This window comes from Ciona robusta, chromosome 8 (genome assembly GCF_009617815.1).
Source record: "Ciona robusta chromosome 8, ASM961781v2".
Lineage (NCBI taxonomy): Eukaryota > Metazoa > Chordata > Ascidiacea > Phlebobranchia > Cionidae > Ciona > Ciona robusta.
Window position 1 is genome coordinate 507,802 of NC_143242.1, and position 71,621 is coordinate 579,422.

The window sequence follows — 71,621 nt, forward strand, 5'->3', positions numbered from 1 at the left end:
CGGCGGTGATTTCCAATCGAATTCAGGTCGGGTGACATGCGAACGTGCGGCGGTGATTCAACATCGAATTCAGGTCGGGTGAATGCGAACGCGTGCGGCGGTGATTCGAACATCGAATTCAGGTGCGGCGGTGATTCAACATCGGTTTCAGGTCGGGTGAGATGCGAACGTGCGGCGGTGATTCGAACATCGAATTCAGGTCGGGTGAGATGCGAACGTGCGGCGGTGATTCGAACATCGAATTCAGGTCAGGTGAGGTGCGAACGTGCGGTGATTCGAACATCGAATTCAGGTCGGTGAGTGCGAACGTGCGGCGGTGATTCGAACATCGAATTCAGGTCGGGTGAGATGCGAACGTGCGGCGGTATTCGAACATCGAATTCAGGTCGGGTGAGATGCGAACGTGCAGCGTGATTCGAACATCGAATTCAGGTCAGGTGAGGTGCGAACGTGCGGCGGTGATTCGAACATCGAATTCAGGTCAGGTGAGATGCGAACGTACTGCGGTGATTCGAACATCGAATTCAGGTCGGGTGAGATGCGAACGCGTGTGGCGGTGATTCCAACATCGAATTCAGGCGGGTGAGATGCGAACATGCGGGTGATTCGAACATCTAATTCAGGTCGGGTGAGATGCGAACGCGTGTGGCGGTGATTCCAACATCGAATTCAGGTCGGGTGAGATGCGAACGTGCGGCGGTGATTCGAACATCTAATTCAGGTCAGGGTGAAGTGCGAACGCGTGCGGCGGTGATTCGAACATCGAATTCAGGTCGGGTAGATGCGAACGTACGGCGGTGATTCAAATCGGATTCGGGTCGGGTGAGATGTGAACGTGCGGCGGTGATTCAACATCGATTCGGTCGGGTGAGATGAACGTGCGGCGTGATTCGAACATCGAATTCAGGTCGGGTGAGATGCGAACGCGTGCGGCGGTGATTCGAACATCGAATTCAGGTCAGGTGAATGCGAACGCGTGCGGCGGTGATTCGAACATCGAATTCAGGTCGGGTGAGATGCGAACGCGTGTGGCGGTGATTCGAACATCGAATTCAGGTCGGGTGAGATGCGAACGCGTGTGGCGGTGATTCAACATCGAATTCAGGTCGGGTGAGATGCGAACGTGCGGCGGTGATTCGAACATCTAATTCAGGTCGGGTGAGATGCGAACGCGTGTGGCGGTGATTCCAACATCGAATTCAGGTCGGGTGAGATGCGAACGTGTGGCGGTGATTCGAACATCGAATTCAGGTCGGGTGAGATGCGAACGCGTGCGGCGGTGATTCCAATATCGAATTCAGGTCGGGTGAGATGCGAACGCGTGCGGCGGTGATTCGAACATCGAATTCAGGTCGGTGAGATGCGAACGCGTGCGGCGGTGATTCGAACATCGAATTCAGGTCGGGTGAGATGCGAACGTGCGGTGGTATTCGAACATCGAATTCAGGTCGGGTGAGATGCGAACGTGCGGTGATTCGAACATCGAATTCAGGTCGGGTGAGATGCGAACGTGCGGCGGTGATTCGAACATCGAATTCAGGTCGGTGAGATGCGAACGTACGGCGGTGATTCGAACATCGAATTCAGGTCGGGTGAGATGCGAACGCGTGCGGTGGTGATTCGAACATCGAATTCAGGTCGGGTGAGATGCGAACGTGCGGTGGTGATTCGAACATCGAATTCAGGTCGGTGAGATGCGAACGCGGCGGTGATTCCAATCGAATTCAGGTCGGGTGAATGTTTCAGGTCGGGTGAGATGCGAACGTGCGGCGGTGATTCGAACATCGAATTCAGGTCGGGTGAGATGCGAACGTGCGGCGGTGATTCGAACATCGAATTCAGGTCGGGTGAGATGCGAACGTGCGGCGGTGATTCGAACATCGAATTCAGGTCGGGTGAGATGCGAACGTGCGGCGGTGATTCGAACATCGAATTCAGGTCGGGTGAGATGCGAACGCGTGCGGCGGTGATTCGAACATCGAATTCAGGTCGGGTGAGATGCGAACGTGCGGCGGTGATTCGAACATCGAATTCAGGGTCGGGTGAGATGCGAACGCGTGCGGCGGTGATTCGAACATCGAATTCAGGTCGGGTGAGATGCGAACGCGTGCGGCGGTGATTCGAACATCGAATTCAGGTCGGGTGAGATGCGAACGTGCGCGGTGATTCGAACATCGAATTCAGGTCGGTGAGGTGCGAACGTGCGGCGGTGATTCGAACATCGAATTCAGGTCGGGTGAGATGCGAACGTGCGGCGGTGATTCGAACATCAATTCAGGTCGGGTGAGATGCGAACGTGTGGCGGTGATTCGAACATCGAATTCAGGTCGGGTGAGATGCGAACGTGCGGCGGTGATTCGAACATCGAATTCAGGTCGGTGAGATGCGAACGCGTGCGGCGGTGATTCGAACATCGAATTCAGGTCGGGTGAGATGCGAACGCGTGCGGCGGTGATTCGAATCGAATTCAGGTCGGGTGAGATGCGAACGTGCGGCGGTGATTCGAACATCGAATTCAGGTCGGGTGAGATGCGAACGCGTGCGGCGGTGATTCAACATCGAATTCAGGTCGGTGAGATGCGAACGTGCGGCGGTGATTCGAACATCGAATTCAGGTCGGGTGAGATGCGAACGTGCGGCGGTGATTCGAACATCGAATTCAGGTCGGTGAGATGCGAACGTGCGGCGGTGATTCGAACATCGAATTCAGGTCGGGTGAGATGCGAACGCGTGCGGCGGTGATTCCAACATCGAATTCAGGTCAGGTGAGGTGCGAACGCGGCGGTGATTCGAACATCGAATTCAGGTCGGGTGAGATGCGAACGCGTGCGGCGGTGATTCCAACATCAATTCAGGTCTGAATGCGAACACGTCGGCGGTGATTCGAACATCGAATTCAGGTCGGGTGAGATGCGAACGTGCGGCGGTGATTCGAACATCGAATTCAGGTCGGGTGAGATGCGAACGTGCGGCGGTGATTCGAACATCGAATTCAGGTCGGTGAGATGCGAACGCGTGCGGCGGTGATTCGAACATCGAATTCAGGTCGGGTGAGATGCGAACGTGCGGCGGTGATTCGAACATCGAATTCAGGTCGGGTGAGATGCGAACGTGCGGCGGTGATTCGAACATCGAATTCAGGTCGGGTGAGATGCGAACGTGCGGCGGTGATTCGAACATCGAATTCAGGTCGGTGAGATGCGAACGTGCGGCGGTGATTCGAACATCGAATTCAGGTCGGGTGAGATGCGAACGTGCGGCGGTGATTCGAAATCGAATTCAGGTCGGTGAGATGCGAACGTGCGGCGGTGATTCGAACATCGAATTCAGGTCGGTGAGATGCGAACGCGTGCGGCGGTGATTCGAACATCGAATTCAGGTCGGTGAGATGCGAACGTGCGGCGGTGATTCGAACATCGAATTCAGGTCGGGTGAGATGCGAACGTGCGGCGGTGATTCGAACATCGAATTCAGGTCGGTGAGATGCGAACGTCGGCGGTGATTCGAACATCGAATTCAGGTCGGTGAGATGCGAACGTGCGGCGGTGATTCGAACATCGAATTCAGGTCGGTGAGATGCGAACGTGCGGCGGTGATTCGAACATCGAATTCAGGTCGGGTGAGATGCGAACGCGTGTGGCGGTGATTCCAACATCGAATTCAGGTCGGGTGAGATGCGAACGTGCGGCGGTGATTCGAACATCGAATTCAGGTCGGTGAGATGCGAACGTGCGGCGGTGATTCGAACATCGAATTCAGGTCGGGTGAGATGCGAACGCGGCGGTGGTGATTCGAACATCGAATTCAGGTCGGTGAGATGCGAACGTACGGCGGTGATTCGAACATCGAATTCAGGTCGGTGAGATGCGAACGCGTGCGGCGGTGATTCGAACATCGAATTCAGGTCGGTGAGATGCGAACGTGCGGCGGTGATTCGAACATCGAATTCAGGTCGGGTGAGATGCGAACGTGCGGCGGTGATTCAACATCGAATTCAGGTCGGGTGAGATGCGAACGTGCGGCGGTGATTCGAACATCGAATTCAGGTCGGGTGAGATGCGAACGCGTGCGGCGGTGATTCGAACATCGAATTCAGGTCGGGTGAGATGCGAACGCGTGCGGCGGTGATTCGAACATCGAATTCAGGTCAGGTGAGATGCGAACGTGCGGCGGTGATTCGAACATCGAATTCAGGTCGGGTGAGATGCGAACGTGCGGTGGTGATTCGAACATCGAATTCAGGTCGGGTGAGATGCGAACGTGCGGCGGTGATTCGAACATCGAATTCAGGTCGGGTGAGATGCGAACGTGCGGCGGTGATTCGAACATCGAATTCAGGTCGGGTGAGATGCGAACGTGCGCGGTGATTCGAACATCGAATTCAGGTCGGGTGAGATGCGAACGCGTGCGGTGATTCCAACATCGAATTCAGGTCGGGTGAGATGCGAACGTGCGGGGTGATTCGAACATCGAATTCAGGTCGGGTGAGATGCGAACGTGCGGCGGTGATTCCAACGAATTCAGGTCATTCAGTCGGGTGAGATGCGAACGTGCGGCGGTGATTCGAACATCGAATTCAGGTCGGGTGAGATGCGAACGTGCGGCGGTGATTCGAACATCGAATTCAGGTCGGGTGAGATGCGAACGTGCGGCGGTGATTCGAACATCGAATTCAGGTCGGGAGATGCGAACGTGCGGCGGTGATTCGAACATCGAATTCAGGTCGGGTGAGATGCGAACGCGTGGCGGTGATTCCAACATCGAATTCAGGTCGGGTGAGATGCGAACGTGCGGCGGTGATTCGAACATCGAATTCAGGTCGGGTGAGATGCGAACGCGTGCGGCGGTGATTCCAACATCGAATTCAGGTCGGGTGAGATGCGAACGTGCGGCGGTGATTCGAACATCGAATTCAGGTCGGGTGAGATGCGAACGTGCGGCGGTGATTCGAACATCGAATTCAGGTCGGTGAGATGCGAACGTGCGGCGGTGATTCGAACATCGAATTCAGGTCGGGTGAGATGCGAACGTGCGGCGGTGATTCGAACATCGAATTCAGGTCGGGTGAGATGCGAACGTGCGGCGGTGATTCGAACATCGAATTCAGGTCGGGTGAGATGCGAACGTGCGGCGGTGATTCGAACATCGAATTCAGGTCGGGTGAGTGCGAACGTGCGGCGGTGATTCGAACATCGAATTCAGGTCGGGTGAGATGCGAACGCGTGTGGCGGTGATTCCAACATCGAATTCAGGTCGGGTGAGATGCGAACGTGCGGCGGTGATTCGAACATCGAATTCAGGTCGGGTGAGATGCGAACGCGTGCGGCGGTGATTCGAACATCGAATTCAGGTCGGGTGAGATGCGAACGTGCGGCGGTGATTCGAACATCGAATTCAGGTCGGGTGAGATGCGAACGTGCGGCGGTGATTCGAACATCGAATTCAGGTCGGTGAGTGCGAACGTGCGGCGGTGATTCGAACATCGAATTCAGGTCGGGTGAGATGCGAACGCGTGCGGCGGTGATTCGAAATCGAATTCAGGTCGGTGAGATGCGAACGTGCGGCGGTGATTCGAACATCGAATTCAGGTCGGGTGAGATGCGAACGTGCGGCGGTGATTCGAACATCGAATTCAGGTCGGGTGAGATGCGAACGTGCGGCGGTGATTCGAACATCGAATTCAGGTCGGGTGAGATGCGAACGTGCGGGGTGATTCGAACATCGAATTCAGGTCGGGTGAGATGCGAACGCGTGCGGCGGTGATTCCAACATCGAATTCAGGTCGGGTGAGATGCGAACGCGTGCGGCGGTGATTCGAACATCGAATTCAGGTCGGGTGAGATGCGAACGCGTGCGGCGGTGATTCCAACATCGAATTCAGGTCGGGTGATGCGAACGCGTGGCGGTGATTCGAACATCAATTCAGGTCGGGTGAGATGCGAACGTGCGGCGGTGATTCGAACATCTAATTCAGGTCGGGTGAGATGCGAACGTGCGGCGGTGATTCGAACATCGAATTCAGGTCGGGTGAGATGCGAACGCGTGCGGCGGTGATTTCCAAATCGAATTCAGGTCGGTTGAGATGCGAACGCGTGCGGCGATGATTCCAACATCGAATTCAGATCGGGTGAGATGCGAACGCGTGCGGCGGTGATTCCAACATCGAATTCACGTCGGCGGTGATTCAACATCGAATTCAGGTCGGGTGAGATGCGAACGTGCGGCGGTGATTCGAACATCGAATTCGGTCGGGTGAGATGCGAACGCGTGCGGCGGTGATTCCAAATCGAATTCAGGTCGGGTGAGATGTGATTCGAACATCGAATTCAGGTCGGGTGAGATGCGAACGTGCGGCGGTGATTCGAACATCTAATTCGGGTCGGGTGAGATGCGAACGCGTGCGGCGGTGATTTCCAAAATCGAATTCAGGTCGGGTGAGATGTGATTCGAACATCAAATTCGGGTCGGGTGAGATGCGAACGTGCGGCGGTGATTCGAACATCGAATTCAGGTCAGGTGAAGTGCGAACGCGTGCGGCGGTGATTCGAACATCGTATTCAGGTCGGGTGAGATGCGAACGCGTGTGGCGGTGATTTCCAATATCGAATTCAGGTCAGGTGAGGTGCGAACGTACGGCGGTGATTCGAACATCGAATTTAGGTCAGGTGAGATGCGAACGCGTGCGGCGGTGATTTCCAATATCGAATTCAGGTCAGGTGAGATGCGTACGTGCGGCGGTGATTCGAACATCGAATTCAGGTCGGGTGAGATGCGAACGTGCGGCGGTAATTCGAACATCGAATTCAGGTTAGGTGAGGTGCGAACGTACGGCGGTGATTCGAACATCGAATTTAGGTCAGGTGAGATGCGAACGCGTGCGGCGGTGATTTCCAATATCGAATTCAGGTCAGGTGAGGTGCGAACGTACGGCGGTGATTCGAACATCGAATTCAGGTCGGGTGAGATGCGAACGCGTGTGGCGGTGATTCCAACATCGAATTTAGGTCGGGTGAGATGCGAACGTGCGGCGGTGATTCGAACATCTAATTCGGGTCGGGTGAGATGCGAACGCGTGCGGCGGTGATTTCCAATATCGAATTCAGGTCGGGTGAGATGCGAACGCGTGCGGCGGTGATTCGAACATCGAATTCAGGTGAGGTGAGGTGCGAACGTGCAGCGGTGATTCGAACATCGAATTCAGGTCAGGTGAGGTGCGAAAGCGTGCGGCGGTGATTCGAACATCGAATTCAGGTCGGGTGAGATGCGAACGTGCGGCGGTGATTCGAACATCAAATTCGGGTCGGGTGAGATGCGAACGTGCGGCGGTGATTCGAACATCGAATTCAGGTCGGGTGAGATGCGAACGTGCGGCGGTGATTCGAACATCGAATTCAGGTCAGGTGAAGTGCGAACGCGTGCGGCGGTGATTCGAACATCGAATTCAGGTCGGGTGAGATGCGAACGCGTGTGGCGGTGATTTCCAATATCGAATTCAGGTCAGGTGAGGTGCGAACGTACGGCGGTGATTCGAACATCGAATTTAGGTCAGGTGAGATGCGAACGCGTGCGGCGGTGATTTCCAATATCGAATTCAGGTCAGGTGAGATGCGTACGTGCGGCGGTGATTCGAACATCGAATTCAGGTCGGGTGAGATGCGAACGTGCGGCGGTAATTCGAACATCGAATTCAGGTTAGGTGAGGTACGAACGTACGGCGGTGATTCGAACATCGAATTTAGGTCAGGTGAGATGCGAACGCGTGCGGCGGTGATTTCCAATATCGAATTCAGGTCAGGTGAGGTGCGAACGTACGGCGGTGATTCGAACATCGAATTCAGGTCGGGTGAGATGCGAACGCGTGTGGCGGTGATTCCAATATCAAATTCAGGTCGGGTGAGATGCGAACGTGCGGCGGTGATTCGAACATCTAATTCTGGTCGGGTGAGATGCGAACGTGCGGCGGTGATTCGAACATCGAATTTAGGTCAGGTGAGATGCGAACGCGTGCGGCGGTGATTTCCAAATCGAATTCAGGTCGGTTGAGATGCGAACGCGTGGGCGGTGATTCCAACATCGAATTCAGATCGGGTGAGATGCGAACGCGTGCGGCGGTGATTCCAACATCGAATTCACGTCGGCGGTGATTCAAACATCGGTTTCAGGTCGGGTGAGATGCGAACGTGCGGCGGTGATTCGAACATCGAATTCAGGTCGGGTGAGATGCGAACGTGCGGCGGTGATTCGAACATCGAATTCAGGTCAGGTGAAGTGCGAAAGCGTGCGGCGGTGATTCGAACATCGAATTCAGGTCGGTGAGATGCGAACGTGCGGCGGTGATTCGAACATCAAATTCGGGTCGGGTGAGATGCGAACGTGCGGCGGTGATTCGAACATCGAATTCAGGTCGGGTGAGATGCGAACGTGCGGCGGTGATTCGAACATCGAATTCAGGTCAGGTGAAGTGCGAACGCGTGCGGCGGTGATTCGAACATCGAATTCAGGTCGGGTGAGATGCGAACGCGTGTGGCGGTGATTTCCAATATCGAATTCAGGTCAGGTGAGGTGCGAACGTACGGCGGTGATTCGAACATCGAATTTAGGTCAGGTGAGATGCGAACGCGTGCGGCGGTGATTCAAACATCGGTTTCAGGTCGGGTGAGATGCGAACGTGCGGCGGTGATTCGAACATCGAATTCAGGTCGGGTGAGATGCGAACGTGCGGCGGTGATTCGAACATCGAATTCAGGTCAGGTGAAGTGCGAACGCATGCGGCGGTGATTCGAACATCGAATTCAGGTGCGGCGGTGATTCATCTAATTCAGGTCGGGTGAGATGCGAACGTGCGGCGGATTCGAACATCGAATTTAGGTCAGGTGAGATGCGAACGTGCGGCGGTGATTCGAACATCGAATTCAGGTCAGGTGAAGTGCGAACGCATGCGGCGGTGATTCGAACATCGAATTCAGGTCGGGTGAGATGCGAACGCGTGTGGCGGTGATTCGAACATCGAATTTAGGTCAAGTGAGATGCGAACGCGTGTGGCGGTGATTCCAACATCGAATTCAGGTCGGGTGAGATGCGAACGTGCGGCGGTGATTCGAACATCTAATTCAGGTCGGGTGAGATGCGAACGTGCGGCGGTGATTTCCAATATCGAATTCAGGTCGGGTGAGATGCGAACGCTTGTGGCGGTGATTCCAACATTGAATTCAGGTCGGGTGACATGCGAACGTGCGGCGGTGATTCAAACATCTAATTCAGGTCGGGTGATATGCGAACGTGCGGCGGTGATTTCCAATATCGAATTCAGGTCGGGTGAGATGCGAACGCGTGTGGCGGTGATTCCAACATTGAATTCAGGTCGGGTGAGATGCGAACGCGTGCGGCGGTGATTCGAACATCGAATTCAGGTGCGGCGGTGATTCATCTAATTCAGGTCGGGTGAGATGCGAACGTGCGGCGGTGATTCGAACATCGAATTTAGGTCAGGTGAGATGCGAACGCGTGCGGCGGTGATTTCCAATATCGAATTCAGGTCGGGTGACATGCGAACGTGCGGCGGTGATTCGAACATCGAATTCAGGTCGGGTGAGATGCGAACGTGCGGCGGTGATTCGAACATCGAATTCAGGTCAGGTGAGGTGCGAACGTGCAGCGGTGATTCGAACATCGAATTCAGGTCAGGTGAGGTGCGAACGTACTGCGGTGATTCGAACATCGAATTCAGGTCGGGTGAGATGCGAACGCGTGTGGCGGTGATTCCAACATCGAATTCAGGCCGGGTGAGATGCGAACATGCAGCGGTGATTCGAACATCGAATTCAGGTCGGGTGAGATGCGAACGCGTGTGGCGGTGATTCCAACATCGAATTCAGGTCGGGTGAGATGCGAACGTGCGGCGGTGATTCGAACATCTAACTCAGGTCAGGTGAAGTGCGAACGCGTGCGGCGGTGATTCGAACATCGAATTCAGGTCGGGTAAGATGCGAACGTACGGCGGTGATTCAAAAATCGGATTCGGGTCGGGTGAGATGTGAACGTGCGGCGGTGATTCAAACATCGGATTCGGGTCGGGTGAGATGTGAACGTGCGGCAGTGATTCGAACATCGAATTCAGGTCGGGTGAGATGCGAACGCGTGCGGCGGTGATTTCCAATATCGAATTCAGGTCGGGTTACATGGTATCAGGTCGGGTGAGATGCGAACGTGCGGTGGTGATTCGAACATCGAATTCAGGTCGGGTGAGATGCGAACGTGCGGCGGTGATTCAAAAATCGGATTCGGGTCGGGTGAGATGTGAACTTGCGGCGGTGATTCGAACATCGAATTCAGGTCGGGTGAGATGCGAACGCGTGCGGCGGTGATTCAAACTTCAAATTCGGGTCGGGTGAGATGCGAACGTGCGGCGGTGATTCAAACATCGGATTCGGGTGAGATGTGAACGGGCGGCGGTGATTCGAACATCGAATTCAGGTCGGGTGAGATGCGAACGCGTGCGGCGGTGATTCGAACATCGAATTCAGGTCGGGTGAGATGCGAACGTGCGGGGGTGATTCAAACATCGGATTCGGGTGGGGGGTGAGATGTGAACTTGCGGCGGTGATTCGAACATCAAATTCAGGTCAGGTGAGATGCGAACGCGTGCGGTGGTGATTCGAACATCGAATTCAGGCCCGGTGAGATGCGAACGCGTGCGGTGGTGATTCCAACATCGGCTTCAGGTCGGGTGAGATGCGTACGTGCGGCGGTGATTCAAACATCGGTTTCATGTCGGGTGAGATGCGTACGTGCGGCGGTGATTCGAAAATCTAATTCAGGTCGGGTGAGATGCGAACGTGCGGCGGTGATTCAAACATCGGTTTCATGTCGGGTGAGATGCGTACGTGCGGCGGTGATTCGAAAATCTAATTCAGGTCGGGTGAGATGCGAACGTGCGGCGGTGATTCGAACATCGAATTTAGGTGTGATTCGAACTTCAAATTCGGGTCGGGTGAGATGCGAACGTGCGGCGGTGATTCAAACATCGGATTCGGGTGAGATGTGAACGGGCGGCGGTGATTCGAACATCGAATTCAGGTCGGGTGAGATGCGAACGCGTGCGGCGGTGATTCGAACATCGAATTCAGGTCGGGTGAGATGCGAACGTGCGGGGGTGATTCAAACATCGGATTCGGGTCGGGTGAGATGTGAACTTGCGGCGGTGATTCGAACATCAAATTCAGGTCAGGTGAGATGCGAACGCGTGCGGCGGTGATTCCAACATGGAATTCCGGTCGGGTGAGATGCGAACGCGTGCGGTGGTGATTCGAACATCGAATTCAGGCCCGGTGAGATGCGAACGCGTGCGGCGGTGATTCGAACATCGAATTCAGGTCGGGTGAGATGCGAACGCGTGCGGCGGTGATTTCCAATATCGAATTCAGGTCGGGTTACATGGTATCAGGTCGGTCAAATTCAGGTCAGGTGAGATGCGAACGCGTGCGGTGGTGATTCAGGTCGGGTCTCACCCGAATCCGATGTTTGAATCACCGCCGCACGTTCGCATCTCACCCGACCCGAATTTGAAGTTCGAATCACCGCCGCACGCGTTCGCATCTCACCCGACCTGAATTCGATGTTCGAATCACCGCCACACGCGTTCGCATCTCACCCGACCTGAATTCGATGTTCGAATCACCGCCGCACGCGTTTGCACTTCACCTGACCTGAATTCGATGTTCGAATCACCGCCGCACGTTCGCATCTCACCCGACCTGAATTCTGAAACCATGTCACCCGACCTGAATGCGGTGGTGATTCGAACATCGAATTCAGGCCCGGTGAGATGCGAACGCGTGCGGTGGTGATTCCAACATCGAATTCAGGTCGGGTGAGATGCGTACGTGCGGCGGTGATTCAAACATCGGCTTCAGGTCGGGTGAGAAGCGAACGTGCGGCGGTGATTCAAACATCGGTTTCATGTCGGGTGAGATGCGTACGTGCGGCGGTGATTCGAACATCTAATTCAGGTCGGGTGAGATGCGAACGTGCGGCGGTGATTCGAACATCGAATTTAGGTCAGGTAAGATGCGAACGCGTGCGGCGGTGATTTCCAATATCGAATTCAGGTCGGGTGACATGGTTTCAGAATTCAGGTCGGGTGAGATGCGAACGTGCGGCGGTGATTCGAACATCGAATTCAGGTCAGGTGAAGTGCAAACGCGTGCGGCGGTGATTCGAACATCGAATTCAGGTCGGGTGAGATGCGAACGCGTGTGGCGGTGATTCGAACATCGAATTCAGGTCGGGTGAGATGCGAACGCGTGCGGCGGTGATTCGAACTTCAAATTCGGGTCGGGTGAGATGCGAACGTGCGGCGGTGATTCAAACATCGGATTCGGGTGAGATGTGAACGGGCGGCGGTGATTCGAACATCGAATTCAGGTCGGGTGAGATGCGAACGCGTGCGGCGGTGATTCGAACATCGAATTCAGGTCGGGTGAGATGCGAACGTGCGGGGGTGATTCAAACATCGGATTCGGGTCGGGTGAGATGTGAACTTGCGGCGGTGATTCGAACATCAAATTCAGGTCAGGTGAGATGCGAACGCGTGCGGCGGTGATTCCAACATGGAATTCCGGTCGGGTGAGATGCGAACGCGTGCGGTGGTGATTCGAACATCGAATTCAGGCCCGGTGAGATGCGAACGCGTGCGGTGGTGATTCCAACATCGAATTCAGGTCGGGTGAGATGCGTACGTGCGGCGGTGATTCAAACATCGGCTTCAGGTCGGGTGAGAAGCGAACGTGCGGCGGTGATTCAAACATCGGTTTCATGTCGGGTGAGATGCGTACGTGCGGCGGTGATTCGAACATCTAATTCAGGTCGGGTGAGATGCGAACGTGCGGCGGTGATTCGAACATCGAATTTAGGTCAGGTAAGATGCGAACGCGTGCGGCGGTGATTTCCAATATCGAATTCAGGTCGGGTGACATGGTTTCAGAATTCAGGTCGGGTGAGATGCGAACGTGCGGCGGTGATTCGAACATCGAATTCAGGTCAGGTGAAGTGCAAACGCGTGCGGCGGTGATTCGAACATCGAATTCAGGTCGGGTGAGATGCGAACGCGTGTGGCGGTGATTCGAACATCGAATTCAGGTCGGGTGAGATGCGAACGCGGTGGCGATGATTTCAACATCGAATTCAGGTCGGGTGAGATGCGAACGTGCGGCGGTGATTTGAACATCTAATTCAGGTCGGGTGAGATGCGAACGCGTGTGGCGGTGATTCCAACATCAAATTCAGGTCGGGTGAGATGCGAACGTGCGGCGGTGATTCGAACATCGAATACAGGTCGGGTGAGATGCGAACGTGCGGTGATTCAAAATTCGGTTTCGGGTGATTCAAACATCGGCTTCAGGTCGGGTGAGATGCGAACGTGCGGCGGTGATTCGAACATCGAATACAGGTCGGGTGAGATGCGAACGTGCGGTGATTCAAAATTCGGTTTCGGGTGATTCAAACATCGGCTTCAGGTCGGGTGAGATGCGAACGTGCGGCGGTGATTCGAACATCGAATTCAGGTCAGGTGAGGTGCGAACGCGTGCGGCGGTGATTCGAACATCGAATTCAGGTCGGGTGAGATGCGAACGTGCGGCGGTGATTCAAAAATCGGATTCGGGTCGGGTGAGATGTGAACGTGCGGCGGTGATTCAAACATCGGATTCGGGTGAGATGTGAACGGGCGGCGGTGATTCGAACATCGGATTCGGGTCGGGTGAGATGCGAACGCGTGCGGCGGTGATTCGAACATGGAATTCAGGTCGGGTGAGATGCGAACGTGCGGCGGTGATTCGAACATCGAATTCAGGTCGGGTGAGATGCGTACGTGCGGCGGTGATTCGAATGTCGGGTGAGATGCGTACGTGCGGCGGTGATTCGAACATCTAATTCAGGTCGGGTGAGATGCGAACGTGCGGCGGTGATTCGAACATCGAATTTAGGTCAGGTAAGATGCGAACGTGCGGCGGTGATTCGAACATCGAATTCAGGTCGGGTGAGATGCGAACGTGCGGCGGTGATTCAAACATCGAATTCAGGTCGAGTGAGATGCGAACGTGCGGCGGTGATTCGAACATCGAATTCAGGTCGGGTGAGATGCGAACGTGCGGCGGTGATTCGAACATCTAATTCAGGTCGGGTGAGATGCGAACGCGTGCGGCGGTGATTCGAACATGGAATTCAGGTCGGGTGAGATGCGAACGCGTGCGGCGGTGATTCGAACATCGAATTCAGGACGGGTGAGATGCAAACGCGTGCGGCGGTGATTCGAACATCGAATTTAGGTCAGGTGAGGTGCGAACGCGTGCGGCGGTGATTCGAACATCGAATTTAGGTCAGGTGAGGTGCGAACGCGTGCGGCGGTGATTCGAACATCGAATTCAGGTCGGATTCGGGTCGGGTGAGATGTGAACTTCAAATTCGGGTCGGGTGAGATGCGAACGTGCGGTGATTCAAAATTCGGTTTCGGGTGATTCAAAAATCGGATTCGGGTCGGGTGAGATGTGAACTTGCGGCGGTGATTCAAACATCGGTTTCATGTCGGGTGAGATGCGTACGTGCGGCGGTGATTCGAACATCTAATTCAGGTCGGGTGAGATGCGAACGCGTGCGGCGGTGATTCGAACATCGAATTCAGATCGGGTGAGATGCGAACGCGTGCGGTGGTGATTCCAACATCGAATTCAGGTCGGGTGAGATGCGAACGTGCGGTGGTGATTCGAACATCGAATTCAGGTCGGGTGAGATGCGAACGTGCGGTGGTAATTCGAACATCAAATTCAGGTCGGGTGAGATGCGAACGTGCGATGGTGATTCGAACATCGAATTCAGGTCGGGTGAGATGCGAACGTGCGGCGGTGATTCGAACATCGAATTCTGGTCCGGTGAGATGCGAACGCGTGCGGTGGTGATTCCAACATCGAATTCAGGTCGGGTGAGATGCGTACGTGCGGCGGTGATTCAAACATCGGCTTCAGGTCGGGTGAGATGCGAACGTGCGGCGGTGATTCAAACATCGGTTTCATGTCGGGTGAGATGCGTACGTGCGGCGGTGATTCGAACATCTAATTCAGGTCGGGTGAGATGCGAACGTGCGGCGGTGATTCGAACATCGAATTTAGGTGTGATTCGAACTTCAAATTCGGGTCGGGTAAGATGCGAACGTGCGGCGGTGATTCAAACATCGGATTCGGGTGAGATGTGAACGGGCGGCGGTGATTCGAACATCGAATTCAGGTCGGGTGAGATGCGAACGCGTGCGGCGGTGATTCGAACATCGAATTCAGGTCGGGTGAGATGCGAACGTGCGGGGGTGATTCAAACATCGGATTCGGGTCGGGTGAGATGTGAACTTGCGGCGGTGATTCGAACATCAAATTCAGGTCAGGTGAGATGCGAACGCGTGCGGCGGTGATTCCAACATGGAATTCCGGTCGGGTGAGATGCGAACGCGTGCGGTGGTGATTCGAACATCGAATTCAGGCCCGGTGAGATGCGAACGCGTGCGGTGGTGATTCCAACATCGAATTCAGGTCGGGTGAGATGCGTACGTGCGGCGGTGATTCAAACATCGGCTTCAGGTCGGGTGAGATGCGAACGTGCGGCGGTGATTCAAACATCGGTTTCATGTCGGGTGAGATGCGTACGTGCGGCGGTGATTCGAACATCTAATTCAGGTCGGGTGAGATGCGAACGTGCGGCGGTGATTCGAACATCGAATTTAGGTCAGGTAAGATGCGAACGCGTGCGGCGGTGATTTCCAATATCGAATTCAGGTCGGGTGACATGGTTTCAGAATTCAGGTCGGGTGAGATGCGAACGTGCGGCGGTGATTCGAACATCGAATTCAGGTCAGGTGAAGTGCAAACGCGTGCGGCGGTGATTCGAACATCGAATTCAGGTCGGGTGAGATGCGAACGCGTGTGGCGGTGATTCGAACATCGAATTCAGGTCGGGTGAGATGCGAACGCGGTGGCGGTGATTCCAACATCGAATTCAGGTCGGGTGAGATGCGAACGTGCGGCGGTGATTTGAACATCTAATTCAGGTCGGGTGAGATGCGAACGCGTGTGGCGGTGATTCCAACATCAAATTCAGGTCGGGTGAGATGCGAACGTGCGGCGGTGATTCGAACATCTAATTCAGGTCGGGTGAGATGCGAACGCGTGCGCCGTGATTCGAACATCGAATACAGGTCGGGTGAGATGCGAACGTGCGGTGATTCAAAATTCGGATTCGGGTGATTCAAACATCGGCTTCAGGTCGGGTGAGATGCGAACGTGCGGCGGTGATTCGAACATCGGATTCGGGTCGGGTGAGATGCGAACGCGTGCGGCGGTGATTCGAACATGGAATTCAGGTCGGGTGAGATGCGAACGCGTGCGGCGGTGATTCGAACATCGAATTCAGGTCGGGTGAGATGCGAACGCGTGCGGCGGTGATTCGAACATCGAATTCAGGTCGGGTGAGATGCGAACGTGCGGGGGTGATTCAAATATCGGATTCGGGTCGGGTGAGATGTGAACTTGCGGCGGTGATTCGAACATCAAATTCAGGTCGGGTGAGATGCGAACGCGTGCGGCGGTGATTCGAACATGGAATTCCGGTCGGGTGAGATGCGAACGCGTGCGGTGGTGATTCGAACATCGAATTCAGGCCCGGTGAGATGCGAACGCGTGCGGTGGTGATTCCAACATCGAATTCAGGTCGGGTGAGATGCGTACGTGCGGCGGTGATTCAAACATCGGCTTCAGGTCGGGTGAGATGCGAACGTGCGGCGGTGATTCAAACATCGGTTTCATGTCGGGTGAGATGCGTACGTGCGGCGGTGATTCGAATGTCGGGTGAGATGCGTACGTGCGGCGGTGATTCGAACATCTAATTCAGGTCGGGTGAGATGCGAACGTGCGGCGGTGATTCGAACATCGAATTTAGGTCAGGTAAGATGCGAACGTGCGGCGGTGATTCGAACATCGAATTCAGGTCGGGTGAGATGCGAACGTGCGGCGGTGATTCGAACATCTAATTCAGGTTGGGTGAGATGCGAACGCGTGCGGCGGTGATTCGAACATGGAATTCAGGTCGGGTGAGATGCGAACGTGCGGCGGTGATTCGAACATCGAATTCAGGTCGGGTGAGATGCGAACGTGCGGCGGTGATTCAAACATCGAATTCAGGTCGAGTGAGATGCGAACGTGCGGCGGTGATTCGAACATCGAATTCAGGTCGGGTGAGATGCGAACGTGCGGCGGTGATTCGAACATCTAATTCAGGTCGGGTGAGATGCGAACGCGTGCGGCGGTGATTCGAACATGGAATTCAGGTCGGGTGAGATGCGAACGCGTGCGGCGGTGATTCGAACATCGAATTCAGGACGGGTGAGATGCAAACGCGTGCGGCGGTGATTCGAACATCGAATTTAGGTCAGGTGAGGTGCGAACGCGTGCGGCGGTGATTCGAACATCGAATTCAGGTCGGATTCGGGTCGGGTGAGATGTGAACTTCAAATTCGGGTCGGGTGAGATGCGAACGTGCGGCGGTGATTCAAAAATCGGATTCGGGTCGGGTGAGATGTGAACTTGCGGCGGTGATTCGAACATCAAATTCAGGTCGGGTGAAATGCGAACGCGTGCGGCGGTGATTCGAACATGGAATTCCGGTCGGGTGAGATGCGAACGCGTGCGGTGGTGATTCCAACATCGAATTCAGGTCGGGTGAGATGCGAACGTGCGGCGGTGATTCGAACATCGAATTCAGGTCCGGTGAGATGCGAACGCGTGCGGCGGTGATTCAAAAATCGGATTCGGGTCGGGTGAGATGCGAACGTGCGGCGGTGATTCGAACATCGAATTCAGGTCGGGTGAGATGCGAACGCGTGCGGCAGTGATTTGAACTTCAAATTCGGGTCGGGTGAGATGCGAACGTGCGGCGGTGATTCAAACATCGTTTCAGGTCGGGTGAGATGCGAACGTGCGGCGGTGATTCGAACATCGAATTCAGGTCGGGTGAGATGCGAACGCGTGCGGCGGTGATTCGAACATCGAATTCAGGTCGGGTGAGATGCGAACGCGTGCGGCGGTGATTCGAACATCGAATTCAGGTCGGGTGAGATGCGAACGCGTGCGGTGGTGATTCCAACATCGAATTCAGGTCGGGTGAGATGCGAACGTGCGGCGGTGATTCGAACATCGAATTCAGGTCGGGTGAGATGCGAACGTGCGGTGGTAATTCGAACATCGAATTCAGGTCGGGTGAGATGCGAACGTGCGATGGTGATTCGAACATCGAATTCAGGTCGGGTGAGATGCGAACGTGCGGCGGTGATTCGAACATCGAATTCAGGTCGGTGAGATGCGAAGTGCGAACGCGTGCGGCGGTGATTCGAACATCGAATTCAGGTCGGGTGAGATGCGAACGTGCGGCGGTGATTCAACATCTAATTCAGGTCGGGTGAGATGCGAACGCGTGGCGGTGATTCCAACATCGAATTCAGGTCGGGTGAGATGCGAACGTGCGGCGGTGATTCGAACATCTAATTCAGGTCGGGTGAGATGCGAACGCGTGTGGCGGTGATTCCAACATCGAATTCAGGTCGGGTGAGATGCGAACGCGTGGCGGTGATTCCAACATCGAATTCAGGTCGGGTGAGATGCGAACGTGCTGCGGTGATTCGAACATCTAATTCACGCGTGTGGCGGTGATTCGAACATCTAATTCAGGTCGGGTGAGATGCGAACGCGTGTGGCGGTGATTCCAACATCGAATTCAGGTCGGTGAGATGCGAACGTGCGGCGGTGATTCAACAACGAATTCAGGTCGGGTGAGATGCGAACGCGTGTGGCGGTGATTCCAACATCGAATTTCAGGTCAGGTGAGATGCGAACGCGTGCGGCGGTGATTCCAATATCGAATTCAGGTCGGGTGACATGGTTTCAGGTCGGGTGAGATGCGAACGTGCGGCGGTGATTCGAACATCGAATTCAGGTCGGGTGAGATGCGAACGTGCGGCGGTGATTCAAACATCGAATTCAGGTCGGGTGAGATGCGAACGTGCGGCGGTGATTTAAACATCGATTCAGGTCGGGTGAGATGTGAACGTGCGGCGGTGATTTAAACATCGGATTCGGGTCGGGTGAGATGTGAACGTGCGGCGGTGATTTAAACATCGATTCAGGTCGGGTGAGATGTGAACGTGCGGCAGTGATTCGAACATCGAATTCAGGTCGGGTGAGATGCGAACGTGCGGCGGTGATTCGAACATCGAATTAGGTCAGGTGAGGTGCGAACGCGTGCGGCGGTGATTCGAAAATCGAATTCAGGATTCGGGTCGGGTGAGATGTGAACTTGCGGCGGTGATTCGAACATCGAATTCAGGTCGGGTGAGATGCGAACGTGTGGCGGTGATTCAAAAATCGATTCGGGTCGGTGAGATGTGAACTTGCGGCGGTGATTCGAACATCGAATTCAGGTCGGGTGAGATGCGAACGCGTGCGGCGGTGATTCAACATGAATTCAGGTCGGGTGAGATGCGAACGCGTGCGGCGGTGATTCGAACATCGAATTCAGGTCGGGTGAGATACTAACGCGTGCGGCGGTGATTCGAACATCGAATTCAGGTCGGGTGAGATGCGAACGTGCGGGGGTTATTCAAACATCGGATTCGGGTCGGGTGAGATGTGAACTTGCGGCGGTGATTCGAACATCAAATTCAGGTCGGGTGAGATGCGAACGCGTGCGGCGGTGATTCGAACATCGAATTCCGGTCGGGTGAGATGCGAACGCGTGCGGTGGTGATTCGAACATCGAATTCAGGCCCGGTGAGATGCGAACGCGTGCGGTGGTGATTCCAACGCGTGCGGTGGTGATTCCAACATCGAATTCAGGTCGGGTGAGATGCGAACGTGCGGTGGTGATTCGAACATCGAATTCAGGTCGGGTGAGATGCGAACGTGCGGTGGTAATTCGAACATCGAATTCAGGTCGGGTGAGATGCGAACGTGCGATGGTGATTCGAACATCGAATTCAGGTCGGGTGAGATGCGAACGTGCGGCGGTGATTCGAACATCGAATTCAGGTCGGTGAGATGCGAACGCGTGCGGTGGTGATTCAACATCGAATTCAGGTCGGGGTGAGATGCGAACGTGCGGCGGTGATTCAACATCGAATTCAGGTCGGGTGAGATGCGAACGTGCGGCGGTGATTCAAACATCGTTTCATGTCGGGTGAGATGCGAACGTGCGCGGTGATTCGAACATCTAATTCAGGTCGGGTGAGATGCGAACGTGCGCGGTGATTCGAACATCGAATTTAGGTGTGATTCGAACTTCAAATTCGGGTCGGGTAAGATGCGAACGTGCGGCGGTGATTCAAACATCGATTCGGGTGAGATGCGAACGGGCGGCGGTGATTCGAACATCGAATTCAGGTCGGGTGAGATGCGAACGCGTGCGGCGGTGATTCGAACATCGAATTCAGGTCGGGTGAGATGCGAACGTGCGGGGTGATTCAACATCGATTCGGGTCGGGTGAGATGTGAACGTGCGGCGGTGATTCGAACATCGAATTCAGGTCAGGTGAGATGCGAACGCGTGCGGCGGTGATTCCAACATGGAATTCCGGTCGGGTGAGATGCGAACGCGTGCGGCGGTGATTCGAACATCGAATTCAGGTCGGTGAGATGCGAACGTGCGGTGGTGATTCCAACATCGAATTCAGGTCGGGTGAGATGCGTACGTGCGGCGGTGATTCAAACATCGCTTCAGGTCGGGTGAGATGCGAACGTGCGGCGGTGATTCAAACATCGGTTTCATGTCGGGTGAGATGCGTACGTGCGGCGGTGATTCGAACATCGGTTTCATGTCGGGTGAGATGCGTACGTGCGGCGGTGATTCGAACATCTAATTCAGGTCGGGTGAGATGCGAACGTGCGGCGGTGATTCGAACATCGAATTTAGGTCAGGTAAGATGCGAACGCATGCGGCGGTGATTTCCAATATCGAATTCAGGTCGGGTGACATGGTTTCAGAATTCAGGTCGGGTGAGATGCAAACGTGCGGCGGTGATTCGAACATCGAATTCAGGTCAGGTGAAGTGCAAACGCGTGCGGCGGTGATTCGAACATCGAATTCAGGTCGGGTGAGATGCGAACGCGTGTGGCGGTGATTCGAACATCGAATTCAGGTCGGGTGAGACGAACGCGGTGGCGGTGATTCCAACATCGAATTCAGGTCGGGTGAGATGCGAACGTGCGGCGGTGATTTGAACATCTAATTCAGGTTGCGGCGGTGATTCGAACATCAAATTCAGGTCAGGTGAGATGCGAACGCGTGCGGCTGTGATTCCAACATGGAATTCCGGTCGGGTGAGATGCGAACGCGTGCGGTGGTGATTCGAACATCGAATTCAGGCCCGGTGAGATGCGAACGCGTGCGGCGGTGATTCAAACATCGGCTTCAGGTCGGGTGAGATGCGAACGTGCGGCGGTGATTCAAACATCGGTTTCATGTCGGGTGAGATGCGTACGTGCGGCGGTGATTCAAACATCGGTTTTATGTCGGGTGAGATGCGTACGTGCGGCGGTGATTCGAACATCGAATTCAGGTCGGGTGAGATGCGAACGTGCGGCGGTGATTCGAACATCGAATTTAGGTCAGGTAAGATGCGAACGCGTGCGGCGGTGATTTCCAATATCGAATTCAGGTCGGGTGACATGGTTTCAGATTTCAGGTCGGGTGAGATGCGAACGTGCGGCGGTGATTCGAACATCGAATTCAGGTCAGGTGAAGTGCAAACGCGTGCGGCGGTGATTCGAACATCGAATTCAGGTCGGGTGAGATGCGAACGCGGTGGCGGTGATTCCAACATCGAATTCAGGTCGGGTGAGATGCGAACGTGCGGCGGTGATTTGAACATCTAATTCAGGTCGGGTGAGATGCGAACGCGTGTGGCGGTGATTCCAACATCAAATTCAGGTCGGGTGAGATGCGAACGTGCGGCGGTGATTCGAACATCTAATTCAGGTCAGGTGAAGTGCAAACGCGTGCGGCGGTGATTCGAACATCGAATTCAGGTCGGGTGAGATGCGAACGCGTGTGGCGGTGATTCGAACATCGAATTCAGGTCGGGTGAGATGCGAACGCGGTGGCGGTGATTCCAACATCGAATTCAGGTCGGGTGAGATGCGAACGTGCGGCGGTGATTTGAACATCTAATTCAGGTCGGGTGAGATGCGAACGCGTGTGGCGGTGATTCCAACATCAAATTCAGGTCGGGTGAGATGCGAACGTGCGGCGGTGATTCGAACATCTAATTCAGGTCGGGTGAGATGCGAACGCGTGCGCCGTGATTCGAACATCGAATACAGGTCGGGTGAGATGCGAACGTGCGGTGATTCAAAATTCGGATTCGGGTGATTCAAACATCGGCTTCAGGTCGGGTGAGATGCGAACGTGCGGCGGTGATTCGAACATCGAATTCAGGTCAGGTGAGGTGCGAACGCGTGCGGCGGTGATTCGAACATCGAATTCAGGTCGGGTGAGATGCGAACGTGCGGCGGTGATTCAAAAATCGGATTCGGGTCGGGTGAGATGTGAACGTGCGGCGGTGATTCAAACATCGGATTCGGGTGAGATGTGAACGGGCGGCGGTGATTCGAACATCGGATTCGGGTCGGGTGAGATGCGAACGCGTGCGGCGGTGATTCGAACATGGAATTCAGGTAGGGTGAGATGCGAACGCGTGCGGCGGTGATTCGAACATCGAATTCAGGTCGGGTGAGATGCGAACGCGTGCGGCGGTGATTCGAACATCGAATTCAGGTCGGGTGAGATGCGAACGTGCGGGGTTGATTCAAACATCGGATTCGGGTCGGGTGAGATGTGAACTTGCGGCGGTGATTCGAACATCAAATTCAGGTCGGGTGAGATGCGAACGCGTGCGGCGGTGATTCGAACATGGAATTCCGGTCGGGTGAGATGCGAACGCGTGCGGTGGTGATTCGAACATCGAATTCAGGCCCGGTGAGATGCGAACGCGTGCGGTGGTGATTCCAACATCGAATTCAGGTCGGGTGAGATGCGTACGTGCGGCGGTGATTCAAACATCGGCTTCAGGTCGGGTGAGATGCGAACGTGCGGCGGTGATTCAAACATCGGTTTCATGTCGGGTGAGATGCGTACGTGCGGCGGTGATTCGAACATCTAATTCAGGTCGGGTGAGATGCGAACGTGCGGCGGTGATTCGGACATCGAATTTAGGTCAGGTAAGATGCGAACGTGCGGCGGTGATTCGAACATCGAATTCAGGTCGGGTGAGATGCGAACGTGCGGCGGTGATTCGAACATCTAATTCAGGTCGGGTGAGATGCGAACGCGTGCGGCGGTGATTCGAACATGGAATTCAGGTCGGGTGAGATGCGAACGTGCGGCGGTGATTCGAACATCGAATTCAGGTCGGGTGAGATGCGAACGTGCGGCGGTGATTCAAACATCGAATTCAGGTCGGGTGAGATGCGAACGTGCGGCGGTGATTTAAACATCGGATTCGGGTCGGGTGAGATGTGAACGTGCGGCGGTGATTTAAACATCGGATTCGGGTCGGGTGAGATGTGAACGTGCGGCGGTGATTTAAACATCGGATTCGGGTCGGGTGAGATGTGAACGTGCGGCAGTGATTCGAACATCGAATTCAGGTCGGGTGAGATGCGAACGCGTGCGGCGGTGATTCGAACATCGAATTTAGGACAGGTGAGGTGCGAACGCGTGCGGCGGTGATTCGAAAATCGAATTCAGGTCGGATTCGGGTCGGGTGAGATGTGAACTTGCGGCGGTGATTCGAACATCGAATTCAGGTCGGGTGAGATGCGAACGTGTGGCGGTGATTCAAAAATCGGATTCGGGTCGGGTGAGATGTGAACTTGCGGCGGTGATTCGAACATCGAATTCAGGTCGGGTGAGATGCGAACGCGTGCGGCGGTGATTCAAACATGGAATTCAGGTCGGGTGAGATGCGAACGCTTGCCGTTGATTCGAACATCGAATTCAGGTCGGGTGAGATACTAACGCGTGCGGCGGTGATTCGAACATCGAATTCAGGTCGGGTGAGATGCGAACGTGCGGGGGTAATTCAAACATCGGATTCGGGTCGGGTGAGATGTGAACTTGCGGCGGTGATTCGAACATCAAATTCAGGTCGGGTGAGATGCGAACGCGTGCGGCGGTGATTCGAACATGGAATTCCGGTCGGGTGAGATGCGAACGCGTGCGGTGGTGATTCGAACATCGAATTCCGGTCGGGTGAGATGCGAACGCGTGCGGTGGTGATTCCAACATCGAATTCAGGCCGGGTGAGATGCGAACGCGTTCTGTGGTGATTCCAATATCGAGTTCAGGTCGGGTGAGATGCGAACGTGCGGTGGTGATTCAAACATCGAATTCAGGTTGGGTGAGATGCAAACGTGCAGCGGTGATTTCCAATATCGAATTCAGGTCGGGTGAAATGCAAACGTGCTGCGGAGATTCGAACATCGAATTCAGGTCGGGTGAGATGCGAACGCGTGCGGCGGTGATTTCCAATATCGAATTCAGGTCGGGTGAGATGCGAACGTGCGGCGGTGATTCGAACATCGAATTCAGGTCGGGTGAGATGCGATTGTGCGGCGGTGATTCAAACATCGGTTTCATGTCGGGTGAGATGCGAACGTGCGGCGGTGATTCAAACATCGAATTCAGGTCGAGTGAGATGCGAACGTGCGGCGGTGATTCGAACATCGAATTCAGGTCGGGTGAGATGCGAACGTGCGGCGGTGATTCGAACATCGAATTCAGGTCGGGTGAGATGCGAACGCGTGCGGCGGTGATTCGAACATGGAATTCAGGTCGGGTGAGATGCGAACGCGTGCGGCGGTGATTCGAACATCGAATTCAGGTCGGGTGAAATGCGAACGCGTGCGGCGGTGATTCGAACATGGAATTCCGGTCGGATTCGGGTCGGGTGAGATGTGAACTTGCGGCGGTGATTCAAACATCGAATTCAGGTCGGGTGAGATGCGAACGCGTGCGGCGGTGATTTGAACTTCAATTTCGGGTCGGGTGAGATGCGAACGTGCGGCGGTGATTCAAACATCGGTTTCATGTCGGGTGAGATGCGTACGTGCGGCGGTGATTCGAACATCTAATTCAGGTCGGGTGAGATGCGAACGCGTGCGGCGGTGATTCGAACATCGAATTCAGGTCGGGTGAGATGCGAACGCGTGCGGCGGTGATTCGAACATCGAATTCAGATCGGGTGAGATGCGAACGTGCGGGGGTGATTCAAACATCGGATTCGGGTCGGGTGAGAAGTGAACTTGCGGCGGTGATTCGAACATCAAATTCAGGTCGGGTGAGATGCGAACGCGTGCGGCGGTGATTCGAACATGGAATTACGGTCGGGTGAGATGCGAACGCGTGCGGTGGTGATTCGAACATCGAATTCAGGCCCGGTGAGATGCGAACGCGTGCGGTGGTGATTCCAACATCGAATTCAGGTCGGGTGAGATGCGTACGTGCGGCGGTGATTCAAACATCGGCTTCAGGTCGGGTTAGATGCGAACGTGCGGCGGTGATTCAAACATCGGTTTCATGTCGGGTGAGATGCGTACGTGCGGCGGTGATTCGAACATCTAATTCAGGTCGGGTGAGATGCGAACGTGCGGCGGTGATTCGAACATCGAATTTAGGTCAGGTGAGATGCGAACGCGTGCGGCGGTGATTTCCAATATCGAATTCAGGTCGGGTGACATGGTTTCAGGTCGGGTGAGATGCGAACGTGCGGCGGTGATTTGAACATCGAATTCAGGTCGGGTGAGATGCGAACGTGCGGCGGTAATTCAAACATCGAATTCAGGTCGGGTGACATGCGAACGTGCGGCGGTGATTCGAACATCAAATTCGGGTCGGGTGAGATGCGAAAAGTGCGAACGCGTGCGGCGGTGATTCGAACATCGAATTCAGGTCGGGTGAGATGCGAACGTGCGGCGGTGATTCGAACATCTAATTCAGGTCGGGTGAGATGCGAACGCGTGTGGCGGTGATTCCAACATCGAATTCAGGTCGGGTGAGATGCGAACGTGCGGCGGTGATTCGAACATCTAATTCAGGTCGGGTGAGATGCGAACGCGTGTGGCGGTGATTCCAACATCGAATTCAGGTCGGGTGAGATGCGAACGCGTGTGGCGGTGATTCCAACATCGAATTCAGGTCGGGTGAGATGCGAACGTGCGGCGGTGATTCGAACATCTAATTCACGCGTGTGGCGGTGATTCGAACATCTAATTCAGGTCGGGTGAGATGCGAACGCGTGTGGCGGTGATTCCAACATCGAATTCAGGTCGGGTGAGATGCGAACGTGCGGCGGAGATTCCAACAACGAATTCAGGTCGGGTGAGATGCGAACGCGTGTGGCGGTGATTCCAACATCGAATTTAGGTCAGGTGAGATGCGAACGCGTGCGGCGGTGATTTCCAATATCGAATTCAGGTCGGGTGACATGGTTTCAGGTCGGGTGAGATGCGAACGTGCGGCGGTGATTCGAACATCGAATTCAGGTCGGGTGAGATGCGAACGTGCGGCGGTGATTCAAACATCGAATTCAGGTCGGGTGAGATGCGAACGTGCGGCGGTGATTTAAACATCGGATTCGGGTCGGGTCAGATGTGAACGTGCGGCAGTGATTCGAACATCGAATTCAGGTCGGGTGAGATGCGAACGCGTGCGGCGGTGATTCGAACATCGAATTTAGGACAGGTGAGGTGCGAACGCGTGCGGCGGTGATTCGAAAATCGAATTCAGGTCGGATTCGGGTCGGGTGAGATGTGAACTTGCGGCGGTGATTATCGAATTCAGGTCGGGTGACATGGTTTCAGGTCGGGTGAGATGCGAACGTGCGGCGGTGATTCGAACATCGAATTCAGGTCGGGTGAGATGCGAACGTGCGGCGGTGATTCAAACATCGAATTCAGGTCGGGTGAGATGCGAACGTGCGGCGGTGATTTAAACATCGGATTCGGGTCGGGTGAGATGTGAACGTGCGGCGGTGATTTAAACATCGGATTCGGGTCGGGTCAGATGTGAACGTGCGGCAGTGATTCGAACATCGAATTCAGGTCGGGTGAGATGCGAACGCGTGCGGCGGTGATTCGAACATCGAATTTAGGACAGGTGAGGTGCGAACGCGTGCGGCGGTGATTCGAAAATCGAATTCAGGTCGGATTCGGGTCGGGTGAGATGTGAACTTGCGGCGGTGATTCGAACATCGAATTCAGGTCGTGAGATGCGAACGTGTGGCGGTGATTCAAATCGGATTCGGGTGAGATGTGAACTTGCGGCGGTGATTCGAACATCGAATTCAGGTCGGGTGAGATGCGAACGCGTGCGGCGGTGATTCAAACATGGAATTCAGGTCGGGTGAGATGCGAACGCGTGCGGCGGTGATTCGAACATCGAATTCAGGTCGGGTGAGATACTAACGCGTGCGGCGGTGATTCGAACATCGAATTCAGGTCGGGTGAGATCGAACGTGCGGGGGTAATTCAAACATCGAACATCAAATTCAGGTCGGGTGAGATGCGAACGCGTGCGCGGTGATTCGAACATGGAATTCGGTCGGGTGAGATGCGAACGCGTGCGGTGGTGATTCGAACATCGAATTCAGGCCCGGTGAGATGCGAACGCGTGCGGTGGTGATTCCAACAACGCGTGCGGCGGTGATTCCAATATCGAATTCAGGTCGGGTGAATGCGAACGTGCGGCGGTGATTCGAACATCGAATTCAGGTCGGGTGAGATGCGAACGGCGGTGATTCGAACATCGAATTTCAGGTCGGGTGAGATGCGAACGTGCGGCGGTGATTCGAACATCGGTTCAGTCGGGTGAGATGCGAACGTGGGCGGTGATTCGAACATCGAATTCAGGTCGGGTGAGATGCGAACGTGCGGCGGTGATTCGAACATCGAATTCAGGTCGGGTGAGATGCGAACGTGCGGCGGTGATTCGAACATCGAATTCAGGTCGGTGAGATGCGAACGTGCGGGGTGATTCCAACATCGAATTCAGGTCGGGTGAGATGCGAAACGTGCGCGGTGATTCGAACATCGAATTCAGGTCGGTGAATCAGGTCGGGTGAGATGCGAACGTGCGGCGGTGATTCGAACATCGAATTCAGGTCGGGTGAGATGCGAACGTGCGGCGGTGATTCGAACATCGAATTCAGGTCGGTGAGATGCGAACGTGCGGCGGTGATTCGAACATCGAATTCAGGTCGGGTGAGATGCGCGAACGTGCGGCGGTGATGCGGCGGTGATTCGAACATCGAATTCAGGTCGGGTGAGATGCGAACGTGCGGCGGTGATTCGAACATCGAATTCAGGTCGGGTGAGATGCGAACGCGTGCGGTGATTCGAACATCGAATTCAGGTCGGGTGAGATGCGAACGCGTGTGGCGGTGATTCGAACATCGAATTCAGGTCGGGTGAGATGCGAACGTGCGGCGGTGATTCGAACATCGAATTCACGCGTGTGCGGTGATTCGAACATCGAATTCAGGTCGGGTGAGATGCGAACGCGTGTGGCGGTGATTCGAACATCGAATTCAGGTCGGGTGAGATGCGAACGTGCGGCGGTGATTCCAACATCGAATTCAGGTCGGGTGAGATGCGAACGCGTGCGGTGATTCCAACATCGAATTCAGGTCGGTGAGATGCGAACGTGCGGCGGTGATTCCAATATCGAATTCAGGTCGGGTGAAAAGGTCGGGTGAGATGCGAACGTGCGGCGGTGATTCGAACATCGAATTCAGGTCGGGTGAGATGCGAACGTGCGGCGGTGATTCGAACATCGAATTCAGGTCGGTGAGATGCGAACGTGCGGCGGTGATTAACATCGAATTCAGGTCGGGTGAGATGCGAACGTGCGGCGGTGATTTAACATCGAATTCAGGTCGGTGAGATGCGAACGTGCGGCGGTGATTCGAACATCGAATTCAGGTCGGGTGAGATGCGAACGTGCGGCGGTGATTCGAACATCGAATTCAGGTCGGGTGAGATGCGAACGTGCGGCGGTGATTCGAACATCGAATTCAGGTCAGGTGAGATGCGAACGCGTGCGGCGGTGATTCGAACATCGAATTCAGGTCGGGTGGGTGAGATGTAACTGCGGCGGTGATTCGAACATCGAATTCAGGTCGGGTGAGATGCGAACGTGGGCGGTGATTCAACATCGAATTCAGGTCGGGTGAGATGCGAACGTGCGGCGGTGATTCGAACATCGAATTCAGGTCGGGTGAGATGCGAACGCGTGCGGCGGTGATTCGAACATCGAATTCAGGTCGGGTGAGATGCGAACGTGCGGCGGTGATTCGAACATCGAATTCAGGTCGGGTGAGATGCGAACGCGTGCGGTGTGATTCGAACATCGAATTCAGGTCGGGTGAGATGCGAACGCGTGGTGATTCGAACATCGAATTCAGGTCGGGTGATGCGAACGTGCGGCGGTGATTCGAACATCGAATTCAGGTTCGGTGGGTGAGATGCGAACGTGCGGCGGTGATTCGAACATCGAATTCAGGTCGGGTGAGATCGAACGTGCGGCGGTGATTCGAACATCGAATTCAGGTCGGGTGAGATGTGAACGCGTGCGGCGGTGATTCGAACATCGAATTCAGGTCGGGTGAGATGCGAACGTGCGGTGATTCGAACATCGAATTCAGGTCGGGTGAGATGCGAACGTGCGGGTGATTCAACATCGAATTCAGGTCGGGTGAGATGCGAACGTGCGGCGGTGATTCGAACATCGAATTCAGGTCGGGTGAGATGCGAACGTGCGGGGTGATTCGAACATCAGGTCGGGTGAGATGCGAACGTGCGGCGGTGATTCGAACATCGAATTCAGGTCGGTGAGATGCGAACGTGCGGCGGTGATTCGAACATCGAATTCAGGGTGAGATGCGAACGCGTGCGGCGGTGATTCGAACATCGAATTCAGGTCGGTGAGATGCGAACGTGCGGGCGGTGATTCGAACATCGAATTCAGGTCGGGTGAGATGCGAACGCGCGGTGATTCGAACATCGAATTCAGGTCGGGTGAGATGGAACGCGTGCGGCGGTGATTCGAACATCGAATTCAGGTCGGTGAGATGCGAACGCGTGCGGCGGTGATTCCAACATCGAATTCAGGCGGTGAGATGCGAACGCGTGCGTGGTGATTCCAATATCGAGTTCAGGTCGGGTGAGATGCGAACGTGCGGTGGTGATTCAAACATCGAATTCAGGTCGGGTGAGATGCGAACGTGCGCGGTGATTCCAATCGAATTCAGGTCGGGTGATGCGAAACGTGCGCGGTGATTCGAACATCGAATTCAGGTCGGGTGAGATGCGAACGCGTGCGGCGGTGATTCGAACATCGAATTTAGGTCGGGTGAGATGCGAACGCGTGCGGCGGTGATTTCCAATATCGAATTCAGGTCGGGTGAGATGCGAACGTGCGGCGGTGATTCGAACATCGAATTCAGGTCGGGTGAGATGCGAACGTGCGGCGGTGATTCAAACATCGGTTCATGTCGGGTGAGATGCGTACGTGCGGCGGTGATTCAAACATCGGTTTCATGTCGGGTGAGATGCGAACGTGCGGCGGTGATTCGAACATCGAATTTCAGTCGGGAGATGCGAACGTGCGGCGGTGATTCGAACATCGAATTCAGGTCGGGTGAGATGCGAACGTGCGGTGGTATTCGAACATCGAATTCAGGTCGGGTGAGATGCGAACGTGCGGGGTGATTCGAACATCGAATTCAGGTCGGGTGAGATGCGAACGTGCGGCGGTGATTCCAAATCGAATTCAGGTCGGGTGAGATGCGAACGTGCGCGGTGATTCGAACATCGAATTCAGGTCGGGTGAGATGCGAACGCGTGCGGCGGTGATTCGAACATCGAATTCAGGTCGGGTGAGATGCGAAACGCGTGCGGCGGTGATTCCAACATCGAATTCAGGTCGGGTGAGATGCGAACGCGGCGGTGATTCCAACATCGAATTCAGGTCGGGTGAGATGCGAACGTGCGGCGGTGATTCGAACATCGAATTCAGGTCGGGTGAGATGCGAACGTGCGGCGGTGATTCAACATCGAATTTCAGGTCGGGTGAGATGCGCGTGCGGCGGTGATTCAAACATCGAATTTCAGGTCGGGTGAGATGCGAACGTGCGGCGGTGATTCGAACATCTTTCAGGTCGGTGAGATGCGAACGTGCGGCGGTGATTCGAACATCGAATTCAGGTCGGGTGAGATGCGAACGTGCGGGTGATTCGAACATCGAATTCAGGTCGGGTGAGATGCGAACGTGCGGCGGTGATTCGAACATCGAATTCAGGTCGGTGAGATGCGAACGTGGCGGTGATTCGAACATCGAATTCAGGTCGGGTGAATGCGAACGCGTGCGGGGTGATTCCAACATCGAATTCAGGTCGGGTGAGATGCGAACGTGCGGCGGTGATTCGAACATCGAATTCAGGTCGGGTGAGATGCGAACGTGCGGCGGTGATTCGAACATCGAATTCAGGTCGGTGAGATGCGAACGTGCGGCGGTGATTCGAACATCGAATTCAGGTCGGGTGAGATGCGACGTGCGGCGGTGATTCAACATCGAATTCAGGTCGGGTGAGATGCGAACGTGCGCGGTGATTCGAACATCGAATTCAGGTGGGTGAAACGCGTACGTGCGGCGGTGATTCGAACATCGAATTCAGGTCGGGTGAGATGCGAACGTGCGGCGGTGATTCAAACATCGAATTTCAGGTCGGGTGAGATGCGAACGTGCGGCGGTGATTCGAACATCGAATTCAGGTCGGGTGAGATGCGAACGTGCGGTGGTATTCGAACATCGAATTCAGGTCGGGTGAGATGCGAACGTGCGGCGTGATTCGAACATCGAATTCAGGTCGGGTGAGATGCGAACGTGCGGCGGTGATTCGAACATCGAATTCAGGTCGGGTGAGATGCGAACGCGTGCGGTGGTGATTCGAACATCGAATTCAGGTCGGGTGAGATGCGAACGTGCGGTGGTGATTCGAACATCGAATTCAGGTCGGGTGAGATGCGAACGCGGCGGTGATTCGAACATCGAATTCAGGTCGGGTGAGATGCGAACGTGCGGCGGTGATTCGAACATCGAATTCAGGTCGGGTGGATGCGTACGTGCGCGTGATTCGAACATCGAATTCAGGTCGGGTGAGATGCGAACGTGCGGCGGTGATTCGAACATCGAATTCAGGTCGGGTGAATGCGAACGTGCGGGGTGATTCGAACATCGAATTCAGGTCGGGTGAGATGCAAACACGGGGCGGTGATTTCCAACATCGAATTTAGGTCGGGTGAACGGGTACGTGCGGCGGTGATTCGAACATCGAATTCAGGTCGGGTGAATGCGAACGTGCGGCGGTGATTCGAACATCGAATTCAGGTCGGGTGAGATGCGAACGTGCGGCGGTGATTCGAACATCGAATTCGGTCGGGTGAGATGCGAACGTGCGGTGGTATTCGAACATCGAATTCAGGTCGGGTGAGATGCGAACGTGCGGTGGTGATTCGAACATCGAATTCAGGTCGGTGAGATGCGAACGCGGCGGTGATTCGAACATCGAATTCAGCTCGGGTGAGATGCGAACGTGCGGCGGAGATTCCAACATCGAATTCAGGTCGGGTGAGATGCGAACGTGCGGTGGTGATTCGAACATCGAATTCAGGTCGGGTGAGATGCGAACGTGCGGCGGTGATTCGAACATCGAATTCAGGTCCGGTGAGATGCGAACCTGCGGCGGTGATTCGAACATCGAATTCAGGTCGGGGGAAATGCGTACGTGCAGCGTTGATTCGAACATCGAATTCAGGTCGGGTGAGATGCGAACGTGCGGTGGTGATTCGAACATCGAATTCAGGTCGGGTGAGATGCAAACGTGCGGCGGTGATTTTCCAACATCGAATTCAGGTCGGATGAGATGCAAACATGCGGCGGTGATTTCCAACATCGAATTGAGGTCGGATGAGATGCAAACACGTGGCGAACGTGCGGCGGTGATTCGAACATCGAAGTTTAAGTAAGTTAGGAACACGAGTCCGGGCTATACATTTCATAAACACACAAATTTACCTCAACTTCCAATAGTTCAACTTCTATCTGTTGCTCGAAGATATACGCTCGATAACAGGCTAAAGCTTAAGTGCTCTGCAGCGCCACCCTACTGTAGCACAAAATTGCGAAATTCCTTGAGTAATCTGCTGTTGGAGATTTTAAATACTTTGTCCATACGATAGTCCGCCTGTGCAGTTGTATTATACTTTGTACAGAGATATTATTACGATCAGAATAAAAATATGTTGTAATAGTTTTGGCATAATCACAGTTCAACAGAGTAAAAAGAATTGTTCAATTACACAGTAAAAAAAATTGTTAACAATCCATTTGTAAAAACATAACAATCCATTTGTAACAACAATCAATTAAAATAATCCAATCGTAACAAGCATGCAAGGAAATGCCAAGTGACTATTATTTTGATTGCGGCCGTAGGGTAAGCAGCCGGGGTGGATAGTCATAAAAGGAAAGAAGCCGGGGGAATAGTCACGAAGGAGAAGTAGCCGGGTGAATAGTTACGGAGGGGAAGTAGCCGGGTGAATAGTCACGGAGAGGAAGTAGCCGGGTGAATAGTCACGGAGGGGAAGTAGCCAGGGGGAATGTAGCCGGGGGAATTGTCACGTGGGAAAGTAGCCAGGGGTAATAATCACGGAGGGGAAGTAGCCGAGGGGAATGGTCATGAGGGGGAAGTAGCCGAGGGAATGGTCATTGGGGAAAGTAGCGGGGGGGGGGGAATAGTCACGGAGGGGAAGTAGCCCCGAGGGAATAGTCACGGAGGGAAGTAGCCGACACAAATATGAAAAAGGTAACGCTCAACCTGTTTTTAAGCAATTAACAGACTAAATTATGAATGTGTCAACTGCTATTAAGATTGACTGGGGAATGTTTAAATATACAGCAGGGCTACTCTGGCACAAATTCACGTTCTTTAGTATCGTTTGGATGGAATAAAAAGCTTAAAAGGCGCACTGAATGAACCAAATCTGGTAATTGGTACTCTATTAATAACTTAAAACAAAGCAAGAATATGTTGCCAAACTAATGCTTTTTACCTTTTTCAAGTCTACAATTCACTGCAAATACCTACAGCCACGGTCACCCTAATTAATTATATAACTCTTTTGCCAATGTAATAATTTAAATGCCTCACGTTTTCGCTTCATAATCAACATCACGCACTTAACCATATATAGCGTTAATCGCGTACCGCTATGGTATGAAAGTATTATTTTGCACCCATTCATGCGCTACTATTTGTCGAACTTTCTCTCGTGTCTAAGGTTAAACACAAGTCGAATCGGGTGCGAATTCATCATAGTTTGTGGACTTAAAAAATCAATTCAGATTAGTTGGTAAAACGGCTGAAATATTTCCTACAAAATCAATTCAGATTAGTTGGTAAAACGGCTGAAATATTTCCTACAGTTTATTTTTGTCCCATTAAAATTAGTTGTCGTTTAGGGAGAAAAATAGTCTGGTGTCAATTTGGTTTAAATTGAGTTTCAATAAGTACAATATTTAAATTTCAGGCATTTGAAGCCAAACTTTAAAAGATTTGATGTGTAATTCAATAATTTCTACCTGAATAAGTAATTAAAATATAATATACTGATACAATAACAAGATTTATAATCTGAATGACTATTATAACAAATATCTTTAAAATTCAGTCACATGCAGTTGGATAAACTAACGATAGGTAGTTTAAGGGCAATAAGGTGTAGTAGTACCCAATTTGTGAAACAAAAATATATACACAAATAAACTTTATTATACAGATCTGAATTTATACATATTATAATTATCATATACATAATATGAGTTACTAAAAATAAAAGATCTAAATTAAAAATAAAACTGTCATCATAGTCATTCATGTATATATTATATATATATATTGATTTTATGTCCCAATTTTCCCCACCCCACTATATCAAAATGAATGTTTATGTTTGTTTCTTTCTTTTACCCAAAGGATAGTCTTACAGTTGCAGGTCGATTTTATAAAGTAGTCCTACAGTTGCAGGTCGTTTTTTTAAAGCAGTCTTACAGCTGCAGGTCTTTTTATAAAGTAGTCCTACAGTTGCAGGTCTTTTTATAAAGGAGTCCTACAGTTGCAGGTCTTTTTCCAAAGGAGTCTTACAGTTGCAGGTCGATTTTATAAAGTAGTCCTACAGTTGCAGGTCGTTTTTTTAAAGCAGTCTTACAGCTGCAGGTCTTTTTATAAAGTAGTCCTACAGTTGCAGGTCTTTTTATAAAGGAGTCCTACAGTTGCAGGTCTTTTTACAAAGGAGTCCTACAGTTGCAGGTCGTTTTTATAAAGTAGTCCTACAGTTGCAGGTCTTTTTATAAAGGAGTCCTACAGTTGCAGGCATGGGCGTCGCCAAGGGGGGGCCTGAGGGGCCATGCCCCCCCCCCAAATTTTGAGTTTTACAGTAATGTTATTGGTGCAAAAATAAAATTAAAGTGTTAAACGTGCTAAACAGTGGTGTTCAAATGGGGGAACTCGATCCGGTTCCGGATCTTTTTTCTAATTAAAAGAAAAAGAAAGAAAACATTTAAGCCTGTTTTTAAATTTCTTACACATGCTAAATGATAAGGTGTCAGTTAGGGGATGCACATTACAGAATTTCGAATCCGATTCGAATCTAATTACGGGATTCGGTATTCTGTTTAATGACGTAATTACACGTCATCTCATATACTATATTAACAATTTTTTAAAACTTATTAATTTTGAAAAAAAATATTTTTGTGTTTGTGGGACTTTCAAGAGTAAACGTTTCGTAACGTCTTTTCATAACCTGCTATACGTTTCATGACGCAAAAACTACCCAATAGTACAATTTTTGATCATTTTACAGCTCATGTTCCAACAAGGCGGGTATGAAAGAGTCAATAAACTGACTTATGTGGGTAAAATTATTTTTTCCTATAAATATAAAAAGATTCGAAATTCTAGATTCGGAATTCTAGATTCGAAATAAAGTATTCTAGGATATCCTAGAATACCTAGTTATTCTGTAATGTGCATCCCTAGTGTCAGTCCATATTATGACGCAAATAATCGCCGTGTGAAATGCTATTATGTCGTAATTAGTTGCCAGGTCAAACAATCGCTATTATGATGGATGAATTCACGTGTGAATCCATATTATTTCGTAATAAACAGTCTACCTGCTAGCTAAGAAAAACAAATCTCAAATTTTGTGACAAAAATGGCTGGTGGTAGGCAACGAATAGAGTTTTAAATGTAGTTGTAGATCGTTGTGTTTTCATGCGGCGTAATTGTGAAAAATAAATGCCATTCACAGTACGCCTTCCCGTGTTTTGTGTTGTAACTAGGTGGTTTTTCAAACCCAAAATACAACCGTAAAACATTTGGCCCCCACCAAAATTTTAGGCTGGCTACGCCCTTGGTTGCAGGTCGTTTTTATAAAGCAGTCTTACAGCTGCAGGTCTTTTTATAAAGTAGTCCTACAGTTGCAGGTCGTTTTTATAAAGCAGTCTTACAGTTGTAGGTCGTTTTTATAAGTAGTCCTACAGTTGCAGGTCGTTTTTATAAAGCAGTCTTACAGCTGCAGGTCGTTTTTATAAAGCAGTCTTGTTGTGTGTCAGGGTATGTGTTGTGTAAAAAATTCGCATTTTAAACCAATATTTGTTATATAGATTAACGTAAAAAATGACATTTAACTTTGACAAATGCCACGGCATTACTTTCAAAATGTAAGTTTGTAGTGTAATTCATATTAAAGTGATATTGGTAATATTACCTTGTAATTGCAGTGAAAAAGAAGATGAGGATCTGTTTAACAAAAAAAAGGTCAGGCCATTTCAGGCTGAGACGACTCAAGCTGGGTCGTCTCACTCTAGTGGGCCTTCTCGCCAAGAATCAAGGGGAGGGTAAGTTAGTTTAAATAGTAAGCAAACCAGAAAAAAATGAATTCACTTAAAAAGTTGTATTCCTGTTGACTCGTAACGGCTGTGTTAAAAATTAACTGTGACATGTGTGAAAACTGAGGTTACTGTAATCACATGGATTGTATGGACCAGGTGCCAGTAAAAGCTAACTAGGGAAAATTTGTTTACTCCTGAAGTTGCACCAGCAAGTTGGAATAAATAAATACCATTCAGTTGACAGCAAATTTAATGCCTAATGTTTATTTTAGATTCATTCCCTTTAAAAAGGTAAGTAATATTTAGTTATTTTAATTTTTCATTTAAATTTTATACTGAAGATATCAAGATAATATATATAAAGTGAACTTGAGTTTTAGTTGCTACAACACATAGTAGGGTTGGGTAGGACGGGATATGAAAAAAAAGGGGACAGTATATTCACAGTCTGACAAAGCAAACTGCTGTTAAGTATTAAAATTCGGTGTTTAATGAATACAACATATTTTTAACAAATGAAAAAGCAAAATAATAAGAGACCCATTTTGAATGCAGTACTTACACTGATAACTGTATATGTTTCGCAGAAAGAAAATCATACCAGCAAACAAGAGGTAAATTTTCAATTTTGCATTATGCCATACTCTTAATAAAAATGTTTACTTTTTTCCAGATGGGTACCATACCACCAAGTAAGTTATATGCGAATGCCGTTATCTAATTTAGTTGATAACTTACATTTCTTTATCATAGTTTATGGCAGCAAGACAGAATGCGAGGTAAGTTTAATATCAATTGTATATGTGATTCTTTATTCTGCATCACTAAGATTTACATTTGAACAACACAGAAAGAAAAGGGAAGAGGCGGTACAGAGGGAGAGAGCGGTGGAGGTACAGAGGGAGAGGGTGTTGGAGGTAGCGGTGGAGAGGGAGGTAGCGGTGGAGAGGGAGGTAGCGGTGGAGAGGGAGGGAGTGGTGGAGGTACAGAGGGAGGGAGTGGTTGAGGTACAGAGGGAGAAAGTGTTGGAGGTAGCGGTGGAGAGGGAGGGAGTGGTGGAGGTAGCGATGGAGAGGGAGGGAGTGGTGGAGGGAGCGGTGGAGGTAGAGAGGAAGAAAGCAGAAAGTCAATTTAAAAAAATAAAACAATTTAACAAATGTTGGTTTCTTATTTATTTGGAAAACTAAGAGCGGTTTCCTTGGATAATTCCTGGAGTATCAAATCAATTAGTGAGACCTTTGTTAACTAGTTTGTATTCTACTCTTCCCATGCACATGACTACAGTAGTGGCTGCATCGAGCCTTGTACCTAATATCTTCTCACTGCAACGCAAGCGCATTCAACCTAACCCATTATTATACCAGGGGATGAGAGGAAGAAAAATAAATTAAATGTCAGCAGTTCCACCACGCACCCATGAGGTCGCTTTATATGCGTGATCGTTAGGTTTTCACACGAGAACCTTCGCAATGCCATGGTGTGAAAACAATGGAGATGTTAACCAACCTCGGCAATGCCATATTGTACCAGTATATAATATATCAAGCATTGGCCAGGCATACACGAAACAGTGTAAGTTGCTCTGTAAGAGCATTTGCTTAATTTAAAGCATTGGCCAGGCATACACGAAACAGTGTAAGTTGCTCTGTAAGAGCATTTGCTTAATTTAAAGCATTGGCCAGGCATACACGAAACAGTGTAAGTTGCTCTGTAAGAGCATTTGCTTAATTTAAAGCATTGGCCAGGCATACACGAAACAGTGTAAGTTGCTCTGTAAGAGCATTTGCTTAATTTAAAGCATTGGCCAGGCATACACGAAACAGTGTAAGTTGCTCTGTAAGAGCATTTGCTTAATTTAAAGCATTGGCCAGGCATACACGAAACAGTGTAAGTTGCTCTGTAAGAGCATTTGCTTAATTTAAAGCATTGGCCAGGCATACACGAAACAGTGTAAGTTGCTCTGTAAGAGCATTTGCTTAATTTAAAGCATTGGCCAGGCATACACGAAACAGTGTAAGTTGCTCTGTAAAAGCATTTGCTTAATTTAAAGCTTTGGCCAGGCATACACGAAACAGTGTAAGTTGCTCTGTAAGAGCATTTGCTTAATTTAAAGCATTGGCCAGGCATACACAACACACTTTACGTATAAAACGTAATTACAAGTATGTGCCCGGGAATTATCCGCAAGGCATTGGCCAATTTTCTACACACAATGTGGTGGTTTTTGTGTGAAACAAGAGTTAAGAAGATTGCTGGATCTTTGGACAAACAAATGTTTTGTTTGATTTTGCCATCTTCATGTTAAACCCAACACACTCTTGATGAAACCACTGAGGACATTTAGTGCATTGAACTCAATTTGTGATACTGTCATCCTGCTTCCTACATGATCCACACATGTTAATATCCATAGATGACATATGAAATATTGTGGTCAATATATGTTCCCGCCATTCTCTAGACCCAAAGTCTGGCTGAAACAATGATTTTCTTTCTGCAAGCCACCTTGCATACATGCAGATAATAGCACCGCAGCTCATTGAGTCACTTTGTAATGTACGACTTGTTGACATTGTGTTGACTGATGTAATGGTCAAACCAAACTTTGATTTTATCACTTTATTTAAAACATGCAGATAATAGCACCGCAGCTCATTGAGTCACTTTGTAATGTACGACTTGTTGACATTGTGTTGACTGATGTAATGGTCAAACCAAACTTTGATTTTATCACTTTATTTAAAAGCAACTTGGCTGTTTCTGCTTCTTTTAATACATCCAATGTTTTATTCATAGGATCCAAGTAAAGCAACTGCTTGTTTTTGATGTCGACAGCCAGCAACACCCAATGAATTCCACTTGGGTTATATGGGATAAAAATAAATGTTTTATTTTTTAATGTAGTGTTTGCCCACAGTCGCTCCACCGAGCGATTGTGCTTGAGAAGTTGTGCAACCGCTGAATCAGCAAACATGATTTGCTTGTTGTTTTGGCCTAAACACCAAAGGTAGCTGTCGATTATTTGATCATACAGCCAACCAACACGGAACTGCTTATCAAATGCCCATATTTCCTGTTTCTGTTGTGAACTTATAGTCATTTCCAATGACAATAGTTGAAGATATGTAACAGAATACGGACCACATTGTAATGCTTTGTCAATGAGGTGCTTTTTAAGTACAGTGTAATGCTTTGTCAATGAGGTGCTTTTTAAGTACAGTGTTACATGGGAGTAATTTATCATGTGAATCTTCGGTTTTTCTCACATTTTGAGGTATGATGATGCTGCAATTGATAGAAGATGCTTCTTGATTGGGTTGCAACCCAGTCACAGCATGTAGGGACACCATCCTGTTTGCCACTGAGCCATGTCTTCCTTGATATTTGTTTGGCTTAGGATACTTACGAGGCAATTCATCACAAACAAATGATGACGGCATTTTTCTCTTCTTGAGCTTTAAAGAAAGAGGAGGTTTCAAAACCCGGACTCCTTCTTCATGTTTGCAGCAAAGTCCATAGAAATCACAAGTTAAGCAACTAACTTGTCTATTGTTTACGCGTGCATGGACGCCGTTTTTGTTCGAGCAGCTGTACAGCTGATAATGGCGATACTGCGAAATATATGTAAAAATGTCTTCTTTACAGACGAATTAGGCATTTACAAAGACATTTTTACCATTTTAATAGGGCAGGAACCAAAACTATGTTATTTTATTGCCAAAATACGAATAACCCAGTAAAGTACGCTATTAAATAGGCATATAACAGTAGCATCAGATATCAGTAAAAGTGTTAGTGTATGTATATGAAGTTTTTTAATGATGTTGAATATGTGTGTACTGTTTTTACATAGATTCGCTTTGAGCGGTGACAGTTGTATATTGGCTCTGACGATTTTAAATTACTAATAATAAATAGGCAACACAAATTTAATCTTTGAACTTTAAAAGTAGTGACAGTCTGGGAAAAAAAGATCCAATAATGTTCCAGGTTTTTTAATTAATAATGCTCATTTTTAAATCTCAACCAATGGTATTTATTTTAATGGGAAGCCAAATCCATAATAACATCAAACAATAGCTTTCTATACTGTCAAGTATGTGGTAAATCATTGTTTATCCATCATCTGCATGTTGCACAACCACTACTAAACTAAAGTAACACATATGCAGCAAGCAAATTTTTAAAGCCAAACCATTATTGCCAAAACATTTTATTAAAATGTCTACAATGAAGTACAAACATCATGCTGTATTGCAAAATTGTAACATTGCCCAATAATTTGTTTTCAATAATGAAAACAACTTTTATCTTGCTTAATTTATTTGAAAATCCAGGAAAGTGAGCAAACCACTTAAAAAGTCTTGCCCAACCAAATGGAAGGTGTAAGTTAGTAAGTATTTTATTGACATTTTATTAATCCTATCGGCTTGAGTTACAAAAACTCAACCGTTCTTTTATCAGATTTTTCATAACAAGCTTTTGGACCAATCGCCATCTGTTCAGAACACTTTGTTCAGCAGCATCTGCAGCAATAACAAAGAGGAATATCTGTAAACTTTGTTCATAATATTGTTTCTTTTGTATCTACAGAACCTAACTTCAGTTGGTATCCTCACACTCGTTTGTTCAACCCTAATTGTTGTTTGTCACGTTGTTAATAAACTGCATAAATAAATCTCGTTATATACCCTTGTAGGACAATGCACTCGTTATATACCCCTTACTTAATGCATATTAAGAAGTAACAAATTTATGGCAATTAGGAGGACATTATGCATCTCCTGGGTACTCCCCAAATATTTAAAATAAATATAGAACCTCCTTGCTTCACTTGAAACTTAAACTCCTGGTTGCAGTTGCCACAAGTGAAGATGATCATAATTTCCTCCAATACCGAATGTTTTGCACTTTTTGTTGCATTTAGTAAACCTTTCGCCACGCAGTGTGGTCATGGAATGTACCGGCTGTTTTAAAATAGAAACATAAAAAATTGAGTGTAGGTCAAATTAAACTTTTTAAACGTTGTTTGCATAAAAAAAAAAAAAAAATTTGTTTGCATAAAAAAAAAACGTTGTTTGCATAAAAAAAAAACGTTGTTTGCATAAATAAGACTAACTAAAATACTTTTAAATTATTACTTAATTCCTAAACTTTCCCATGTAAAAAAGTTGACCTCTTACGTTTGCTTATATATACATATATTTGCTTATATATACACAACAGTGGCATATAACATCCCTATACAGCTTTTTTCTTAAAAGTATACTTCGCGTAAACTACTGCCTGCTATTGGAAACCAGTTGTCACCTTTTCTGTCGTTGACAAACCAACTTTTCCTTCTTTCCGACTTCAATGAAAAAGAAAATACGTAACATTTTCACTGCTGCTTTCAGTGCAGTTAGGAGCAAAGTATTCAACCATGCTAACAATTATTGTCGATAACATGTTACCTATACACAGACTGATGAAATACAAAGTACGCAAACACCATAAAGTGTTGTATAAGCTACAAAACATCAATATAACGCAGTTCTATATACAGCATAAACATACTAGCTTTCTCTTTCCCGCCAAATTCTTCGAACAAAAATGGCGTCCAAATTGTTACGTTTCTTAACTTGTGATTTCTATGGACTTTGGTTTGCAGGACTTCATAAAATTCTGTTCTAGAGAATCTAATACATTTCCAGCCTGCAACAAAACCTTTTCAGAGGTAACATCATACAACATATCTTTTACCCTGTTAATGCTTTCAACAAGTCTTTTAACAGTTTGTTGTGATGGTTTATCTGATGTTGGCACTGGTTGATTTGCATCATCAGGAATTTCTATCGGATGAGTTGTACACAGCGGGACACATTCAGGAGGGGTAGTTTGAAGTGTAACATTATTTTGATTTTCTGTGGTGCCTGAAACACTAAGTGTCGTAATAACCTCTCTATCAATGGTAATATAAACAGATTCTGTATACCATGTTGGTAAGGATGCCCATGAAACATCATTATACTTACTGAATATAGCAAACATGTGTTTGCAAGAGAGAAAATAATATTCAAAATCTGGGCAAGTGCATTTAGGAAAATCAGACTCATTTCCCAAATAAACATCATACATTAGTTTACCACAACTGCTCCGTACAGTAAATGAAGATGTGTCAACTCGACCAATATCATTGGAGGATATTTCCGAAGCGTTGTACAATCTCTTCATGCAATGATGAATAACATATTGCGGCCGATTGTGTAAATATGATGGTACTTCGGTCTTGTACGTTCTGTACGTATCCGATGCATAAGTGTTGTCAATTGTATATCTGTTAAAAATTAATACGGTGTGTTTTGAGATAACACTGCATGATTAAGACGTTCACACCAACGAACACTTATAAAACATCAAGTGACAACTATATCAATGCTAACTTATAGAAAGTCTATAAACATGTTCTAATCAGAAATCGATAATTGTATCTTTGTATGAACTAAAATTTACTTGTTTAATGCTTGTGGTAAAAAGTCATGGTGGAGTACTTTTAACAGTCCAGATAAAGATTTGTCAACTTGAAACTTCAAGTGACATTCTTAAGCAATTTATTTTGCCGTTCAACTCCGTTGTTTGTTCCAATTGGCACACGCATCTTCTCTATTCGGTAGAGTAAAACCCATCTCTGCACATTTGTAAAAGGTAAAAAAGTAAAATAATGATATAAAACAACAGGCAAATTTATTTTAAATTCCATTTTTATTTAAAAATAGAAAAACAAATGACCTTCTTTTGTAGCCACCAAGAATTTTGAATTTTGAAAGTATTTTTGTAGCTTCGGGTTTTCTGTATAAACTTCACTGTTCATAAGTGAATCTAAAGCACTTTCGAGTTCAGCATGATTTTCTGCCTTTGCTACTGCTCGTAAACCAGATAAAACTGCCCTTTTTCTGTCTCCAACACCATTATCTGATTTTTTGACCCATCTTTCCCATGCCTGTTCGCGATGGAAGTCACAAAGAAGCACTTTGCAACCTGATGCAAAATTCATTTGCTTAGCCTATTAATTTTAAGTAGTATAAAATATACTTAATCATACACTAATTAAATCAGTGGTTCCCAAACTGGGTGCCCCTGGGGGCATTTGCGAGCCCTAGCTATAAAAAAGTTTGGGAAACTTACTGGTTTAAATTAACCCAATAAAATCATACTGATACAGAACTTTTTCATCCTTAGGCGGCGGGGCAATGACAATGAAAGTCAATTTAGACACCATTTGTTTACATACCTTGAAAAGTTGCTTCCACAGCATTTATTTCAGCTTCACATTTGTCGGTCATAAAGAACGCAGGAGTCCAGCCAGACGTCTAGGTCTTTAACATTTTTAGAGCTTCTTGAAGAATATCTGCTTGACATTCATTTTGTAGCACAAAACAAGCGACAACTTGATAGTTGACGTTGGTCTTTACACAAAGGAAGAACAGTGGCAATGCATACTTTGATGTTTTATAAGTTGCATCAAGTAGACAAATATCCTGGCCATAACGGAGCAAGAGTCTTCTTTGCCAAGCTGTTTGGTACACAAACAGCATCGTTTGTTTCCCATCAATTGTGTTAAAACCAGCAATGTCCATGTCACTATCTGGCTGCTTTGGATGGACACTGGCGATGTACGGCCTAAAGAAAATGCTATCTTCAGGTGTTTCGCGACACCATTGATCCACCAGCAATTGAACATTTGCTTGATCAATTGTTGACAGCTTGCGCTTTGTATATATGCAATATGATAGTGATTGCTAATGTCGTTCTTTGTTGGAAAGAATCTTCTGTTAGTTGGCTGTGGAGGTGTTGCGTTTTTGAAAAGTTCATGAACCACAAATATTTGCAGATGGCGTTTCAATTCCATGATAGAGCGAACTCCTTCATCAACCAGCTGCCCAATTTTGCCAATCAACCTGCTATCCACACGTTGCAGCAAGTCTGCTGCCTGTGTAAAGAAATTAACTCAAATTGATTAAATATATTAAGCTTCTAAAATTTATTTAATTCATAGGGATGCACTTAACTAACCTCACCCACAGGATGACCCGAGTGATCATTTGCAGCAGGGAATTGAACTGTGACAACCGGTTCAGACGGAATTGATGTCACACCAGCAGAGCGTAAATGTTTTGAAATCTTTTTTTTTCAGAAGTCTTTACAGTTGTCAGCTTTAAAAAAAAGTAAAGTAATATAATATATACAAAATTGACAAATCGACAATCGTAGAAGCCATTACATAAAACTTACCTTAGTTCTAATTCAAACTGAGCTGCTTAACTAAATTAGCCACCCAAAAACTAGGAAAACTACACTTCTAGTTCTTACACGAGATAAAACTTGCCTTATATTTAGGAAACTGCATTATCTCTCTGATAACTATCCATGCCTTGCATGATAACTATCCATGCCTTGCAATTTCGCTTTTTCGAGTCTTGTACACACATGTATCGTTTTTTATCATACACATGATCATTTTGCTGTGCAACTGCCTTCCTTTTGCCATATTAGTATCTATTTGGTCCATGCTGACATTCCAGTTTTGTATAGGATTTACAAACAAATGGTATACCATCTTTAGAATCAAGCTGCACTTTACTTTTTTTTAAATCTGTAAAATGCAAATAGGTAGTTTTGTAATAGAATGTTTCAGAATTCTAAAATAAGGACATCTTAATCAAGAAATGTAGAATAAGGTATAATTACCATGCAGTAGTTTTTTGTATTTTATAAATTTTGTAACTGTGTCTGTTTCAAATTTGTGAATTGCATCCAAACTTTCTTTCAGTGAAGTGAACTTCACTATTCCTTTGGACAAATCTTGTTCTAGTTCACCATCACGAATCATCTTTTTGTCGCGAGAGTGTGAAAACTTTTCAACCCTGAATATTTGTTAAAGTTAAATGAAAAGTTAAATATATTTATGTTGCTAAGATATAGTTAAGCGTACTACTAAACTTACAAACTGAAATTATTGATAATAAAACAAGCTTAACAAGAATACCAGCAATTAACAGTGGATTATACTTACATTTTTAAATAATAAAAATAATGTGCACAAATTTATTAGCAACAAATTTCCTGTAATAATAACAAAAAGAAACGGTAATGACAATTTAAACATCAACAAAAACAAAAATCATAAACGAAACAAAATATGTAGGACTGTAAGACTACTTTATAAAAATGACCTGCAACTGTAGGACTACTTTATAAAAACGACCCCTGCAACTGTAAGACTGCTGTATAAAAACGACCTGCAGCTGTAGGACTCCTTTATAAAAACGACCTGCAGCTGTAAGACTGCTTTATAAAAACGACCTGCAACTGTAGGACTCCTTTATAAAAAGACTTGCAACTGTAGGACTCCTTTATAAAAACGACCTGCAACTGTAGGACTCCTTTATAAAAACGACCTGCAACTGTAAGACTCCTTTATAAAAACGACCTGCAACTGTAGGACTACTTTATAAAAACGACCTGCAACTGTAGGACTCCTTTATAAAAACACCTGCAACTGTAGGACTCCTTTATAAAAAGACCTGCAGCTGTAAGACTGCTTTATAAAAACGACCTGCAACTGTAGGACTACTACTTTATAAAATCGACCTGCAACTGTAAGACTACTTTATAAAAACGACCTGCAGTAAGACTGCTTTATAAAAACGACCTGCAACTGTAGGACTACTACTTTATAAAATCGACCTGCAACTGTAGGACTCCTTTATAAAAAGACCTGCAACTGTAGGACTCCTTTATAAAAACGACCTGCAGCTGTAGGACTACTTTATAAAAACGACCTGCAGCTGTAAGACTGCTTTATTAAAACGACCTGCAACTGTCAGACTCTTGACTAGTATAGGACTACTTTATAAAAACGACCTGCAACTGTAAGACTCCTTTATAAAAAGACCTGCAACTGTAGGACTACTTTATAAAAAGACCTGCAACTGTAGGACTCCTTTATAAAAAGACCTGCAACTGTAGGACTCCTTTATAAAAAGACCTGCAACTGTAGGACTACTTTATAAAAAGACCTGCAAGACTGCTTTATAAAAACGACCTGCAACTGTAGGACTACTTTATAAAATCGACCTGCAACTGTAAGACTACTTTATAAAAACGACCTGCAGCTGTAAGACTCTTGACTAGTATAGGACTGCTTTATAAAAACGACCTGCAACTGTAGGACTACTTTATAAAAACGACCTGCAACTGTAGGACTCCTTTATAAAAAGACCTGCAACTGTAGGACTCCTTTAAAAAAAGACCTGCAACTGTAGGACTCCTTTATAAAAACGACCTGCAACTGTAGGACTACTTTATAAAATCGACCTGCAACTGTAAGACTACTTTATAAAAACGACCTGCAGCTGTAAGACTGATTTATTAAAACGACCTGCAACTGTAAGACTCCTTTATAAAAAGACCTGCAACTGTAGGACTACTTTATAAAAACTGTAGGACTCCTTTATAAAAAGACCTGCAACTGTAGGACTCCTTTATAAAAAGACCTGCAACTTTTATAAAAAGACCTGCAAGACTGCTTTATAAAAACGACCTGCAACTGTAGGACTACTTTATAAAATCGACCTGCAACTGTAAGACTACTTTATAAAAACGACCTGCAGCTGTAAGACTCTTGACTAGTATAGGACTGCTTTATAAAAACGACCTGCAACTGTAAGACTCCTTTATAAAAAGACCTGCAACTGTAGGACTACTTTATAAAAACGACCTGCAACTGTAGGACTCCTTTATAAAAAGACCTGCAACTGTAGGACTCCTTTAAAAAAAGACCTGCAACTGTAGGACTCCTTTATAAAAACGACCTGCAACTGTAGGACTACTTTATAAAATCGACCTGCAGCTGTAAGACTGCTTTATTAAAACGACCTGCAACTGTAAGACTCCTTTATTAAAACGACCTGCAACTGTAAGACTCCTTTATAAAAAGACCTGCAACTGTAGGACTACTTTATAAAAACTGTAGGACTCCTTTATAAAAAGACCTGCAACTGTAGGACTCCTTTATAAAAAGACCTGCAGCTGTAAGACTGATTTATAAAAACGACCTGCAACTGTAGGACTACTTTATAAAATCGACCTGCAACTGTAAGACTACTTTATAAAAACGACCTGCAGCTGTAAGACTGCTTTATTAAAACGATCTGCAACTGTCAGACTCTTGACTAGTATATAATTCGTGAGCACACAGTTGCCTAACTGACGACATAATTAACCAATTTTCAAACGAGAGAAACGCAAAAGAAAAAGGCAACGGTGCCCTGCAGCGGTATGAGATTATCTGGTACCTTGGTTTCAGCTATTGATGTTAATCGCAACATTGTTTGGGTTAAATTCCAATTCACAAATCAAAAAGACAAACATTGGATGGTGTTTTTCTTTCGTTGAAGAGCCACTATAAGCGAGTACATAGTGGCCAGTTTTATGTCGGTATTAAAAGAGTACGAATTGGAAAATGGACCGATTGAGGCAAATTCCATCATATTCCTTCTTCAATTTGCCGCTTGCAGAACTATATTTGAAAGCTGGAGTTCCAAATAGCAGTTTAAATGTTTCCTCGCTCCGAAGCAAACTACTTTCTTCACTGATGTTGGATCTTAACGTACTTCATGCTGATCTTATGTCTTGCAGAAGAAACCTGGTTTCAAAATTTGATATCAACGATGGTCCTTAATCTCACACTATTTATTGTAGGTCGTGTTGATGGAGCTCAACCAAAATGAAGTCGTGGACTAATTGTGTATGCAGTATCCAATGGGCATTATTTATATTCATGGGTTTTATGTTTTTTTTCTTTTATTTAGATTCTATCAAAGCAACCAAAATGAAGTCGTGGACTAATTGTGTATGCAGTATCCAATGGGCATTATTTATATTCATGGGTTTTATGTTTTTTTTCTTTTATTTAGATTCTATCAAAGCAGTAATGTCATTATATCAGCATCAAGCTTGCTGTTTTTTTTGTATTTTCTACTGTTTAAACTACTTCCATTATTACTTGTACGGAAATTACCTCGTTTTTATAATCTTAGCTTTTATAAACTTGCCTTCAATAACTTTAAAAACATGTTCCATTTACTTGTGTTTTAAATTTTATGGCCTTAACTGTGTACATGCCAGCCATGTTAAAGATATTATGTTTTGTTTTACTGTTATGCGTATTATACAGCGTACTGCAATTATGAGTTTTTATATTATTTGTATTTTTCAGTTCTTCAAAATTTACTTCACTGTTTCTTTTCACTGCACTGTTCGTTTCATAACACTTATTAAAAAGTAGAAATTGTGAAAAGTGATTTATTGAAAAATAAATTGTGAAAAGTGATTTATTGAAAGAACAAGGAAAATCGGAATGCACAGACAGATAAAACACAGCTGTACCGGAAATGTCAGTATAAAAATAACAAAGCTGTAAAACTAAAAATATGTGTTTTTTTTTAATTTTAGCTGTTTTAATAGTAGTACGAACAACTTGGTTGGAAAGATATAAAAAGAGAAAGAACATTGCAAAAAACGAATACTGAGAACACACTGTGTTAATCACATGAACTAAAGTGTAACTGCTATAGAAATTCAAACATTTCTACATGTTAACTGAAGGGAATACAACAATAATTACAGGTTCAAAACACTTGTTCATATTTTAATTTTTAATCCGATATTTCATCAACCTGGACTACAGATCCATCTTTTGCAAAAGTGAAATTGAGATTATCTGCAGTAAGAAGTAAATCCTAATTTCCTCTTTTGTTGCTGTTTCTTTCTTCTTAGTTGTGAGAACCGGCGCCGTGGCATAGTGGTTTGCGCGCCTGCCTGTAACACAGAGGTAATGGTTTTAAGGCTCGTAGCTGCTACCATTGTGGGCGTATGTATCCTTGGGCAAGACACTTGCAAATTATCAGCAATACATAAAAAAAAAAAAAAATCCCAAAAAAATAATCACCTACAAAGTAACATACATGGTAACGTCGTTTCCGGCCACGCGAGGATAAAGTAAGTTACATTCATTTACATTCAACCATTTCTTTTGCATCATCCAAAATAATCCAGGCTACAATCTTTTTTGGGCAATTTTTATCTTTGATGCACATGATGCTAATTCACATTTTCCAAGTTGTTCATTGCTGCTTGATGGCAGAACTGTATCTTTACAAAATGGCCATTCTAGGCTTTGTTCAGCTTTACCAAACCTTGAATTTCATGACACTTTGTTTAACAGATATTTCATCAACTTGGACTACAGATCCATCTTTTGCAAAAGTGAAATTGAGATAATCTGCAGTAAGAAGTGAATCCTAATTTCCTCCTTTGTTGCTGTTTCTTTCTTCTGTGTAATCTTGTACACTTGCTCAGTTGTGAGAACCACTTCTTTGGCATCATCTAAAATAATCCAGGCTACAATCTTTTTTGGGCAATTTTTATCTTTGATGCACATGATACTGATTCACATTTTCCTAGTTGTTCATTGCTGCTTAATGGCAGAACTGTATCTTTACAAAATGGACATTCTAGGCTTTGTTCAGCTTTTTCAACCATAAATTTCATAACACTTTGTTACCAAGTTGTGGGCATTCCACTTGTTTTACAGGACCAATATCTCCAACTTCTGTGTTGTTGCCACATCCATTGTATGCTACCTATATATCACCAATATATAGCGGAACTTTTAGATCTTCCAACCTGTAGCATTTATTTTGTTGCAGTAGACCAACTTTTCTCTCCCACAATATTGTTTTAATTGTTCCACTATCATCTGTCAAAATGATATCTTGCTTCTTGCATCTCTTTCTTTCGTATGGAAACCATACAGTTTCATTTTTAAAGACTTTAATTACTTTTGCGACGATATTCACCAATTTCAACTCTTTTTAGTAAGCATATCTTCAATGGCTGCTCTGCAAAAACCACTTGAAACAATTTTTTTGTTGATTTGTTAATTTTGTGTGATTCTCTATCCGAATTTGAAAACCATACTGATGACTCTTGAGTTACATTCACATCTTTGTATTTTTCCATATTAAAGCAGACCACGGGAATTTTCTTCTTCCCGTCGCTTTATTCACCAACAATAAATTCATTGTTTTTTTCAGACAGCTTTTTATCAGTTTGGTAAAAATTTCATGAACCACGGGAATTTTCTTCTTCCCGTCGTTGAACATTTGGTTCAACATTTGGTTCAACATCCTTTATTTCAGATACGTCGTATTCAACTTGACAACGACGCTTAGCATTAAAACAGCCATCTCCAATACTTTAACAACAATTTTAATGCTATAGGCTATGTAGGAACATTGCATGTTATTTCTCAATACTGCACCATTATTTCGCAATATTGCATCATGTCATGTACTCGTGACAAACTATTCCAATACTTTAACAACAATTTTAATGCTATAGGCTATGTAGGAACATTGCATGTTATTTCTCAATACTGCACCATTATTTCGCAATATTGCATCATGTCATGTACTCGTGACAAACTATCCATTATTTTAACAAGGCCAGCATTCAAAGCTATAAGCTGCGCCGAAAGTATTTTATCAGATGTTGATGAACGAGCTATGTGCACGCGATGGTGACGCAGGAGCAAAAAATAGCCAGCAAATCACCTTCTAAAATGGAAACGATGGCGATCTCCGGCGAAGTTCTTGGAAAGATAAAACGCCCACGGCTAAGACAGCTATCGGACACTCCTTGGTCGAACATGAACGACCAGAGCTCTTGTGCCAAAGAGAAACGAACGCAATCTCAAAAAGAATCCAAGAACTAACTCAACTGCACCTTAACGGCAACGAACGGTGATGAGGTTACCGGAACGGTCGAGCGCCCCGAGCCAGGGTACGGTCAGCTACGTTCATTGGACAATCAATGATCAGGCAACGCCCAAAAGAGAAGCGAGCGCAGATGACGAAAGCATGTGACGTCAGCTACAAAAAACTATAAAAGGTTCGATGTCCGAACCTTGATTTCATGCAGTCTCAACAAAGACCAACCAGAGTTCATCAGTCAAGGAGAACTTATATCTTAACCACTGCCTATACAAGTGGTTAGGCGTTCGAGTTTCTTATCGTGATTGTATATTGCATCAGTATCGCCCTTGCGTTAATAACCGTGGTAATAAATAATCAACAAACCAGTTATTGCTTGGTTAGTTAACCTTAATCAAGGAGCAAAATTAGACTTAGCGGCAAGTCTCAGAACACGCAGCCACGCTAGCCGATCTCACATCGCTAGTCGCTAAACACCTGCAATCAACAGTTGGCTCAAACGGACCTTTCTGACGTCACAGTCACAGCAAGGGACAGAGCCTCCGCCGCAGGCTACTAGACAAAGACACGGGAGGATCATGCCTCGTACTAAAACAACTGATAACAGAGTGTTTACCGTTTAGTTCACCACACTAAAATTATACATCCATAGAAAACACAAAACAATGTAATTCTACACAAAGGGGACCAGGAGTATTTTTTTAATTATACAAGTACACTCCCGACTTAATTGAATTTAAAAAGTTAATTTGACTTAATCGATTTTGTGAGGTCACTGGAAAATCCAGAATCAGGATACTCCTACCATTTATTTTTGCGACATCCCATTAAAGCCAGCCGAGTCCATATATAAACCACAAAAAGAAAAATACGGTTCCAGATAATCTCATACCGCTGCAGGGCACCGTTGCCTTTTTCTTTTGCGTTTCTCTCGTTTGAAAATTGGTTCATTATGTCGTCAGTTAGGCAACTGTGTGCTCACGAATTATATACTAGTCAAGAGTCTGACAGTTGCAGGTCGTTTTAATAAAGCAGTCTTACAGCTGCAGGTCGTTTTTATAAAGTAGTCCTACAGTTGCATGTCGATTTTATAAAGTGGTCCTACAGTTGCAGGTCGTTTTTATAAAGCAGTCTTACAGTTGCAGGTCGTTTTTATAAAGGAGTCCTACAGTTGCAGGTCGTTTTTATAAAGTAGTCCTACAGTTGCAGGTCGTTTTTATAAAGCAGTCTTACAGCTGCAGGTCATTTTTATAAAGCAGTCCTACAGTTAGTTGCAGGTCGTTTTTATAAAGTAGTCCTACAGTTGCAGGTCGTTTTTATAAAGCAGTCTTACAGTTGCAAGTCGTTTTTTATAAAGCAGTCTTACAGTTGTAGGTCGTTTTTATAAAGTAGTCCTACAGTTGCAGGTCGTTTTTATAAAGCAGTCTTACAGCTGCAGGTCGTTTTTATAAAGCAGTCTTACAGCTGCAGGTCGTTTTTATAAAGTAGTCCTACAGTTGCAGGTCGTTTTTATAAAGCAGTCTTACAACTGCAGGTCGTTTTTAGAAAGTAGTCCTACAATTGCAGGTCGTTTTTAGAAAGTAGTCCTACAATTGCAGGTCGTTTTTATAAAGTAGTCCTACAGTCGTATTACAGGAGGAGTTGGTTTTTTCAATAAGTAACATTTTACTTGTGTGAGGGTACGTGTTGTTGAGTTGTTCAAAAATGATTGTTTTACTTGTGTGAGGGTACGTGTTGTTGAGTTGTTCAAAAATTATTGTTTTACTTGTGTAAGGGCATGTGTTGTGCAAAAATTAACAATTTACTTGTGTCAGGGTACGTGTTGTGTGTGAGGGTATGTGTTGTGTAAAAAATCCGCATTTTAAACCAATATTTGTTATATAGATTACGTAAAAAAATGACATTTAACTTTGACAAATGCCACGGCATTACTTTTAAAATGTAAGTTTGTAGTGTAATTCATATTAAAGTGATATTGGTAATATTACCTTGTAATTGCAGTGAAAAAGAAGATGAGGATCGGTTTAACAAAAAAAGGTCAGGTCATTTCAGTTGTAACTCGAATAATTAGGTTTGATGTTTATTTTTCTTAACCTAAAATGCAGGCTGCAGGCATCCAACAACGAGTGGATAGCAGAGTGATTGACAAAGTCGGAGAACTAATCGATGACCGTGTTTGCTCCATTATGGAAATACAACGTCATTTAAGAATATTTGTTGTTCAAGAACTTTTCAAGAATACATTGCCTCCAGCATCAAGTAAAAGAAGATTTTTTCCAACAAAAAAAGACATTAACAATCATTATTATAATGCATACACAAAACGAAAAATGTCGAAAATTGACCAAGCAAATGTGCAATTACTGGTAGATGAGTGGTGCCACAAGTTACCTGAAGATAACATTCTCTTCAGACCCTATATTGCCAGTATTCGTTCCAAACAATTAATTAAAGACATTGATGGGGATGATATCACTGCAGTGAATGCCAAACAAACATTACCGTTTGTATACCAGACAGCTTGGCAAAGTAGACTCCTACTACGTTATGGTCAGGATATCTGCCTCCTGGATGCAACTTATAAGACATCAAAGTATGCACTGCCACTGTTCTTTCTTTGTGTAAAGACCAATGTCAACTATCAAGTTGTTGCATGTTTTGTGCTCCAAAACGAATGTCAATCAGACATTCAGGAAGCTCTTGTAATTCTAATGCAAAATTGAGAAAACTTACCTCTTATTTTCGGATATTATTTTCTTTCTGCAAAACATTTATCAGCGTGAGTACTGAAAGGTGAGTTTCACCATAGAATACTGAACATAGAAAGCCGACCTCATTGTTGTTGCATTATGACGAAATTTTCGTTACGGTTGAATGACACTCATTCCTATAATTACGCTTAGTATTGGAACAATACGTCAATACGTGCATATAATATTAGATTAATCGGTTTACATACAGAAATACTATGGCTCCTTCTCATTGTTCGGTTCCGGGTTGTTGCTACAGTCATAGCAGATCAAAAGTATTAAAAGAAAGTTGCAGGGCTCTTTTTTGTATAAGAAGACCCGAATTAGCCAAAGATAACGCTGAGCGTTGCCATCGAGAAACACTGACTAATTTCATCTTGTCAATGCGTGATGTGAAGGAACGAAATGTTGAAAAAAGAATCGTAAGTTTACGTTTATTTATTTTCTTGGTTAAACTAATGAAGTAAAAACAACCAGACTAATAAGTTTTGTTATAATCCTATTTAGGGCTGCCATATGTGAGAATCACTTTTTAGAAAGTGACATTATAGTGAAAGGTGTAAGAAAACAGCTTAAGATTGGTGCAAAACCAAGAAAAAATTTACCGAAGGTATCTGGACAATTTACTGGTTGTCCAAGAAAAGAGCCAGCAGTGCGTGAAGATCTACCACAAAAACTCAGATACAGTTGTGTAGCTGATTTACAGAAAGCAGCAAACAAACTGTCAGAAAAAGTGAAAGGTACAGGTTTATTTTATACATAACAAACAATCATTTCATTAAATCTGCAGTTAAAGTGTTATGGAATCTTTATTGTGTTTTTTTCTATAATATGTAATTATATTATGAATCACTAAATTTCAGAACATTGGATTTATTATGCCTGGAAGTCATTTTTTATTTTGGAATACAAAGAACAGGACACAATACTGCCTCGAATCCGGTAAATCAATACTTTGGTTGATTCTCTTTTTGAAATTATTTTTATTCTAATTGTATGTTTTTAGAATTGAATTTGATTCTAATGCTCACATCACTGCTGTAGCATTGTCTGGATGGAAAGTTTCCAATGCCATAAGTCTTTTGGGTAATGGTCAACTTGACACTTTGTACAATGTGCTATGTAAGTATTGTAAAAGCTAAATTTTAGAAGAATTTTGCTTATCACAACCTATGTTCCAGGTGAAGCAGAACGTCTGACCTTGTGTCAAGGCATTGAAAAACAGATCAAGGGTTCTTTGGAACACCCACAGCTGGTATGGGATGGGAACAAAATTGAGACGTCAAATATAATTAGGTCATCTAAATGCAATATTATAGGTAATATGTGTGTACTTCTAAGATACAAGTTAAAGCAATCTCACTATGATTGTTTCTTCATTTGATTCTTTAGTGTCATCGCTTCGTGATGTTCCTGTATGTGTTGAGTGCTCAAAGTATGCAAATGTCCAAGATGTTCAAAGCCAAGTTGAAGTTGACAATCAAATACATGAAACTATTAAGGTTTGTGGTTAGGATTATTTTGTTCATTGATTCACTGGGTTTGTGTTTAGGTTGTCTATGGAGAAGAAGAAAAGAGTCTGAATAATTGGCACAAGATGTTTTACAAAAATCAAATCAGCAATGCATCACTGTCTATACATGCAAGGAGATATCATCCCGATGTAGTGCGTTGGGCACTTGAGTTATACTGTCGCTCTCCTGCTGCATATGAGCACATAAGAAGTAGCAAAGCTCTGGTGTTGCCATCAATATCCACTATAAAAAGTTACAGGTACAGATTTAACTTATTTTGCCATTCTAACATTTACTATAAAGAATAGTTTAACAAGGGGTGTGATAACTTATTTTCGGTAGAAATTGCATACCTCCAACATCTGGGATCAGTTCAATTGCATTGGCTGAAATTGAACGCGTGGCAAAAGATAAAGAAGAGCTTATAGGTTACCTTACATTGGATGAGATGAAAAGTAAGTTGCTGCTGTAAGGTGTACTCCATGTGTATTATTGTCATGTATTTTTAGTACGAGAAAATGTTGTTATTCGCGATGGAATGTTGGTGGGATTTTCAGAGCTACAGCCACTTTCAGACAAACCTACTTTAGCAAGTCACATACTAGGTATTCTATGGCATTATACTAATATTTCAACAAATTCAATATGTAATTTTTTTAGTGTTTTATGTAAGAACTGTGAAGAGAGAAGTGTCTATTCCACTAGCTTGGTATCCTACAAATGTTACACCGGCATATCAGATGGCAATTATTTTTTGGGAGCTCTTGAATGAATGCGAAAAGCGGGGTCTACAGATCCATGCTGTTGTAGCTGATGGTATGTCAGTTAACAGACGCTTTTTTAAACTTGTTAGTGGGAGTTCCACAATTCCATTAGATCAGCCATTCACTGCTCCAAATCCTCATGCCCCAAGTCGACCGATTTTTCTCTGCTCGGATCCATCTCATTTGCTCAAAGTAAAGCATATTTTCAACTTATATGATTCAGTGTAGTTAGTTTTATCTTTACAGACCACAAGAAATTCTCTCTTGTCCTCGAAACCAGGTGGTACAAGGTATATGAACATGAGCGGCTTTGATGTACTGTGGACACATGTTATTGACCTGTATAAAGAAGATCAAGCTTCTGAGATTCTTTCAAAAAGTCTCCTTACTTCAGAGCACATTCACCTCACCCCTTACCCAAAAGTAATCTAATTTAGGGTATCACTGTAATTTTTTTAATTTTTAATTTGTGCAGATGAGAGTTAACCTGGCAAGAGATGTTCTCAGCTGGCGTGTTGGCAAATGCCTTAGTACTATGGTGGGAGCGCAGGGGGACATCAGAATTTATTCTCATGTTTGCGAAGTAAAATTCTTCGTAGTCTTATTATTTTTGTGTAGCATTTGTCCCAACATCTAGTTTTAAACCACATTTGAAATTAACTTTACAGATGGTTTGATATTGTCAACTGTAATGCATCGTGCCCTATACGTGATCCTAAAGACAGCAGACTTTTATGGTTGCAAGATAACTTTGTGAAATGTTTGATTGATTGGATGGTAATATCGTGTTATTGTTTCACTGAGGTGTTTAGGACTTACTGAGATTTATTTCTTAGGTTGATGTCAAAACGCACCATCGTGGGGAGGGTAAAAGGCTTATGGCAAAACCTACGTGAGAGGGACTTATATTTACCACACAAAATTTCATTTCTTTAACAAAACGTTTGCTGTCAAGTAGTTCATTGGAATATGTATGCTTGCATTCTTTTACTCAAGATGTACTTGAAGCATTCTTTGGAAACTTGGTATGAAAAATGACGTATTGAATTGCGATTAAAAATATTATCAACTAAAATTAACAAAAGTTTTATTTTTAAGCGTCAAATTGGTCGAAGATCTGGAAACCCTGATGTTTCACTCAGCATATTACTGTTCGGAAGGTGATAAAAAAAGTCAAGGGTTTAAATGGTAGCACTACTTTTGGCAAAGAAAATGCATGGACAGAAGTTAGTGATATTCCACTCCCAAAACGCCCAAGAAAATGAAAATGCAAATTGGTAACAACAGTATTTTTAACTTCTTTACATTTTATTTAGTTCTTTTCTAAGACTATGTGTTTGCCGGTTGCAGGTTTTAGACAATCTTTCAAATAACTTTTTGGAAAAAGCATAAGATAGTAATCGTATAAATAAAGTAACAAGATAAGTTGGTAATTTTAAGACAACATTATTTTCTACCTCACTTCGATCAACTATTCGGTCAACAAAGTGGCTGAATGTAACATCGTGTAAAATTTTACAAGTAATCTTTTTAAAGTCTACAGATGAAATATCACTGCACTGCTGTTTCACCAAGTTATATGTGTACAGCAGAAGATGGTGGTATTCTGTTGATGGATTCCTTAATGATCCAATCCTTTGTTCAAGCAGGGGTATCATTGATCCTGATGGATTTGTGGTGCAAAATGAATTAATGACACTGTAATCGTTTTCAAATTTTTTAGAAGCCTTTTTTAATGTGAAGCCTCCAATATACTCAATGACATCCTGTTCTAGTTCTGTAATTTCAGTCTGTAATACTGTGCTTTCTTTTTGTATTGGCTTTACAATTTGCTTCATCATACTCAAAATTGCCACTGATGCCTGCCCATTTTCTATTTTTGATAAAAAAAAACTTGAAGCATTTGTACAAATCAAAGGATATTGTTTTATAATATGTTCCTCATTTTTATTTTTTGCAAATTCCATTATCCAAGTTGTTACTTTTTGTAATCCAAATTGTGAAAGTGTAAAGTCGGGGTTCAGAACTTGATTAACATACGTTATGTCGTCCTCTCTAATAGTGGGATCAGGAGTCGTGGATTGCACTGATGACGATAAATTACTTTCAGTATCCACGTCGGTAAATAGCAGTTCTACAATAACGTCCTCTTGTACATCCATTAGGACCAATACTGCACCAAATATTAACTACTACTGCTGCTGTTGGATGCATGAAATACAGTGCGTTAATGTATTTTTAACACCGGTAATAGTTTATTAAAATAAGTAAATTAGTTTGAGTATAATTTCGAAGCTACACGGAATACTATAACATACCAACAGGTAAAACCATAGTCCGTATATAAACATGTCTGGGTCAAACGATATTTATTGCAGACGGCTATTCTGGCAATCTCATTCTGCTGAGTGTCACTCAACCGTGACCGAGACAATGGAGCATGGTCGGTTGGCTTTCTATGTTCAGTATTCTATGGTTTCACACTATGAGCAATAAAAGCACTGGCAGAGAGCAGATGTTGGCCGGCGAAGAATTTACACACAATTATAAAAAATATTTTCTATTAAGGTAGAAACACTGAAATGTGATTTAAAGGTATCACAAAAAGGCCGTGTGAGAAAGCATGAGATTGGTAATCCTGCCGCTAGTGACCAGTGAAAATTTTTTTTAAAAAAACTTGGGCGTTCGTATCGAAAATTAACTTTGAAAATCTGCGAAAAACTGCTGCGTCACCGTAATTGCATGCGCCATATTGTTTACCTATAAGTAAAAGGCGGTTTTTAACGTCACAATACAACTATGACGTCACAATAGAACCTTACGTAACTTGTCTTATTGGGTGAACTAGCGCAAATAACTAATCTTATTTCATAAATACTTGTTTAAAAGTGAACCCGAAGGCTCGTAGCTCTAAAAAGAACTGTTCAAAATAAAAAAAGATAAATAAAAAACTTAAATATTGCGGATCGGATAAGCAACGATCCAGTCAAAAAGCTTCTCCAATAATGCGGCGTGGTCGCGGTACAACTTTCTTGCCCAAAGCTCTGCCAAATAGGAATCTAGTAACTCAGGCTCAACACCTCGCATATTGCGGAGTAGTGTCGTCTTCATGTGGTGCCACGTGGACTCAATGGTCTGTGTGTGTGCGCCAGTCTGCGGATCAATGAAGTTCTCGCTGTGATTGACAGACTGGTGCGAATACCCGAGCTGGTCCAATCCAGTGTAAGCTGCCCATTGATCGGAGTGTATGGTGGTACTGGGGAGGACTTCGTTTTGAATGATTGGGAGCAAGGTCTGTTTATCACGCCTTTATACTTTCTCTTGCCCCGAAGAAGAGACTAATCAATTTCCACGATCGTGTTTGGACCTCCCATGAGCTCTCTCTTGCTAAATCCCAGCATGCACATTTCTCGACAGAAATTATACCAATCAGTAACTGTGTGTGCGCCAAAACCATAGTTCTGTTGCGTTGTGCCGACGGGTACCTGTTGCACCCAGTTAATTAAAATGGCCATAACCTGCTTATAGCGGATTTTAACATTGGCACGGTTCCGGTTATCCATAAAGGCAAAAAATGAATTTTTTCTCGGGGAAACATACGTGCCGCAAGATTTGCATCGAATACACGGCAAAGATTCTGAGTTCTCGCCCTCAAAATCTTTTTTGCATGAGCTTGCCGCGTTCAGGGGTCTCCGCCGGCTACCCCAAACAAGAGTATTACTCTTGCGACAACTTCGGTTCGGGCATCGATCAAAAGAAGATGGACCCCGTATAAGATTTTTTTCTAGTAAGTAACCTTGTAATTTGTCTGCATCCGCAATAATGGCTTGCATGTGTGGAAAAAATGCCATCGATAGAGTACAAGTTAAAATTTTGAGCAAAAAAAGGAGTTTCGCAACACGTGGACCGGTATATATATTTAGGGTTGTATTATGACGTAACAGAACGGATTTTCCGTCATTTTGACGTAACTACTATGTGACGTCATAATGTAACCATATATTCGTTGATTTTGTTCAGCACAGGTGAGTATGGTGACGCAGCAGTTTTTCGCGGATTTTCAAAGTTAATTTTCGATACGAACGCCCGAGTTTGTTTTTTTTAAATATATACAGCGAGTATCAGAGAGACGTAAGGAACATTTTGAGACCAAAATTTTCACTGGTCACCAGCGGCAGGATTACCCATGAGATTTTCTATAGTAAAAATAGTCATTTATGTTTAGAAACTAAAAAAGTCACTTGAATTTTTTTTGGACTTAAGAAACTCGAAATGATTAAATTTCAGTCACGCTCTCTTATGGGAGCTTCCATGCATTACTCCAGCGCTTCTATTTGACGTAATTTTTTTTAAAGATCGTTTGTGAAACGTGGTGTAACCTTTAGATCACACTTGAGCATCTATCCATACACAAATTTTCTTTTTTTTGTATGCTCCTTTAACAAACATTGTATACAATAATGTTTCCAAAGGAAATTATTTCTGTTCGAAATTTTGTCACTTTCAAAAAGAATTACCTCACAAAACTGCAGCTGTGCTTTAAAAATCGCCGCCCATTAGCTCTCGTGTGAACCCGCCAAACTTGATACGTAGGGTGGGGTAAGATGTATATCTCAACTGTTCTTATAAAACTAGCAAGATGTATATCTCAACTGTTCTCATAAAAAAGCAATATTTATTTCTGAAAAAAATCATCTTACCCCACCCTAATATATGTTGTATCAGTTTGTAAAATATTCTTCAGTATAAAATTTAAATGAAAAATTAGAATAACCAAATATTACTTACTTTTTCAAAAGTTCAAACTTTTCGAAGGTGATAAATCTAAAATAAATATTAGGCATTGAATTTGCTGTCAGTCTGAATGGTATTTATTTAAGTATACAAATATTCTCTAATTAGTTATTGACACCTGCTCTATACGCTCTATAGGATTACAGTAACATCAGTTATCACGCATGCCGCAGTTAATTTTTAACATTGCCGTTTTTGAGCCAGCATGAAAGCAACCTTTTGGGTGATTAAGTTTTTCTGTTTTGCGGATAATTTAAACTACCAATTAATTTGTTAACTTACCCCCCCCCCCATACCAATTAATTTGTTAACTTACCCCCACACAAGTAAAATGATCATATTTGCACAACACGTACCCTCACACAAGTAAAATGATTATTTTTGCACAACACGTACCCCCACACAAGTAAATTGTTAACTTTGGCAGAACAGGTACCCTCACACAAGTAAAATGTTCATATTTGCACAACACGTACCCCCACACAAGTAAAATGATCATATTTGCACAACACGTACCCTCACACAAGTAAAATGTTAACTTTTGCAAAACACGTACCCTCACACAAGTAAAATGTTAACCCGTACCCTCACACAAGTAAAATGTTAACTTTTGCACAACACGTACCCCCACACAAGTAAAATGTTAACTTTTGCACTACACATACCCTCATACAAGTAAAATGTTACTTATTGTAAAAAAACAACTCCTTCTAATACGGACGTTTTCATAACTTTTTGCAACAAAATTTCGCAGAAGGCATGCGAGCGACAATTAGAATAAATGGCGAAATGACCAGATGGGCAAAATTGGAATAAATGGCAAAAAGACCGGATTTGGCGCACTATGTTAAAGTGGGAACCATTTGTATTACCTTCGGAAAGAACTCTCCGTCGATACCGGTAAGCTTGGAAACTTTATGCAATGCGTGTTTTAACAATTGTTGTCGTGCGATTAAGTCTTATGTTATCATTGTTCGAATTATTATGCTCTTCATACTAAATTACGTTGACTAACTGTTTTTGTTTAGCAATCTTAATCGACCAGACATTGGTTTGATTACAATCTACTGAAGACACTTTTTGCACCTGGTCCGAAAGATCATATGCAGTATGTTATGTTGGTCCTTGATGAGATGAAAATCACGAGGCGGACTGGCCGGTCCGGAATCTGCACTAGAGGCGATGTACTCAAAGCTGAGGCTTGTGGAAGAGCCTGAAAGACCAGCCTCCGTCTGCATCTCGGGCACCACGGCTCTGCTATCATTGGTTTTTCGTCTTTTAGATTGGTTAATAAATTCATGCTCTTTGGTATCCGTCTCATCATCGGTGGCGTTGTACATTTCATCAAAGGAGAATAAATAGTCGACCGCTCCTCGACAGGTTTTGTCGTACGCCCTCTCATCCTTGAGGTTGTTCATTGTAGAAATGAATAATTTCTCAACAACATCATCAGAAATATTAATCGTGAGGGACTTGTGACCACCGGTCGAGGGCGTCTCACTATCATCCGTCCACTCTGCTTCGACGAATCGTCTTTGTATGGGCTCGATGTCTCCGGTCCCCGCAATTTTGTGTATGCCGAATTTACAATTTGTAGTGATGAATGCAAGTGTGGCCGAATTGTCATGGCGGTCGCCATGTGTCTTGGCTGACCACTCGTTGTGGTACATAAATTTGACCGCACTGGTCAAGGCGTCGTTGTTAAAGAAAGATGCAGGTGCGTCTTCAATTTTCTGAACTATATGTTTGACCCTGAGGGCCATTTGCCCGACACCAGTTGCATCGTTAGTCATAATCGACGCATAGGCTGTAGGGAAAAGGAATTTGCCCAAGAGCGTCTTTCCTTTCCCCGCAGACCCATGCAGAAGAAAATGCGGTGCAATCTGAATGCCGGACACCTCCTCATTTCTGGCCTCCGATGCAGCTTGGGTAAGTAGAATCTTTAGGTCAAAGTTGAACAATTTTCGTCCTTGCCAGGAAATGTTGGTGGCTTGCTGGATGATCTTATCAGCAACCTCGAATCCTTTGGTGGTGGACCAGACCTCCGACTTTTTAGCCATTCTTCTGAAAGCTTTGGGGAATTTCCCGGGTTGGTCTGGCCACACCGCGTTGTTGTATCCGCGTTTTATTAACAGCTCTGGAAAGTTGAAATCCGATTCAATTATTGCCACCTTAAACCCGTTGTATGAAGGTTTTGACCTGAATTTCTGGATGACGGCGTCGCAGATACCCTTATAAAATGCTCGGTGTTTAGAGAGTCCTTTTTCTTTGGGCATCATACGTCTTAGTTCTTCAGACATTGAAGATGGATCTGACTTGTACATGTACTCTGCGTACGAAGAGAAATCCGTGACAGGGGCGATGTAGTCGTACTGGACCCGACTGAAGCAAGGATGTTTTCGACCTTCTTTTGTCCTAACTTCAGTGGGTCATTCTTCGCCGCAGGTACGGAGATGACGATACCATGTGCATGACCGCCATTCCCAGTTTACAACTCCTCTCGGGGACCGACGGCCACGTAACACGGGCACGTGTCCAACGCCTGGAACGTATTTGAAGAGATCTTCGTCGTAAAGGCCTATTCCTGCATCTTGCCACATTGCTGGTGCCTGGCGCAATATCGATTGAATGCATGTTCGACTTCTTTGGCGAGTATAGCGATGTTATGCTTTCGTTGGATTTCTGTCTCAGGACAGGAAGGCTTATAAGTAAGGAAGGCTTATAAGTATTTTTGACAAATTTTAAATATCTATCCATAAATCTGAAAACCAACAAAACACAACGTTAACACAACAATAAATACAATGAATACAGTTTTAATGTGTTTAAATTCTATGTCTACAGACATAACGTATGGAATTGTCATATAGTTTGAATCTTTGTCATATCCAGTAGTTGTGTCGTCGTATTGGGTTTCCAGAAGGTTCTTAGCGAGGGTGTTCTTGTATAAGCCCATCTGGGTCATAAGTGTTAGAGCCAACGGATCGGTTATGTCATCGCAGTCCATCCAAGGGGTGCTAGTCGAAGAAGTTTCAATTGCCACAGTGTTGGTGTGATCCGACGTAGATATTTCTCCTCCGATTGTAATATTTTTGTTTTGATATATTGGCATTGGTATTGTGACAGGACTATCAGATAGCTGTATTCTTTTTGTATCCGGAAAGCATTTCAAGTTGTTTTGGTGATGGTGGTTATTGATGAGCAGGTAGGTGACACGACTCCATAATCAAATGCTCTTGTATATCTTTTTTCATTCAATCACTTGTAAACTATCCAAGCTTTGGGAATTTGCCTGCCTCCGTCGTCTTGAATTTTGCCAGATTCGCCCATTGGAAGGAGAGTTAATTTTGAGTTGTGAAATCGATACTTCGAATAATCGCCGCTGTACTGTTTTCCCATGCTAGAAGACTCATTGCCGGCAAATCGGTCATACCCGTGCCTATAACCATGATTGTTATAGAAGCACCAGCCTCCTCCGTACCCAGCTGCATAGCCCTGCGGGAAACCCAACTGGATATTCCGGATTATTATAGCTGATTCCAAAATGGTGTAAGACGGATGCTTCGGGTAAACATGAGTATTTGTTGGTCTTTCAAGGTACTTCGTTGAACACCAGCCAACCCATGGTCCAAACACTGGCTTTTGTGTAGCAGTATCAGTTCCCTGTTTGTTATAGTACCACATTACTCCCCGGCGCATCATGGTTAACTTTCCTGAACTACTCGGTTTAGAGACCAACCTTGGAAAAGGAACACCCGCACCAGCACCAATAGCTGCAGGAGGACCCATTGATCCATCTATCGTTTTAAGCCGTTTCTCCTGGCTGGTCCCGGCCTCATCGTCCATTTCCATTAAAGTGCGTTTTTAAGATTGCGACCGGGACCGGAAGAATTCTTCCATCTGCTGCGATATCCCAGTTGGTCCACCTCTAGCAGTATTGATTCCAGAGTCCATGTTTTGTTGTAAATGAAACTGTTCTTCTACTCCTTCTTCGGCTGTCAGTTCTTCAAGTGTGTCGTGAAAGTCTTCTGGGTCGGCATTTATGGGCTTCGGACCGGGCTTTTTTACTGGCTCTGGCCCGATTAATCTTTCTAATGGTCGCCCAGTCCTTCTTCCGCTTCGGAGCCATTTTAGGAGCAAATAGAGCTTTAGTACCGAATATAAAACGTACCACTGGCCCCAACAAAGAAGAATCCTTTGCCGCAAAGTCAAGCAACTTCTGATCCGCTTCAGAAAACTTCCAATATGCTCGGCTACCGTATCTATCATACACTTCGTTGTGCTCCTTACACGCCTGGTCTAACAAACTAGTAGGCACTTTACCCTCAAGACTATTGAAAGGACCGCAGTAATTGCAACCTGGTGCTGTCAAACCTCTCCAGCCCATAACTAAACTAAATGAAGACCTGCCCCTACTTATATACACACTTGACCGGGTAAAAAAAACTAATCTAAATCATAGCCTATACATACATTGCCTGGACATTTGTCGCGAAGAAGGCAAATTACGTTATCGCGTCACGCATGACTTACCTTCCTGTTTGTTATTGTGGCTACTGGCTCACTGCATTCGTGCGGTTTTAAACAGCTGTATCGTAATCGTATCAACATCAATGTTTAGGCCATTAAGGTATTATGTGTGTTATGCGTAGTTTTAGACCATTTGATGTTAGTACACAGCATCTTTTACATGTAGTAGGATAGTTTAGCCCTCATCATGAGTAAGAAATGCTGCATTCCAGGATGTGACAGCAAGCGACCACACGATTCCTTATATTGGGTTCGCTCCAAACGATTTTTGCCCTCCGGTCCGGTGAGGACATGGGCAGAGGATTTAGAAAAAATCGTTCTTGGCTTGCGTGAAGATGCTGACATTTTACATCTTTATCATAGGGATGATGTAAAGATATGTGCTCGTCATTTTTCAGAAAACGATTTTGTAATCAGTAAGTTCATAGCCTCAATGTTTTTTTTGTTTTTTTTGACTCCAATAGTAGCCAAACAGCCAGAAAACCATATATATATTATAAATATACAAGTGAAAGTGGTATTTTGTACAATTACATTGGCAATATAGATTATTATTTTTGCATCAACAATTGAGTTAAGGCTGGACATTGGGATGACAACTAAAGTATCATACAACATATTTAATTGCTTGCACCAGGCTTATAAATAATTATCCTGTAAATTACACTAGCCATATTGGTGTGTTTATATTGCATAATCTATACAGTAGGCCAAGGTAAATCCATACACATTTTATATTTTTCAGCATCAAAAACAAAAAAGCTTCGTGTTGGAGCTATTCCATTGTTCCATTTACCCAGAAAGCCATATTCTGTTAGAATGAAAGAGTGTGAAAGAAAGCCTCCTCAAAATCGAATATATGAAGAAAAAATTTACCACAAACACCTCAAAAATTTTATCAAAGCCGTAACCCATGTGGTCAGCTCTTCCAGACCTATGTGGAAAATAGGTGAAGAACCTAAAACTTCATCTTTTTATTTTTATAAAACATCTGAAACTTATCATCAGTCAGCATATGAAGTATTTGTTGACGAGAATTTGGAAAAACAGGTTTTTTATTATGGATGGAAAGAAACATCACAGGCTGTAAAACTTTTTGACTTGTCAAAAAATACTGCCATACAGTTTTTGGACTTTTTGGAACAGCTCAGAGTATGTGTTGGGATAGGTAAAACAGATAAAACTGATCAAACATGCAGTACAAAAGATAACATGATTGTTCAACATAGTATTACAACTACCAGCATAAATACCAGTGGTCTTCCTCAATGTACCACTTTAGCAGTCAGGTAAAATTTTAAATTTATTTGAATGAGGCAACTATTAATTTGGTGTTTACTTGAAGCTTAGGCTATTAGTTTATCAGTAAATCATATTAAAACTATATAATTCTTAGATGTTTCTCCATTCAGATTAATATGCAGAATGTCAATCAGTTTACAGTAGGACAATTATTAATGTTTAAGAAAGAGCCAAAAGGACTACGAATGTAGCATCTGTTAGTTAATGCTGACGTTTTACTGTTTTCAGATCTGTAGAATGTACAGTGTTCTTGGAAAATGAGGCAGTGTTAGACAAATGTATAAAATGTACAGATTTTATCAAAGCAACAGCTCATTTACAGAGAATGAAGAGAAAATATGCAGAATCGGTTGCAAACAAGCCATTAAAGAGATTTAATTTGGAAAAGGCTTTGCCATGCAGAATTAAAACTACCATAAATACCATGAATGAAAGGTTATTAAGCTAATTAACATTCCAGTTAACTTTTTTCTACTGCATTTAAGTGCCTTTGACTTAACTATATATATATATATATATATATAATAATTATTTATTTTAGAATTGAACAAATGAAAATAAGAGTGGAGAAGGCACTAAAGGACAACCAAAAAAATATAGCTTTGTCTCAAGAGAATTCAAATGAAATGGCCCAATGTCTCAATGAAAGTAAGAACTTATTTTGTTTAAATTGTAGGATAAAACAAGCTAACTTTTCGTTTTTTACAAGTTGAAAAATCGGGAGAAATGGATGAATTTCATACCATGTTTTGGGCTGAGCAAAAAAAACTTCATCGAGAAGGAATACACCAGCATCGATACAATGCTGATTTAATAAAGTATAATATACATTACTGGTATACAGTTTTTAAAATAATGTTTTATTAGATTTAGTACTGTGTATGCATTACTGATTTGCACTTTTTAAAATCATGTTTTAACAGATTTTGTTTAATGCTGTATGCCAAAGGCCCCAGAGCCTATCGATTTTTAAAGGACCTGGACTTGTTTGTATTACCTTCAGAAAGAACTCTCCGTCGATACCGGTGAGCTTGGAAACTTTATGCAATGCGTGTTTTAACAATTGTTGTCGTGCGATTAAGTCTTATGTTATCATTGTTCGAATTATTATGCTCTTCATACTAAATTACGTTGACTAACTGTTTTTGTTTAGCAATCTTAATCGACCAGACATTGGTTTTGATTACAATCTACTGAAGACACTTTTTGCACCTGGTCCGAAAGATCATATGCGGTATGTTATGTTGGTCCTTGATGAGATGAAAATCAAAGGTGTGGTAATTATCAAGAATAGGCTATAGAATTTGTTACTGCGTTTATTGTAACTATCAGCAAATGTTTTAGAACAATTGGTTTTTCAACGAAGTACCTCTAAGCTGGTCGGATTTGTAGATGAAGAGAGTAATGAGAACCAAGACCTTGCCTCAAGTGTACTGGCCATCTATGCAAGAGGTAAGTTGTGATAGGTTTTTACTTTTTTTGATATTTGATGCACACAATTTTATGGAATTTATTTTTTTTATGGAACACAATTTTATGGAAGTGGAATTTATTTACTCAAAATCTTTGACTACACCAATACGGGCAATTATATCAATTATTAATTTGTAAATTCTCTCTAAATGATTTCTTCTTTCCCTTTCCAAGTACCTTTACATTCATAGTATGTGCTTTAGTATAGCGATCAGCAAATCCATGAGCTCTCGTACGAATGTACCTTTTTAACATTTCATTTAAAAGCTCCTTAACATTTTCATCTTTAAATGCTTCATCATTTTCCTTCTCCCATTTTTCCACTACATCATTTTCTTCATACAGGCATTTCTCCGCAATCCATGCTGCATCTATTTTCTTACTATTTTTGTTTAATAGGGTCTTTATTTCTCTTTCAGCTTGTGTTATAATAACTTCACAAAATTGACTTACTCCCCACAAATTCTTTTCAGTTTCGCCCTTATAATCTCCCTTAAGTAATTTAAAAACATCGCTTTTGGTTTTGGTATACATAACCCTTACAGCTCGTCCTGCAACGTGTAACATATTTAACCTTTCCCTTGATTTTATTTCAATATTTGTACTTCCTGTTCCTGCAATAATTCCTGCTTTCTTTGGTTTCTTTTTTAAAGCTAGTAAAACTGGAAGTAAGGAAATAAGCAGCGACCGTGATTCTTTTGTACTATTATGCATGACTGCCATGTATGAACGGGAAAATGCACTTTTCTCTTTAAAACTGTTAAAACATTTTAAAATTTCTTCATCATCTATGTTATCTTTTTCGCTTTGATTTTCTCCGGAATTTTGCATTTTTTCTAATAAATCGTTCTTGTACTCTGTTAACTTTTCTTTGGTCAGTCTGTCTTCTTCAGGAATAATATGTATTAATTTCATGTGCATGGACAATCCGTTCTTGCTGCTGAATACTTTTTTACATAGGCCACATGATATTTCTGGTTCCTTGGATATTAATATGTAATATGTATCATCCATTTCCTCTTCTTCCACATTGTTTAGAAAGTCATCCATTGCTGCTATAACAATATACTACAGAGTACAGTTTTGTTTACTAATAGAAGTATATATCTGAAACTTGTAAATTGTAATCATTAAAATATAAATTGAACTTAGGTGTTACGAACAGTGAGATATCCTACATGATTGGACATTTTCCCAGTAAAGTGCTTTGTGGAGTGGACTTATTACCAATTGTGCTTAAAGCAATTGATCTGTTGCACAGTATTTCAAACTTATGGTGCAATGTCTTGATTGGTAAGTTTACTGCATTTTATGATATTGGTTGCTATTAATCGCTACCGTAATAAATATTCATAGGAGATGGCTGTACTTCAAATCGATTGCTTTATGATTTACTTACTGGCAGTTTTGGATTGCAAGAACAACCGGAATTCGTACCGCATCCTTTGGATAATTCCAAGTAATATATTAATTTTTTGTTATTTTGTATTGATACAATGTGCCATCGCAATAAGTTTTATCTGTTGCTACACTATGCAAATGGTATCACTCAATCATTCACTGCAGGAAACTCCATTTAATCTCAGACCCCAGTCATCTTATGAAAACCACTCGCAATAACTTGATGACCAGCAGATCTAATGGGGCACGTTTATTATGGAATAATGGTGAATATATGCAATGGAGCACAATGCAAGATTTATATTGTGAGAATGAGCAAAGCCCAGAATGTTTGGTGGATTTACATAAACTTTCTTACGAGCACATCCATCCAAATTCTTTTGAAAAAATGAGTGTCAGTTTAGCTGCACAGGTTCTTTCCAATTCTGTCAGCCATGTTTTAAAAAAAATGGGTTACACAGAATTTTCTAAATTTGTGTGGAACATGGATCGTTTCTTTGACATTTGCAATTCCTGTAACTTTGCTCATAAGCCACAACAAGCAAAGTTCACTACTGCTGATGACCAAAGGTTAAAATGGCTCGAAGAAGATTTTGTTGGCTATATCAAGGCCTGGGAAAATTCTGTCACCATGAGACGAAAAAGGAATGGTGACTCTTTTACAAAGGTGGAGCAAGCAAAAATGTTGTTGTCCCCTGCAACAAGAAATGGATTGGTGTTTACTGCACGAGCACTTGTTAATATTGTTAAAGAGATGCTTGGTATTGGTGCTCCATATATTGTGCTTCGACGTGTATCACAGGATTCATTGGAATCATTTTTTGGTCATGTGCGATGTATGGGCAGAAGCAATCGAAACCCCAATTTGATGGAGTTTCAACAGCGATCCCACACTGTCAATTTCAATAAGGGCCTCAAACAATCTTTTGAAGGCAGTGTTAAAGACAATTAACATTAATATTTGTTCATTAACTAAGTAAATAATAAATATCAGGTTCTGTTTAAAACTTGCTCCTTGCTCCTACTCTAGCTTTGTGGTCAACAACAGGTTCAGTCACGTAATTGGCATGCCAAAACCGCACTTAATGGCCTAAACAGATCGCATAAACTTAATACCTTTAACATTTGCAGTCAAATCTATTTGGGGTAGTCTATAATATTCTTAAAATAAACGAAAATGTA

The 71,621-nt window shown here is 45.1% G+C and overlaps 3 protein-coding genes, 2 long non-coding RNA genes and 1 pseudogene across 8 annotated transcripts; 4 read left to right on the forward strand and 2 right to left on the reverse strand.

Annotated features, from left to right (window-relative positions):
• The first annotated feature begins 32,692 nt into the window (after positions 1 to 32,692).
• On the forward strand, positions 32,693 to 33,587 carry LOC149731990 (uncharacterized). The gene is made up of 2 exons (XM_089883664.1): positions 32,693 to 33,160; positions 33,229 to 33,587. The coding sequence occupies exons 1-2, from the start codon at positions 32,724 to 32,726 to the stop codon at positions 33,266 to 33,268; spliced, it is 477 nt and encodes a 158-aa protein (XP_089739790.1). The 5' UTR covers positions 32,693 to 32,723; the 3' UTR covers positions 33,269 to 33,587.
• A 3,045-nt stretch (positions 33,588 to 36,632) lies between these two features.
• LOC149731991 (uncharacterized) lies at positions 36,633 to 39,719 on the forward strand. Of its 2 annotated transcripts, XM_089883834.1 has the most exons (5): positions 36,633 to 37,709; positions 37,769 to 37,787; positions 37,849 to 37,874; positions 37,946 to 37,988; positions 38,061 to 39,719. In XM_089883834.1, exons 1-5 carry the CDS (start codon positions 37,672 to 37,674, stop codon positions 38,280 to 38,282), a joined length of 348 nt encoding a protein of 115 aa, XP_089739960.1. In that variant the 5' UTR covers positions 36,633 to 37,671; the 3' UTR covers positions 38,283 to 39,719. The 2 variants fall into 2 exon arrangements, with proteins under 2 accessions (XP_089739960.1, XP_089739959.1); XM_089883833.1 differs by having other exon boundaries at positions 37,849 to 37,988.
• Positions 39,720 to 40,597: 878 nt separating this feature from the next.
• Positions 40,598 to 41,773, forward strand: LOC149731992 (uncharacterized). The gene is made up of 2 exons (XR_016385618.1): positions 40,598 to 41,488; positions 41,560 to 41,773. It is a non-coding gene; the product is annotated as an uncharacterized LOC149731992 (long non-coding RNA).
• On the reverse strand, positions 41,293 to 42,739 carry LOC149731993 (uncharacterized). Its single transcript, XR_016385619.1, has 3 exons — positions 42,406 to 42,739; positions 41,917 to 42,062; positions 41,293 to 41,621 (listed from the first exon to the last, which is right to left on the reverse strand). It is a non-coding gene; the product is annotated as an uncharacterized LOC149731993 (long non-coding RNA).
• A 4-nt stretch (positions 42,740 to 42,743) lies between these two features.
• LOC149731994 (uncharacterized) lies at positions 42,744 to 45,964 on the reverse strand (annotated as a pseudogene). The gene is made up of 5 exons (XR_016385558.1): positions 45,895 to 45,964; positions 45,148 to 45,263; positions 44,366 to 45,064; positions 43,588 to 44,112; positions 42,744 to 43,411 (listed from the first exon to the last, which is right to left on the reverse strand). The product of XR_016385558.1 is annotated as an uncharacterized LOC149731994 (transcript).
• A 10,061-nt stretch (positions 45,965 to 56,025) lies between these two features.
• Positions 56,026 to 59,529, forward strand: LOC149731995 (uncharacterized). 2 transcript variants are annotated; one of them, XM_089882197.1, is made up of 12 exons: positions 56,026 to 56,163; positions 56,214 to 56,434; positions 56,518 to 56,630; positions 56,685 to 56,780; positions 56,836 to 57,131; positions 57,186 to 57,362; positions 57,415 to 57,522; positions 57,608 to 57,716; positions 57,776 to 57,964; positions 58,038 to 58,216; positions 58,476 to 59,161; positions 59,318 to 59,529. In XM_089882197.1, the coding sequence occupies exons 1-8, from the start codon at positions 56,026 to 56,028 to the stop codon at positions 57,614 to 57,616; spliced, it is 1,158 nt and encodes a 385-aa protein (XP_089738323.1). In that variant the 3' UTR covers positions 57,617 to 57,716; positions 57,776 to 57,964; positions 58,038 to 58,216; positions 58,476 to 59,161; positions 59,318 to 59,529. The 2 variants fall into 2 exon arrangements, with proteins under 2 accessions (XP_089738323.1, XP_089738322.1); XM_089882196.1 differs by lacking the exon at positions 59,318 to 59,529 and having other exon boundaries at positions 58,476 to 59,181.
• Positions 59,530 to 71,621: the final 12,092 nt, after the last annotated feature.

Bases quoted from the DNA above. Each gene is read 5' to 3' on its own strand.
- LOC149731991 (XM_089883833.1), top strand. From the start codon at position 37,611: ATGAAAAAGCAAAATAATAAGAGACCCATTTTGAATGCAGTACTTACA. The intron at 37,989-38,060 runs GTACAGAGGGAG...GTAGCGGTGGAG, and splicing joins AGAGGGAGAGAGCGGTGGAG to AGGGAGGGAGTGGTGGAGGT.
- LOC149731995 (XM_089882197.1), top strand. From the start codon at position 56,026: ATGATTGTTTCTTCATTTGATTCTTTAGTGTCATCGCTTCGTGATGTT. The intron at 56,781-56,835 runs GTATTCTATGGC...TAATTTTTTTAG, and splicing joins TTTAGCAAGTCACATACTAG to TGTTTTATGTAAGAACTGTG. The intron at 57,132-57,185 runs GTAAAGCATATT...TTATCTTTACAG, and splicing joins ATCCATCTCATTTGCTCAAA to ACCACAAGAAATTCTCTCTT.
- LOC149731990 (XM_089883664.1), top strand. From the start codon at position 32,724: ATGCGAACGTGCGGCGGAGATTCCAACATCGAATTCAGGTCGGGTGAG. The intron at 33,161-33,228 runs GTAAGTTAGGAA...AACTTCCAATAG, and splicing joins ATTCGAACATCGAAGTTTAA to TTCAACTTCTATCTGTTGCT.